This window comes from Lygodium microphyllum, chromosome 24 (genome assembly GCF_053477565.2).
Source record: "Lygodium microphyllum isolate KBCC chromosome 24, Lygodium_microphyllum_v1.1.10, whole genome shotgun sequence".
NCBI classification, from domain to species: domain Eukaryota; kingdom Viridiplantae; phylum Streptophyta; class Polypodiopsida; order Schizaeales; family Lygodiaceae; genus Lygodium; species Lygodium microphyllum.
The window spans coordinates 64610738-64682826 of NC_141158.1; the positions used below are offsets into that span (position 1 = coordinate 64610738).

At 41.7% G+C, this 72089-nt stretch overlaps 1 protein-coding gene across 3 annotated transcripts; it reads right to left on the reverse strand.

Annotated features, from left to right (window-relative positions):
* Window positions 1-834: 834 nt before the first annotated feature.
* LOC148015171 (protein OVEREXPRESSOR OF CATIONIC PEROXIDASE 3-like) lies at window positions 835-30715 on the reverse strand. Of its 3 annotated transcripts, XR_015688453.1 has the most exons (5): window positions 30402-30715; window positions 29556-29903; window positions 29108-29425; window positions 28929-29026; window positions 977-1107 (listed from the first exon to the last, which is right to left on the reverse strand). XR_015688453.1 is itself a non-coding variant. In XM_087665925.1 (4 exons), exons 2-4 carry the CDS (start codon window positions 29853-29855, stop codon window positions 943-945), a joined length of 783 nt encoding a protein of 260 aa, XP_087522051.1. In that variant the 5' UTR covers window positions 29856-29903; window positions 30407-30713; the 3' UTR covers window positions 835-942. The 3 variants fall into 3 exon arrangements, 2 of the variants coding, with proteins under 2 accessions (XP_087522051.1, XP_087522050.1); XM_087665925.1 differs by lacking the exon at window positions 28929-29026 and having other exon boundaries at window positions 835-1107; window positions 30407-30713; XM_087665924.1 differs by lacking the exon at window positions 28929-29026 and having other exon boundaries at window positions 835-1107; window positions 30402-30711.
* Window positions 30716-72089: the final 41374 nt, after the last annotated feature.

Sequence of the window (72089 nt, forward strand, 5' to 3'; positions counted from 1 at the left end):
TATGCCTCTTGACATTTTGTGGGACATGTTAAGAACTGAAAATGACATTTAGGAAGCTTGAGTCCCCTCCTATAGTTTAGATGTACCCCCGTACCAACGGGTACCGTCATTAAGAGGCAGCAATGCAGCATCACCACTAGAAGGGGCTTGGCATGCCAGGACACTATTTAACCCAATGAATGAGAGGTGAAAAACTGGGCTCAGTGGAATCTATACATGCACTACTCCCACAGAGTGAGTCCTGAACAGTGGGACAACCTTGACTGCTGAAGGTGATCTCGGTGTTGGACCAAGGAATACCCATGTCAAAAGGCAGAAGGCACCAACACCACCTAGAAATGCCTGGCCACTATTCAAGCCACAGTACAACTGGTCAAATACTGTGTGAAATGAGACTTTCTACACACTATCTCACTGCAGTGAGAATCCTCAACAGGGAGACTGACTTTTTGACTGCTGAAGGGTGATTTCAGCATCACCAAAAACTACAGCCTGGCGTATTACCTCAACCCTAGCATTCTAAGCAAGTGCTGTTGTAGCTCTCAGAAATAACATTTATCTCATGTCCCTGCTCAACGTATTGCGGCACTTGCCCATTTGCTACACTTGCATTTTCTAACCTTCTGCTCAATGTATTCTGTTGTAGCTCTCACAAAATACCATTGATCTCATATCCTGCTCCATGTATTGCGGCACTTGTCCATTTGCTACACTTGCGTTTTCTATCCTGCTCATGGTATTCCACACTACAATGGTACTCCCTTTTGCATCATCACAACCTTCTGCTTTATGCTCACTAAAGAATGGACAGCCATGGAGAGATCCAGAACAGAATGAAATCTAGGAAGAAACTACAACTTAGATCTTTCCCAGCTTGCACTTTTAGACTAAATCGGTACAAAGTTGAGGAGTAGAGCAGCACTAAAACCATTCCTGGAAAATTTAAGATGGTCTTCTTGCAAAAGTGTCTGTAACTTCCCTTCTCCAACGCTTCCTTGACTTAACAGGAGTCACAGGCCTCGATTTATATCGTTTTTCATCAAACCATTGTACAATACGTCTGCGAGGAAGATTTGTCAGTTTCACCAAATCTTGTATCATGGTATTCTGCACAGAAACAAGAAAAAGAGAATAGCAGATTTTAGACAGCCATAGATGTACACTTGGTTGGTAATATAGAAGACTGTATGTTACTAAAAATGGCCTCTATAAATCTTACAAAAAAAACATATATACATCGAAAAATCTGAGAGGATGTAGCTAAAACCAATGTAAAACTAACAATTCACTTCTCATGCAATGTTTTCTCCTCCTCCCTCCCTCCATTTCTTTTTCCTTGCTTAAGGCCCAGCTCCTTACAAAGCTTTGTACTACTTTATTCTAATTTCTTGCTTATCCATGACAAGACAAACCATAGTTTAGTTGTACTCACTTCTCTCTCTCTCTCTCTCTCTCTCTCTCTCTCTCTCTCTCTCTCTCTCACAGGGACGTGAATTTTTTATGCTTTGCTTAGCAATTGACTAAGTGTTAATCAAATGTGCAAACGTGAGATGCAAATGTGATGTACAAATTAGTCAGTTCACAATGACGGGCCAAGGACCCTAAGATGTCTGTCATGGGTGTCAAAGGCAAAAGTTATAATAAGTTGTACTTGACGTACTAGGTGGTACCTAGTTATAGTTTTTGGCCTAGATCATTTTATTAGCCATTAATGTCACTAGTAACATTAGGAACTCAGCATTAATTAATTAATTAGTGCTAGCTTAAGGGTTAATAAATGCTCAAGAATGCTTGGATGACAAATTGGTAGCCAATTTAATTGTTGATTAGCATAGTTAATTTTTTGAGCAAGACTTAATAACTAAATTAATTTTCAGAATTAATATTCTGAAAAATAATTTAATTAGGCTGAAAAATGCAATTAGAAGGCTGCGACTTTGCAAAACTCGCCCATGAAAGTAAGGGAAAAGACTATATGAAGCTAATTGAGCCTCATTCCAACATTGTGGAGTTGGAAGAGGAAGCGAGAGAGCTACTGCTGTAATTTTCCAGCCATTCGTGATCAGTCCAGCCATTGGAGACTGTCAAAGAGCTGCCCCCAACTGATCATGAGGCCATTGGAAGCACATGACAGCCCTTGTAGGCTGTCTGCAAGTAGGTGACAGAATTTTTGGGACCCACAAGGGCCAACAATTGCATGTGAGGCTCCTATTGATGGTGGGCAGCAAAAAATCAGCCATTCATAACAGGGCAGCATTGAAGCCAATTTTGGCAAGGAAACTCTGAAATTTCTCTCTTGAGCTTTCTCTCTATTTTCTCAGCCAATTCACAGAATCCCTCAAGCGATCTCAGCCAAATTCAATCCCAAGAGGCTGCAATTAAAGAAAGTGTACTGCTAAACCCTAATTTGCAGCAAAAATTACTGCTTACCAGCCACCCTAGGAAGAGTGCTCAAAAATTAGGGTCTAGTACTTCAAATTCAGCAACTAAAACATGGAGATTTCAAAGAATTTCAAGAGGCCAGCAAACCTCTTCTATGCACACAGTTCTTCTAGTCAAGTCCAAAATAGCATAGGCAAAATCCAAACCTTCAATGTTAAACAGCAAGGCATCAGAAATCGATAGCTCGATGGTTGAGCATGCAAGCTCATTTAACTCATCCCAATCTTCTTGTTCCATGTCTATGGGCTTTGCCCCTTTGGACTTAATCAGCTTTGCCTACTTCTTCTGCAACAAAATATTATAGAATTGTTTTTGCCAGACTACAAAGTTATGTGCTCCTTCAAGCTTCTTAATGTGCATGAGATGACTGCTGTCACTGCTACCAGCCATGATTTTCAGCCCAAATGTGACCAAATAATTCAGCAAATGCAAGCCCAAACTGTCACATAAGTGACCAAGGTACCAACCAGTACCAACCAGCAATAAATAATCACGTAAAAGCAGAAATTTCAGACCTGCAAATGAATTTTCAGAAGCACTAAACCTTGTGCTACAGCACTCCACAACTGATTACAGCTGTTTCAAGGGCAAATACATCGCATTACCTGAGAAGTCCCAAATTTTAGCTGCAATTTCTGTTGTACATGCACCCACGGGCACAAAATTTGACACGCACGGTCAAAAGCTCCAAAATTTTGTGCTCAAAGCATCAACCATACATCTGCACTATCTCTGACATGCATAGAATAGGCCAGTTTTGCCAAAATAGAGCAATTTCAGTAAAACCCCCACATTTTTCCAAGTACTAGGTGTCCAAATTGCATGGAATTAAGCATGCATGTACATAAAATGACCAAATGGCACACAAATTTTTCCCAAACAGCAAAAGCCCCAATTTGCACGCGGTCCAATGTGCATCAATGTCGAGAAATTGGGTAAATTTCAGCCCAATTCTTGCATGTACATGAAGAGCCCCAAATGTCGAAGGCAAAATGTCACAAATTCTTGCAATTTCTGAGACAAATATCATTCTTGTGTCTTGCTCGCATCAAATCTGGACAAATCCCCAAATTTTTTGGGTCTGATGTCCACAAATTCCAGTGAAATTAGAAAAATTTCACTAAAATGTGAAAAGCCCCAAAATTCCCAAGCAAATATACACCGATTTTGCAATTTCTGAGTCAGATTATCCAATCCTACATTGAGGTCCACAAATCCGAGAAAAGCCCCAATTTTTCCATGTCAAAATTTCACATTGTGCTTGTGCGTATAAACGCCCGGCAAAGGGGAGAAGGAAAATTTTCAAGAATTTCACAAAAAATGACGAAAAGAGTACGTCCGTCGAATCTCAAACTTGACGCATTGACCTATCTACGTGTGTCGTCAGCTTGCCTGCCCGCGTGTGCCGTCAGCTTGTTTCGTCTGGTCGAAGCACCGTCCGCCCTTGCGCGTCAGCTGCCTGGCCCATCCGTCGACCTGTCGCGTGCCCTGCGACACCTGCAACTCCTGTCGAGCCTGCTTGCGACTTGTTTCGTCTGCAGCGTGTGACTTGAGCAAGGTCGCCTATCTATCCACTGAAGGAACAATGACAAGCTGACTTGCATGAACTCCAAGAAGCGCGAACACCTTAACCGCAGCTCTGATACTAGTTTGTTAAGACGGGGAGAGCACGAGGATCGAGACACGAATGCTTTCTCACAACACAGAGAGAGAGAGAGTATGTGTGTGTGCAAAGTAGAGAGGAGAGTGAGCACAACGTTTTTGGGTACAATGACGAGTGTACCTCTTTAGGTTTTTAGATAGATAGATATATGAAAGTACAAATGTGCTAAGGGTGTGTTCACACCCATACACATATAAAAGGCACGATGGCCCTTTATTCCCAACATAATTTACAATAGAAATTAGGATTTATTAACAACCCTAGGAAGAGTGCTCAAAAATTAGGGCCTAGTACATGAAATTCAACAACTGAAATATGAGGATTGTAAAGAATTTCCAAAGGCCACCAACCAACATTAAGCTTGGGGTAGAATTTGTCTTCCACAGAGCAGTTTGAAGGCCAATCATTAGACCCACAACGGTCACCTTTTTACCATCCGGTCACATAGACCTCATCTGACATACAATTCAAGACTCAACTAATATCCGGGCTCACAGATGACTTCTCCTCATAATGGGGGCCTTACAACTTTGAGCACCATGGATCATTGGTGGCACCTTATGAGGGTGAAACATTGAGCATATCTAACATTTATATGGGAAGAGTATGCTAAAATGTATGCATTTTCACGCTAAATACATAGGTGGAATAAAAAGAGGTAGTTTGCTGCCCACAATCCTGCATTTTCCGCAATGATACTTGCAATTCTACAACAGCAACCTTGCAATAGGTCTTGAAACCTTGTGGTATTTTATCAAAGAAGAGTATGATGAAATACATGTTTTTAAACGCTAAAATACAAATCTACAATTAAAAGAGGCATGTCACTACTTGCAATTCTGCAGTTCCCACGACAACTATACCCGTACAAGTTTACAACCCACATTGGGTTACCACTCCTAGAAATAAGGACATTTATCAAAGAAGAGTATGTTGAAATACATGTTTTTTAATGCCGAAATACAAATCTGGAATTAAAAGAGACATTTCACTACTTGCACTTTCGCAATCCCCACAGCAACAGTACCTCTAGCAAGTTTACAGCCTGCAACGGATTATTGCTCCTAAAAATAATAAGATCTATGAATCTGAAAATTTGAACTATTATAAGGCTGAATTGAGCTCTTGATGGAAGGAAAGTGATATAGGGGACCTTGTCTTGCTTTCTGTGGTATTGATACAAGTACTTTTTTAAAGGGATTCTTGGCTTTTGTCTTGTGGTGTTGTCTTGGGAGTCGATTGATGGAAAATAACAGCTAGCTATGGAGAGAGAGAGGAGAGACAATGACAGCAAGAGAGTGAGCTGACGCAAAAAGAGAGAGTGTACTTGCAAGAATGAAAGATAGAATGAGGGTACAACTTATGTTTAGGTCACGGGTTGACCTAACCAACCTTCCACCAACTAACTAGAGTTAGCTTTATTTTACTCTACAGCCTAGTGTCACTACTTTAAGTTTCTAAGACACTAGGTGTACACACCTTACATTGACACTTTAATGTCCAGACCACACAAATTACATTGGACGTTGCCCATAGAATCAGCAAATTCTAACACCCCCCCTGCAGTGTCAATGTGATGAAGTACAAGGATGATCAATCACAAAAGAGTAACAAGTTTAAGGACTTTCGAAAAGCCTCACACTTCTCGCATAGTAGTGCCTTGGTGAAAATGTCTGCAACATGTTTCTATGTGGGTACATACATCAAGCTGATCTCTCATGCTGCATAGCATCTCTCTGACATAATGGTAATGCACCTCTATGTGTTTCGTGCGAGCATGAAACACAGAATTTCATGCTACTGCAATAGCACTCTAACTATCAGAAAGAATGGATGTAGGACCCTCCAATGGTAAATATAGATCAGCCAACAATCTGTGCAACCATACACATTCCACTGTTGCCGTGAAGGCTGCTCTATACTCAGCCTCACAAGACGAGGTAGCCACTGTAGCTGTTTCTTGCTTAGCCATGAAATGCATGAACGGCCTAGAAAGAAACAGTGTCTACTAGTAGACTGCCTAGTGTCTGCATCACTAGCCCAATCTGAATCATTGTAAGCTTGTAAGTGCAAGTCTTCCCCCCTAGGAAATAATAATGCATGTGATTGAGTACCTTGCAAATATCTGAAGATCCGCTTAACAGCTTGCCAATGTATGGTCTGTGGGCTATGCATATACCTGCTCACGTGAGATACTGCATACTGAATATCAGGGCGTGTGTTGCAAATATAAATAAGACAGCCAACATCCTAGCTCTAAATTGCAACATCAGACATCTCTTCACCATCATGCATAGACAGCTTTAAGCCTGGCTCCATAGAAGTGCACATAGGTTTGCAATCTTGCATACTAAACCTATGTAACAGCTTATCCACATATTGTGACTGTGACATGATGATACCATGCTAATTTTGGGTGAATTAATTCCCCAAATAATAGTGTAGGCAGCCCATATCTAACATAGCAAATGCATGTTCTAATTCAACCTTAAAATCTGCAACTTTTTCTTCTATAGGTCCAATGAGCAGCATGTCATCTACATAAAGAATGATAATCAGCAAGTCCACCCTCATTCTTAATGTATAGAGTGGGAGCAATTGGACTATTTTTGAACCCTTTGCTAGACAAATAAGTATCAATTTTGGAGTACCATGCACGAGAAGCCTGTTTGAGACCATAAAGAGCTCTATGCAACTTACATACCATGTGCTCTTTCCCCCTAACCACAAACCCTAGAGGTTGTGACACATAAACATCCTCATACAAATCCCCATTCAAGAATGTTGTCTTAATGTCCAATTGATGTACTTTCTAGCCATAATTTGCAGCCATAGCAATCACACATCTCACCGAACTCATATGGGATATAGGAGCAAAAGTTTCTTCATAATCTATGACTTCTTCTGTGCATAGCCTTTTGCTACCAGCTGTGCTTTGTACCTGTCAATTGTACCGTCAACCTTGTGTTTGAGTTTAAAAACCCATTTTATGCCAATGGCTTTCTTGCCAGGTGATAAATCCACAAGATCCCATGTAGAGTTAGTGGCAATAAAGTCTAACTCATCCTGCATGGCCTGCATTCAATGTACATCTTGTTGAGCTTCGTCCAAGCAAGTAGGCTCATCATCATCCAATAGTGAGCTCATAAACACATGCTCATCACAATCACCTACTCCCGTAAAATCAATCAAATTTCCCTCCCCCCCCACCCCCCTCCACCCCACATCATTTGCAACATTTCTGGCAGCCCTTCTAGTGCATTGAGGTATAGGAGCATCCATTTTACTCTCCTGGAGAGTCTGTAACAGCCATCTTGGGACTGTTTTGGCTGCATTTACAACAGCCCTTTCATGTTGTATTGCTTCTTCCACAGCATGCGGCAAACCATCATCGATACCTTGCTGTTCGGGAGCATATGGTGCAGCAACAGCTTGCTGTATTAAGTCTGTCCTGCCATTTAAGTCTCCACTGGAGGAAATGCATCTACCATATGACACCTCTAAAGGGTCATCAAACTCCCAAAGCTCATGTGTCCATAGCAGGCATGCCATAGCTCCGCATTTTGCATAGCAAGCGAAAGAGTAGTGACTGCTAAAGCATCATGAGATTGTCTGTCATATGTATCCAACAAAAAATAGACCCTTATGCAGGGTGCCAGACGACCTAAGTGCATAATCCATCTCTCAGTCTCTAACAATGCATTTGTCATCCTCAAAGATAACCTGAAGGCCATGCTTATTAAAAGCAAAGATAGACAACAAGTTCTTTGTAATGCCACGTACAAATAAGACATCTAAAAGCATGAAATCACAATCATCTGCAACAGTAATAGTGACTATCCCAATGCCACATACATCATAACTGATGTTGTTCACACATGTAACACGCTTCCCAACAAGGGCTAAATGCAAAGAGATAAACAAACACTTCCTAGAAGTGATGTGCTTTGACGCCCCACTGTCAAAATACCATGTTTGCTGCGTTTCAGAAGCATTAAATGCTGAATCAACCATTGAAGAATCATAACTGCATTTGAGAAATGCATAGTCCTCCTGTAGAAAGTTGGCTGAAGTATCATCATCGGTAGATTTGTTGGCTGATGTTTCTTGGACAGCCAAACCGGTGTTTTTTTTCTTCTCTTTGGCCAATCTCTTTCTGCATTCATCGATATAGTGACCGGGCTTCTTGCAATAATGGCATTTCCCCTCTTTTTAGTCTTTTTTGTGTCTTGGTCAACCTTATTTGATGGTTTTCCAGCATCACCCTTTTGCTGATTTGTTATATTTTGCTTGACTTTTCCTTTGCCTTTGAACTTGGAAAGCATAGCCACATCACCTGAACGCAATGCCACATTTTTCCAAGTTTGTTCCTCTTGCAGCAAGAGGCCATCCAACTCCACAAATGTAAGGGGCTGCTGCTGCCCCCCCCTCAAAGACAACATCAAAGAGGTGTGGAAACCAAGATATGACTTTGGAAGAGAGTTCAGTGTAATATTAACCAATTCAGCAGCCTAAATGATCTCATCAACATTGAATAGCTGCTCACGCAAATCCTGTATGTGAGTAAGGCGTTCTGTCATGCTGTCACCTTCATCCATGGTCACATTAACCAACTCTGTGCAAAGATAGGATATCCTGGTCTCATTGCATGCTGCAAACATACGCTCAAGTACATCCCATGCTGATTTTGAGGTCTTACAAGACTGAATGTGCGGAATAATTGCCCTTTTCACTAACAAGGCAATCAAAGAAAGTACATGTGCATCTTTTGAGTCCCATTTCTTCTGATCCTCGGTAGGAGAGAGAGGAGGGGCAGCAGCAGTAGCAGCACCAATACCGCCACCAACAATATGTCCTCGAGCGTTATACTGAGGTGTCTGAGGTACAAGACCTCTTGGTCGCTGCAAATCATCTGTAACATAGTCCCACAAGTCCTTCGCCACAAAAGGTTACGGACCATAAAACTCCACAGTGGGTAGTTTGAGCCATCAAGTTTGTCCTCCTGAGTGAGGACACCAAGGATGTTGCTCTGATCATTATTCCCCTGACATGCCATGCTTTCAATGATAGATAAAAATCAGTAACCAAATACTTCAATGCTGAAGTATAGAGTATACTCCTCAGAGTACCAAAATCCCCCACGGGATTAAGAAACAAGTATCAAACTGTCACTCAAATGCCAAAGTGTGCACAATGCCACCCAAATCAAAATTCAACCAGTAAATTACAGCACTATACTATTGTACCACATCCGCCTCGAAATGTGTGCCCACAAAAGTACAAATGCAGTAACTTATTGCTGATTCTTACCAAAATTTACTGAATTTTTCCAAAATTCTTTGCCTAATCAAATTGTAACAGTAATTAAATATTGTTGTACTGCTTGTTGCTTGCCTTGGAGTGCGTATTGGACAAAAGCCCCAAATCTTATTTCCAAAATTGAAAAAAAATTGAAAAAATCTGTACCTTACAGCTGGACTTTCTGCAGAAATGTCGCCTCGGGATGCGTATCAATAATGAACAGCAACTGAAATCCGCCTCTGATGTGTGCCGGATCCAAAAAACTGAAAAGCCCCAAATTTTCTTGAGCCAATGTGGAAGGAATTGCGCGATGTCTATGAGTTTGGTAACAATTTGCGCAAAGGGCCTCCAATCGGGCAAAAGCCCCAAATTTTTGGTGGAATGTCCAAGAAATTAAGAAATTTCTTCGAATTGGTTGTCAATTCGAACTCCGGGAGCAAAAATTAGCAAAAGCCCCAAATTTTCGGGCAACACGAGCTGAGATTCAAGAAGAGATGACTGAAATAGACTGGAAATTTCAGAAATTTCGAGAAAACCCCAAATCTGAAAATTAGGGTTTTTGCACTTTTTAGGGTTTGCAGAAATTGGCGGGAAAGACAGAAAATGGTAGGTAGAGCTGAGAAAATGGTGGGCAGAGCTGAAAACAGCAGCAGCTCTTCCAAAACAGCAGCTCCTCGGGCTACGTGTGGGACTGCACGTTGGACTGCCCGCAGACTGAAAACAAAGATCTGGAGCAGATGTCTGAGCTGGACAGATCTGGAGCAAATGGACAGATTTGGAACTGATGGCTGAACTGGACAGATCTAGAGTAGACAAGAGACGGCTCAGCTACAACTACAGCTCCTCCTCCACTTCAGCAGCACCTCACAGCAGCTGAAAACTCTTCCTCGAGCTGAGAACCAAGTTGGCAGCAATGGGACTTTGGGCGGGATGGCACCGGCTGACGGTGGCTGAACGGAATCCGAGCGTACGAGCTACTCTGATACCAAATGTTGGAAAATGGCAGCCAGCTATGGACAGAGAGAGGAGAGACAATGACAGCAAGAGAGTGAGCTGAAGCAAAAAGAGAAGAGTGTACTTGCTAGAATGAAAGATAGAGTGAAGGCACAACTTATGTTTAGGTCAAGGGTTGACCTAACCAACCTTCCACCAACTCACTAGAGTTAGGTTTATTTTACTCTAGAGCCTAGTGTCACTACTTTAAGTTTCTACGACACTAGGTGTACACACCTTACATTGACACTTTAATAAGTGTCCACACCACACAAATTACATTGGGCGCTGCCCATAGAATCGGAGAATTCTAACAGTCGATAAAAATATTTTCCCACAATCGGCCTGATCAATTTTTCCCTATCTTTTGGCCTATTTATAGGCTGGTCTATGTTGGGCAGCTCAACTGAGAGTGACGGAAGTTCGAGAAGTGAGCGTGAGAGTGTGACAGCTAGAGAGAGAGAGAGAGAGCAGAATGAAGTACGATTAGATACGAGTGTACCAACAATGTGTTGGTACACAAAGAATAAAATGTATTTATACTTAGGGCACGTAAGGGTGCATTCACATGTACAATGTGCGTGTACTATACACGAAGGTTAAACCGGGCCTTTCTCCCAACAACCTCCCACTCAAAGGTCCAATATGAACCTCTAAACAACTCCCACTAGTCGTATGCAATGCTCGTGCTGAGCTTTACTTAGACTTTTAGTGAGAACATCTCCAAGGTTGTCTTGTGTTTTGATCTTGGTCAATATGATTTGACCATCTACCAAAATCTAACTAATGAAGTGATATCGCACATCTGTATAATTTGTGCGTGAATAATACATGGCATTCTTAGCCAGATACACAACACTCTGGCTATCACATCCCAAAACTGCAGTACCCATAGACATGCCGAGATCCTCTGCAAGTCTGCTCAACCATATAGCTTCATTAGAAACTTCAGTAGCTGATATGTATTCAACTTCAATGGTACTCAGTACAACGATGTTCTACAACTTGGAACACCAAGACACAACCCCACCAACGACTATGAAGACATACCCGCTGGTGGACCTACGAGTGTCCAAGTCACCTGCCATGTTTGCATCACAATAACCCCACAAACTAAGTGCGCCCTGCCCATAGCAAATACACTTTCTTTGTGTACACTTAAGGTATCGAAGAATACACTCGACAGTCTCCCAATGTGTTTTGCCAGGATTTGAAATAAACCTGCTAACAACTCCCACAACATGAGCAATGTCTGGACGAGTAGCAACCATAGCATACATAAGAGAGCCACAAGCTGATGCATAAGGGACTCCCTTCATAGCATTTGCTTCCACGTCATCTTTTGGGCTATTGGCTTTGCTAAGCTTAAGATAAGGAGGTAAGGGTATCCCAAAAGGCTTAACTTCAACCATGTTAAATTTATCCAGTACCTTTTCAATGTACTTTTCTTGAGATAAAAACAGCAATTTCTGCATTCTATCTCTATGAATCCTCATGCCCAAAATATGCTCTGCATTCCCCAAATCTTTCATGGAGAAGGCTAATTTCAGCTGATTTTTTAGAGCATCCAAGCTAGTTTTTATTTTCCCAGCTAGCAACATATCATCCACATACAAAACAAGTATGATGGGGCTGCCATCTGTATCCTTTTTCATGTACAAGCAATGATCTGCATGGCTGCGTGTAAACTTATAAGATAGCATAAAAGTGTCAAACTTTTTGTACCACTATCATGGTGCTTGCTTCAGCCCATACAAGCTGCGTTTTAGCTTACACACCATCTGCTCTTTTCCAAGAACTACAAAGCCCTCGAGCTGTTTCATGTAAATTTCCTCATCAATGTCACCATGCAAGAAAGCTGTTTTTACATCCATTTGATACAACTCTAAGTCCAATACAGCAATGAGAACAAAAAGCACACGTAGAGTGGTCATCTTCACAATCGGTGAGAAGACCTCTTGGAAGTCAATCCTTTCTTTTTGTGCATACCCTTTAGCACCTAGCCTTGCCTTGTACTTGGGTTTCCCATCAACTGTCTTGACTTTATACACCCATTTGTTTGGAAGAGGCTTCCTTCCTTTGGGCAAAGGCACAAGATCCCGAGTATTATTTACATATAGAGATTTAATCTCTTCTTGCATAGCTAGCTCCCACTTACTGCTGAATTCACATGACTTGGCCTCTTTGTATGTAAGAGGCTCACCCTCATCTGTAAGCATCACATAATGCAAGGAGGGGTCAAACCTATGCGGTTGCCTTCTTACGCGTGTAGATCTACGTTCCCAATGATCAACATTTTCAAGAATTGCGTCTACATTTGGACGTATATTATTTTCAGCATTTATTAGCTGCTGTAAGCCATTTTCAGCATGCTGTTCATGCTGTACAGCATCTTCATTTTCATTACCAGCACCTACATTTTCATAATCAACAAATCTATCTTGCTGTCCGTGACCTCCTTGTGCTCCTATTTGAAGTCCATCATCATCTGGCTCAAAAGTAACCGGTTGATCATCAGTTTCAGCCTGTGGTACAACACCATGAGGCTCATTTTCTAAAGTAATAGGTGGCTGCAAACTCTGAAATTTCACCTTTTCATTAGAGGCTAAAGTACCTTTCAGCAATATTGCCTCATTAAACACAACATTACGGCTGCGAATAATTTTTATTGGACTGAGGTAACCACACTCTGTAGCCGAATTAGTAAGGAGTTACATGGAAAGAGGCACCAGAGTCTACAATCCAAATCTGAGTGACACCATCATCAACTGACAAAAGTGCATCAATCACATCAGCCTTGGCAATCTACATATCCTGCATGTGACATACAAGGGCATCATAATCAACTGCACATAATACATCAGCCTCTATATCTGAAAGCTCCTCTATGATCACACTAGAGGCCACATTGGCCTTTTCTTTGCCTTTGGTTGCCTCAGATACATCTGTCTTATCTTCCTTATTCTTTCTATCTCCTGCATTTTTTTTCTCTCTTGTTCCTTCTTGTAATACCTGCAATCAAGTTTCTTGTGGCCCTTCCGACCACAGTGATAGCAAGTAATATCACTCTTTTCCTTTCCTTTGCTCTTGCTCCTATTTCTCTGTCTTGCACTCGCATTTTTCTTTTCAGACCTGCCTCTTACATTATAAGCTGAGTTGCTGCCTTCTCTACTAGACATACGTCTAATTTCTTCATTCAAGATATAACCCCTCACCCCATCATATGAGAGATTGGGGTTATCGCTGAGTGAAACCACCAAGGTCTCCCAAGAGTCGAGCAATGTCATGATCAAAAAGATCGCCCTCAACTTATCATCAAAGTCCAAATTTGCATCTTTGAGCTGATTTAAAATCCCTGTAAATGCACTCAAGTGCTCAGCTGCAGGCTTTGACTCATCCAATCGCATATTCACCAACTTGCGCATTAAATGCACCTGATTAACAAGTGTGGTGATCTCATAGGTAGTTTTCAGCTTCTCCCATATTGCATAACCTATATCTAAACCCTTAATTTCTATCAAGATGTCATCAGTGACACCCATCTTTATGTAAGCCACAGCCTTTTTATTTACTCTGGCCCAATTTGCATCAGACATTAGTGCGGATTTATCTTCCTGCAAAGCATCCTCACAATCCTTTAGGAACAAAATGCCCTGCATACGGACGTTCCAAAGATCAAAGCCATGACCATCAAATCGTTTGATTTCCACCAAACTCTTGATGTCTGAGCTAGAAGAAGTTGCAGCCATTTTATCACGAACACAATTGTAAATGCACTAAATTGCAGAAGCACAAGCTAAACTAGCAAAATACACTACTGTTCTTTCTCAACCAGAAATAAATCTCTGTTGTTTGTACAAGAACCAACCACCACACGGGCAAAAATGCAGAAATTTACCAAATTCTATACAAATCCCCAAAATTTCAAGTCCCAAAATGCATAAATGTCAGCCAATCTAACCCAACTGAGCAAAATTTTGCCAATACATGAAAAGCCCCAAACTTCTGGGATCCAATGTCAAGAAATTTTGCTCAAAAGAGTAGAATTTTTGACTAATTTGGCAAAATCCCCAAATTAATTGAGGTCACCAGATGCCATGTCTGCAATTTTTGACTCGAAAATCACTGACGGGCATAAACAATGTCAAATCTGAGAGAAGCCCCAAATTTTCGAGCTAGATTTGCACAAATCTGTGACTTGTGCCTCCAGCACGTGAATCCCGCCAAGAGTAAGTGGCAATTGAAGAGATTTAGGGGTTTTCTTTTTTTAAACACCTAACGTGGGGGTTTGTTGACCCATCAGGAGGGTCGCGTGGCATGTCTGCCGGTGACCTACGACCGTCACTGCCCGCCGGTCTTTCCCCGTCACGTTGCGCCTGCACCTGCCTTGTCGCCTGACTGCCTCGTCACGCACAGCCCGTCAGCTGTGTGCTGCGTCAATGCCCCGCTTGTCCGTTGTAACCTGCCTCATCTCGATCGTATTGCCTAGCACTCGTCAGCTGCTTGTTGACGTCTGTGGACTATCTATCACTTGACGCCCGTCAGCTGCCTACTAACGTTTGTGGACTGGGAAGCGTTGGGATTGCCTGCACAGAACCTAGCTCTGATACCAGTTGTTGGGCAGCTCAGCTAAGAGTGACGGAAGTTCGAGGAGTGAGCATGAGAGTGTGACGGCTGGAGAGAGAGACAGAGCAGAGTGAAGTACAAATTGATACAAGTGTACCAACAATGTATTGGTACACAAAGAATAAAATGTATTTATACCTAGGGCACATAAGGGTGCATTCACATGTACAATGTGTGTGTACTATACACGGAGGTTAAACCGGGCCTTTAAAGTTTATCCCAACAGTCTACCTTGGTCATTTCTTACATATCATTTCAAGCGGAGAGAGAGATCGCCTGGTGGAGATGCTTTTGATAGCCCGTGTACATATCTACCTTCATGGCACAAAGTTTCCACACCTCACATCCTTAGCCACACCACAACACAATGACACCTACTTATAGATGTGATCAAAAGGCCACTAACCCAAGCCCCTAAATTTTATCAAGCCTGAGAAGCTCAACAAATAACATGGCTCTAAGCCACACTCTCAATAGCTCAAAGAGCAAACATCAACCCCTTTCTATGCCCACGGAGCACTATGGGTTTGGAGTTTATCCTCTAAGCCAATTGTCAAGCATCCTCTTCATCTTCGACCACATCGAGCAGAACCCAAATCCACAAACCCTAGAGTTCCCGTGTAAACATACACCTTTGCATCTTGGAACATGGACAACCTCCACTTCAATGGGATAGGAGGTCCCAAGAAACTAATAATCAAACGAGTTGCAACCAACCCTTGCAAGACACATCAACATCCTTCTTCTTCAAGATCATAAGCTCACATTGCATGTGAGAGAATGCAAGCGGAAAGGAAAGTGAACACGAAGTGAATAAATGGGACTAAAAGAAATGCAACAGAATGAAAGAACAAAACTAATAGAAGACTAAATTATATAAGATTGCAACAATCAACCTCAAAACAGAGCTCAAAGCTATCAAAAGTGGATGCAACGACAGAAATGTGGAAGACTATTATAATAGACTGCACAATACGAGAGAGAGAGAGAGAGAGAGAGAGAATATAGAAAACACAAGAACAAAGGAGCAAACAACACATCACTTGTTGTATGGGCACTCCCATCAGCTCCCTCTCTCCAACAAGACCTACTCTCGAAGACCACAAGTAAGGAACGAATTCACACGAGGGAGCCCAGCAATAAATAAGCAAAAACATGCCTAAAGCTGGATCAGCTTGGCTAGTAATAAAATAATCATAAATATTGGTCGGTCTTTGGCATAAAATTACAAAAATAAGCACCAAAAAAATGTATAAAATATGCTCCTATGCCCGGCCCACTAAACTGCATCCAAACTCACCCTTGAGCTAACTAATACATTAACAAGAGCATCGATGTGGGCACCAATCAAAGGCGAGAGGATGAGATAGAAAGAAATGGAGGGCTGGCTGAATGATCAATGAATGACTAAACTTACAAATCTTTGTGTATATCAAGCATCTCCTACACTAATCTATATCGAGTCCTAACAACCAAAGTTATTTCTCCATTGCACAAAATCCAATGTTCCATACCCATAAAAAGCATATTGAGGTCCATTATCATTGTATCGAAGAGGGAGATTGTCAACTAGTGATATTTAATTGTCTTACATCCATAGTCACCAAAGACGTTTTGTCTTGTTTCATGTTTCGCAATTTTGAGGTTTTGTTTCATTAGCTATCTTGAGGTTTCAGGGTTTCAAAAAGTATTATTTATAAATAATGAAAATTACTAAACATAAGTAATACTAAAGAAAGAAAATTAGATCCACCTCGAAGTCAAAATTCAAAAATCCAAAACCACAACATCCATTTCACCTACTCATTTAGAAATTAGCATTCATGACTTACAAGTCAAAATATATAGGCTACAAGTAGAAACTAATGTTCATGAGCAAACACCTTGTGGGGAGGCATTTGTCAGAGATCATAGCCTGTTTTCAGGCAGGCAGCAGCTGCACAGTCCAGCTGCACAGTCGGACTGTGCAGTCGGACTGCCACGTGGCAGTCCGACTGCCTGCAGCTGTTTTTTATCAGGCTGCGCCCTATTTTGGCGCCCCATTCCAGGCAGATTTTCGCCTATTTATTGCTGACGTTTTCAGCAGTCTGGCATTCATTCTCTGTCGCAGATTACAGACCGGTGCCGTGCAGATCTCTGTCTCTGTTCGCAGATTTCAGACAGCAGACAGTGCAGACTGCAGCAGACTTCGAGGTGGACAGCAGGTCGCATCGTCGAGGTGGAGACACGCAGTCCAGCGCACTGCACCCGTGTATATCTTTGTATTCAGCATTCTTTATACAGCAGATCTTCAGTGTACACTGTCTCTTTCTCTCCCTTCTCTCTCTGTGTTCTCTCTCTCTCAGTCCTACGCTTCCGCACCGCTGCACTCTGACATGGTATCAGAGCAGTGTTTGAGGGCTGACTGAGCGCAGAATCAACCTGAAGTGGAGTTTCCATCGCGACACAAATTTGCGTTTTTTGCGTTTAAGGGCAGACAGGAGGGCTGCGCCTTGGAACAAGGCTGAAACGAGTGTGGGCGCACAGGAAAGGAGTACAGGTGGTGGATTTGCTGCTGTTTACTGCTGTTTGATGCGGAGAAAGTTTGAGTTTTCAACCTAAAAGTGCAGGTTTTGCTTTTTCATCGCCTCCGGCGGGTGAAGAAGCTTCGGGACGCTGAAGAGCCTTAGCAGGCTGAGTCTACTCAGTCAGAGGGGGCTGCTTTTGCGTTTGAGAAGGCATTGCAGGTGAAGATGTCTACAGAGATGAACCTGGAGTTCCAGGCGATTATGGACCGGAAGGTGCCTGTCCTACCGGCTCTTCCTACAGATCAGAAGCTCGACGGCGACAACTACCGCATTTGGCGCGTTATGATGTTGGCCATTCTGGAGTCCTATGATTTGGCGGAGTTGGTACAGGAAGATATTGACCGGCCTTCGGTAAGAGATGAGTCCAAACTCTCTTCCGATGCTCGTGCGGAGTTGGCCAGGGCCCAGTCTCATTGGGACAAACTGAATGCCAGGATTCGATCCTTTCTCTTTCTATCATGCACTACAGCCGTGATCGCTCACATCGAGCACTTGACGGTGGCTCGTGAGATATGGCTGGAGCTTGATCAAATGTACAATCGGATGACCCTAATGAAGAGGGTTTCTTTGGAGGTACAGATGCGGACCTTGTCCGTCAATAAGTCTTCTTCGCTAAGGGAACACATTAACAAGCTAAGGCAGCTACAGATGCAGGTTCAGAATGCGGGGAAGCCGATCTCCTCCGAAGACATGGCAATTACACTCTTGTCCCAGTTGCCGCCACGATTCGGTACATTTTACTCTGCCCTTATTGCTTCGGGGCGAGAGTCTACTCTTCGGTGGGAAGAGTTGGTTCCTATGGTCTTGGACCAAGAGGAACAGTTAAAGGGACAGAATGCTTCCAAGACGGAGGCGTTGACAGGTCAAGCCTCTCAGAAGAAGGGGAAGGACCAAAAGAAGAAGAAGGGGGATAACAAGTCCAAGAAGGACAAGGAGAAGGACAAGGACAAAGACTCCACATGCCATATTTGTGGAAAGACTGGCCATTGGAAGAAGGATTGCCCTGACAAAGACTCGAAGGACACCAAGAAGAAGGAAACCAAGGATTCTGGAGCGGTGGCTGCACCCTCATCAGCTGCATTTCTACATCTAGTTGTCATTGAGGACGCTTCACCGAATGCTTCTGATGCTGCGATGGCGGCTTCCCAATCTCGAGAGTGGATTATTGATAGTGGTGCCTCACGGCACATGACTCCTTCATCAGATGGTGTTGCCCAGCTGCGACCTTCGCGTGGGCAGGTTCTCATTGGAGACAGCTCTTCTGTTTCTATTGCAGGTCGGGGTAAGATGCAGCTTATTCCGGATGGACGAGGTGGCACCCATACTTCAGAGGTTTTGCATGTACCAGGATTGGGGTACCATCTCCTTTCAGTCCATAAGATTTGCTCCCTTGGTCTTCTGGTGGAGTTTGACAGTTCTACAGTGCGAGTCCTTGATCGTGAATCGAGGAAGGTTCTATCATGTGGATATGAGGAGAACGGCATTTACAAACTGCAGTCTTCCACTGCTCTCTCTACTCTTCTTCTTACCTCACAGTCACAGTCTGAATTATGGCATGCTAGGTTTGGTCACCTGAACTATGACTATCTTCGGAAGGCGTCACGGGGACAGCTTGTTCGAGGGTTGCCGGATATAGTGGTGAGCCAGCAGCCATGTGTCTCCTGCATAAGGGGGAAGCAGCATAGAGATGCCATTCCCCATACCGCTTCGCGGCGGTCTACTTCACCGATGGAGTTAGTATCTACGGATCTATGTGGCCCTATGAGGAATGAGTCCCTGCGTGGGAGCTCGTACTTCATGCTGATCGTGGATGACTATAGCAGGATGACATGGGCCTACTTTTTAGCACTAAAATCAGAAGCTTTCTCGCACTTCAAGGATTGGCTTCTCTTTGAGGAGAACCGATCAGGCCGGAAGTTGAAGACCTTGCGATCCGACAAGGGAGGTGAATTTGTCTCTAATGAATTTGCTCGGTTTTGTGCAGATAGAGGAATTCACCAGGAGTTTGCCAATACGAATACTCCACAAGAAAATGGTATTCTCGAACGGAAGAACCGCAGTGTGATCGAGATGGCGCGCACCATGATGGAGCACCGACAGACCCCCCAGGTTCTGTGGGCCGAGGCTGTGGCTACTGCAGTCCACATTCTTAATCAATCTCCTACTTCGGCCATGGAAGGGATGACTCCATTTGAGGCGTATTTTGGGTCGAAGCCAGATGTTTCTTACTTTCGGGTCTTTGGGTGTGATGCCTATGTTCACATTCCCAAAGCTCACCGTGATAAATTCGAAGCGGCTTCCCGCAAACAGGTATTTGTTGGCTACAGCTCCCAGTCCCAAGGCTACCGACTCTATGATCCCGTCAAGCGGGATGTATATACTAGCCGTGATGTGCGGTTTGTGGAGGTTCCGGCTTCTTCAACGGGTGAGGAGCATCCCGTTCTTGGAGATCCAGGGGAGAGTTTGGCTCCTTCTACAGTTCCACTGGAGCCTGTGCCGTTTGATTATGATTCTGTTTCTGACACAGAGTCTACCGTTCCACCGGATCCTTCTGACGAGTTACCACCGGTGGACATTCCAGAGTCTTCTACTGATGGAGAACGACGAGGGGAGGTTCGGCCTCCTCCTCGCTGGGCCCGTGACACACTCCGTGATTCAGGGATCGAGGGGGTTCCTGAGGAGTGGGGACCGCAGGATGGTCCGCGGCGGTCACGGAGGCACCAGGCGCATTCTTCGGAGCTTGTGTGCTCCAATTATTGTTTGATGTCCCGAGTTATGCAGGATCGAGAGCCCACCTCCGTGAAGGAGGCTTTACAGTCCGCCCCATGGAAGAAAGCTATGGAAGCTGAGTTGGAGGCTATTGAGAGGAATGGCACTTGGTCACTTGTGCCACGCCCCCCGAAGAAGAAGGTGATTGGAGTCAAGTGGGTCTTCAAGACCAAATATCTCAGTGATGGTACTTTGGATAAGCACAAGGCTCGCCTTGTTGCTAAGGGTTTTGCCCAGCGCCCAGGGATTGACTGTCATGACACCTTTGCCCCTACAGCTCGAATGGCAACCATTAGAGCTGTTCTTGCTTTGGCTGGCCATAGGAGATGGCCTGTTTATCAGCTGGATGTGAAGTCGGCCTTCCTGAATGGTGATTTGAAGGAGGAGATCTACGTTGAGCAGCCTCCTGGCTTGGTTCTTCAGATGGGAAAGTCTACAGGTTGAAGAAGGCCCTGTATGGTCTCAAGCAGGCCCCGCGAGCTTGGAACGAGAAGATTGATTCGTTCCTCCAATCTCAGTTGGAATATCGGCGGTCCAAGGCCGATCCGCAGCTGTATGTTCACACTTCCGAGGATGGTTGTGTGCTGTTTGTATTATATGTTGATGATTTGATTGTCACAGGTGATGATGCACAGCAGGTCCAGGAGACAAAGTCAGCTTTACATCGGACGTTCGAGATGACGGATTTGGGGCTCCTCCATTTCTTTTTAGGACATGAGATTTTTCAGTCTCAGAGGGGGATCTTTCTCTCCCAACAGAGATATGTACAGGAGCTCTTGGTGTCTTTTGAGATGGAAGATTGTCGGGCCCTCTCTACTCCTATGGATCCGAACTGGAAGGCCACTTCCCACTCAGCTTCTCCTTTGGCGGATGCTTCCCGCTATCGACAGTTGATAGGGTCTTTGATTTGGCTTCTCAACACCAGGGTTGATCTATGTTTTGCTGTTGGGCTCTTGGCAGGGTTCATGAGTGAACCTAAGACGGTGCATTGGCAGGCTGCTCAGAGGATACTTCGGTATCTGAGGGGGACGTCTGATTTGGGGATTCATTACCCCGCAGGGACAGATGGGTCAGATCTTGTACTTGCAAGTTGGAGCGACTCGGATTGGGCCGGTGACGTGGACCACAGGCGGTCTACAACAGGTTACTGTTTTACTTTGGGTGCAGGTGTTATTTCTTGGAGTAGCAAGAAGCAGCCCACGGTAGCCCTTTCGTCTACTGAGGCGGAGTATCGGGCCGCATCTTCCACCACATGCGAGGTTGTGTGGCTTCGGAGATTGTTGGAGGAGTTGGGTGCCCCCAAACTCGTCCTACATTGCTGCGATGTGACAATGAGAGTTGCATTGCCTCGGCGAGGAACCCTGTTTTTCATGCCCGGACGAAGCACATTGAGATCCAGTACCACTTCATCCGAGAAAAGCTTTTGGATGAGACCATCACTGTGGAGTATTGCAAGACGGAGGATAATCTTGCGGATTTGTTTACGAAGGCGCTTCCTCAGGCTCTACTTCGGCAACATTCCAGATCCCTCAGGCTTCTGCCCTGTCCAGGCTCTAAGAGGGGGTGTCAGAGATCATAGCCTGTTTTCAGGCAGGCAGCAGCTGCACAGTCCAGCTGCACAGTCGGACTGTGCAGTCGGACTGCCACGTGGCAGTCCGACTGCCTGCAGCTGTTTTTTATCAGGCTGCGCCCTATTTTGGCGCCCCATTCCAGGCAGATTTTCGCCTATTTATTGCTGACGTTTTCAGCAGTCTGGCATTCATTCTCTGTCGCAGATTACAGACCGGTGCCGTGCAGATCTCTGTCTCTGTTCGCAGATTTCAGACAACAGACAGTGCAGACTGCAGCAGACTTCGAGGTGGACAGCAGGTCGCATCGTCGAGGTGGAGACACGCAGTCCAGCGCACTGCGCCCGTGTATATCTTTGTATTCAGCATTCTTTATACAGCAGATCTTCAGTGTACACTGTCTCTTTCTCTCCCTTCTCTCTCTGTGTTCTCTCTCTCTCAGTCCTACGCTTCCACACCGCTGCACTCTGACAGCATTTTCGCTTGAGGCGGAGGCCGAAGGTAGAGGAGTGTGTGGAAGAGGTGGAGAAAGAGAAAGAGGAGGAAGAGATGCAATGGAGATGGAGGAAAAGGTAGAATAGGAAGAGATGGAGGAGGAGGAGAAGACACACATGCAAAAGAAGGTAATGGGACATGCAAGGACAGAAAAAATGGGTCATAATAGAAAAACAGCCCTAATGTTTTTTAAATAAAAGCAACCCTTTAAAAAACTTTTTCATTTCACGACCCCGTTTTGTGAAAAGAAACAAAATAGCAAGAGATAAAGGAGGAGATTGGACATACAAGGAGAGTGAAAAAACACGAGTTGTAAAAGAAAAATAGCCCACACGTTCTTTTTAATAAAAGAAACCCATTTTTAAAGAAATTTGTTTTGCAAAAAAATTTCCATTTCACAATTGAAAACAAAACATTTTGCATGTTCCAAGGATTCGCATTTCACCAAGACGAAATGCATTTTTTGATTACTATGGTTACATCCTGACACAAATAAACCTAGTAGATCTTTTTACAAAGGCTCTTTCTCAACTTTGAAGCTTTTTAGCAAGCCTTCACATTTCACCAAGACAAAATGCATTTTTTGATTGCTATGGTTACATTCTGACACAAATAAACCTAGTAGAGCTTTTTACAAAGGCTCTTTCTCAACTTTGAAGCTTTTCAGCAAGCTTTGAACTTATTTTCTTTTGTAAACTGCTTGATACTCTCTACTTCACCTATACAATAGAGGGAATTTTGTAGGCTTTGATTTTATGCCTTTAGCTCCCTCCTATGAGCCTTGTAGGACTAGTTATAGTTAGTTAAGAAAATTGAAAAACATAGGACATTTAGTCATAACAACAAGGACACTTGATCCTAATTTTATGGTTTAGGATTACTTATATTATTAAACCCTATTTTCACCTATAACAAGTGTACATTATTTTTGTCGCAATGCATTTTGTATTGGCTTGCTCTCCTTGTCTCGTTCTCTCACTCAACTCCCTCCCAAAGAATCCCATAAACCATGCTAGAATCAATTGACGCAAGTATTGGGGCTACTGTCAAAGTGCAACGATGCGGAAGCATGGGACCAAGACCGAGAGAGTAAGGTGAACACACACAGAGAGAGAGAGAGAGAGAGAGAGAGAGAGAGAGAGAGAGAGAGAGAGAGAGGAACAAGAAGATCTGCTGTATGAAGTATGCTGAATACAAAGGAATGCAGAGCACACGGGAGCAGTCCGTATGTCTGCATATCTCGACCTCAACAATGTCTCCCTGCTGGACACCTCAAAGTCTGCTGCAATCTGCCCGATCTCTGCCCTGAAATCTGCAACTGCAAGTGTAAGAGAGTGTGCTGGTGTCAGGCTATTTATAGCCTGCTGAAAATGCCAAAAAACTGTCAGATGGGTTGCATTAAATGCAGCCGACTGTACTGCAAACTGTCCAACTGGACTGCCACATGACAGTCCGACTGCATCTGCATATCTGGCTGCTGACATGGCACTGCTGACGTGGCACTGACAGATGGTAAGCCTGCTGCACACACCCAAAACACTCTTGAATGACTGCCCGGCTGGAAAAATACATATGGACACAGCCTAACCGAGGAAAATGCCTATCCAAAGGATGACAATCTCTAACACCCCCTCTCAGATCCTGGATGAGGCATGAGGCTGAGGGATTTGGAATGTCATCGAAGTAGAGCCTGGGGAAGCACCTTCGTAAAAGGATCTGCAAGATTGTCCTCCGTCTTGCAATACTCCACATCTATGGTCTCATCCAAAAGCTTCTCCTTGATGAAGTGGTACTAGATCTCTATGTGCTTCATCTGGGCATGGAATACAGGATTCCATGCCAAGGCAATGCAACTCTCATTGTTGCACCGCAAAATAGTAGGACGAGTCTAGGGGTAGCCAAGCTCCTCCAACGATCTCCGAAGCCACACAGTCTCACATGTGGTAGAAGACGCGGCCTGATACTGCGCCTCAATCAAAGATAGGGCTACCGTGGACTGCTTCTTGCTACTCCAAGAGATAACACTTGCACCCAAGGTAAAACAATAACCTGTAGTACACCACATGTGGTCCACATCACCAACCCCCAATCCGAATCACTCCAACCTGCAAGGACAAGATCAGAAGCACCTGTACCTGCGGGGATAGTAAAGCCCTAGGTCGGAGGTCCCCCTCAAAAACCGTAGTATCCTCTGAGCAGCCTACTAATGCACCTGCTAAGGTTCACTCATGAACCCAATCAAGAGACCTAAAGCAAAACATACATCAACCCATGTGTTAAGGAGCCAAATCAACAATCCAATCAGCTGACGGTAGCAGGTAGCATCCACCAAAGGAGAATCCGAGTGTGAAGTGGCCTTCCAATTCGGATCCATAAGAGAAGAAATGGTCCTGCAATCCTCCATCTCAAAAGTCACCAAGAGCTCCTGTACATATCTCTACTGAGAGATGAAAACCCCCCTCTAAGTCTGATAAATCTCGTGGCCCAAAAAGAAATGGAGAAGGCCTAAATCCGTCATCTCGAACTTCTGATATAAGGCTGCCTTCATCTCTTCGACCTTCTATGCATGGTCACCTGTAACAATCAAGTCACCAACATACAAAACAAACAACACACATCCACCCTCGAAAGTGTGCACATAATGTTGTAGATCGGCCTTGGAGCACCGATATCCCAACTTTTCCTATAGGAACGAGTCAATCTTCTCGTTACAAGCACACAAAGCTTGCTTTAGGCCATGTAAGGCCTTCTTCAACTTGTAAACCTTCCCATCTGAGGATCCAAAGCCAAGAGGCTGCTTGACATAGATCTCCTCCTTCAAGTCACAGTTCAAGAAGGCCGACTTCACATCCAACTAAAAGACAAGCCATCGTCTATGACTAGCCAAGGCAAGAACAGCACAAATCGCCGCCATAAGAGCAGTGGGAACAAAAGTATCACGGAAATCAATGCCTGGGCACTGACCAAAACCTTTAGCAACAAGGCAAGCCTTGTGCTTGCCCAAAGAGCCATCACTATGATACTTGGTCTTGAAGACCCATTTGACACCAATCACCTTCTTATGAGAGGGACAAGGCACAAGGTCCCAAGTGCCATTCCTCTCAATAGCCTCCAACTCAGCTTCCATCGCTTTCCACCAATTGTCAAACTGTAAAGCCTCCTTCACAGAGGTAGGCTCTCTATCCTGCATAACAGGAGACATCAAACAGTAGTTAGAGCAAACAAGCTCCATAGAATGTACCCGATGCCGCCGTAACCTCCGCGGTCCATCTTGCAGTTGCCACTCCTCAAGGACCCCCTCGATCCTTGAATCTCGGAGCGTGTCACAGGCCCAATGAGAAGAAGGCCGGATCTCACCTTGTTGCTCTCCATCTATTGAAGTTTCTAGAAGGTCCACTGACGACAAGGGAGCACTCGATGAATCCCGTGGCTAGGAACTAAGCTGCTCATCCAAAGAAGAGTCCTCCACAGAGAGAGCCTCCAGAGGAACAGTTTCTAGGGCCCAGCTATCACCGGGATCTCCAAGAACAAGGTGATCCTCACCCCCCTCTAGGGCTAGAACCTCCACAAATCGAGCATCACAACTCCTGTAGACATCTTGCTTAACAGGATCATACAATCGATAGCCTTGGGATTGCGAGCTTTAGCCCACAAACACCTCTTGTTTGGAAGCCGCTTCAAATTTGTCACGCTGGGTCTTCGGGATGTGAACATAGGCATCACACCCAAAAACCCTAAAATAAGAAACATCTGGCTTGGACCCAAAGTACCCCTCATATGGAGTCATACCAACAACAGCGGAAGTAGGGGAATGATTAAGGATATGAACTGCAGTAGCCACAATCTTAGCCCATAAACACTGAGGTGTCTCACAATGCTCCATCATGGTACAGGCCATCTCGATTACATTGCGATTCTTCCACTCCAAGATGTCATTCTCCTGAGGGGTGTTTGAATTAGCAAACTCCCTAGTGAATACCACAATTTGCACAAAAACAAGTAAACTCATTAGAAACAGATTCTCTGCCCTTATCCAATCGTAAGGTCTTCAGCTTCCGGCCCAATCGATTCTCCTTAAAGCGCAACCAATCCTTAAAGTTAGAGAAAGCCTCTGACTTCAGCTTCAAGAAATAAGCCCATATCATCTTGCTATAATCATCTATAATTAGCATGAAATACAAGCTCCCTCTAAGGGACTCTGTCCTCATCAGTCCACAAAGATCGGTAGAAACAAGCTCCAAGGGTGCTAAAGACCGCCTCGAAGCCTTGCTGAGAACAACATCGCGAGTCTGCTTCCCACGGATGCATGTACACAAGGCTGCTGGCTCACCACAAGATCCGACAAACCTCGAACAACCTATCCCTTAGACAACTTCCAAAGGTAATCATAATAGCCAAACTGAGCATGCCAAAGCTCGGACTAAGTTTGTGAGGTAAGAAAAAGAGAAGTCAAGACAAAAGAAGACCGCAACTTGTAAACTCCATTCTCCTCACAACCTGAACAAAGAACCTGTCTTAATCCTCGATCAAGAATCCGAAAAGAATCCACGTCAAATTCGACCAAAAGGCCGAGGGCAAAAATCGTATGAACCGAAAGAAGATGATAACCCAAGGCCGGCACATAAAGTACCTCGAATGTATGGGCACCACCACGTCCATCTGGAATAAGATACATGTTACCCTATCCCTGTATAGGAATAGACAAATTGTCACCAATGATAATCTAGCCATGCAAAGGCCGCAAATGAGCAATACCTGCTGAAGAAGGAGTCATGTGCCAGGAGGCACCACTGTCAACAATCCACTCCCAAGTATATGGGGCCGTCAACACAGCATCAGAAGCTGTTGGGGGAATCCTCAACCACCTCCAAATGGAGGAAAGCAACTAATGAGGAAGCAACTACTGCTCTGAAATCCTTTGAAGATTTCTCCTTCTCCTTCTTCTCCTTGTCGGGGCAATCCTTCTTCCAGTGACCTGTTTTGCCACAAATGTGACAAGTAGACTCTGTGTCTTTGTCCTTTTTAGATTTGTCCTCCTTCTTTTGATCCTTCCCCTTCTTCTAAGAGGACTAACCAACCAAGGCCTCAGATTTCGAAGCATTGATTCCTTTCATTTGCTCCTCTTGGTCTAAGACCATAGGAATCAACTCTTCCCACCAAAGAGTCTCAGGCCACCCTGAAGCAATCAAGGCGGAATAATTCCTCCTCTTGGAACAACAACAAATAATAGCAACTTCACCGACTTTGCTCCTTTTCCGCACGCCCACGCTCGCTTCAGCCTTGTTCCGATGATGCACAGCCCTCCCACTCGCCTCGAACATTGGAAACGCAGCCTTGTGTCGCGCTGAAATCTCCTCTTCATATGGGTTCTTCACTCAATCAGTCCGTCTTCACTACTCTGATACCTTGTCAAAGTACAGCCATGCGGAAGCGTGGGACCAAGACTAAGAGAGTAAGGTGAGCATAGAGAGAAGAGAGACAGAAAGACAAAAGAACAAGATCTGTTGTATGAAGCATGTTGAATACAAAGGAATGTAGATATGTACACGGGCGCAATCCGTATGTCTATGTATCTGCAACTCCAAGTGTAAGAGAGTGTGCTGGTGTCAGGCTATTTATAGCCTGCTGAAAATGCCAAAAATTTGTCAAGTCGGCTGTAGCCGATTGTCCGACTAGACTGCCAGTGGCAGTCCAATTGCATCTACATATCTGGCTGCTGACGTGGCACTGACAGATGGTAAGCCTGCTCCGCACACCCAAAACACTCTCGAATGGCTTCCTGGCTGGAAAAATACATATGGACACAGCCTAACTAAGGAAAATGCCTGTCCAGGGGTGACAATCTCTAACACTACACACATCAATACATCAAGTCTAAGTTTTCCACTTTATTGGCCCTATTTGATCAATATTATACATTTCATATTTGCCTCCTATATACCAATCATGATGATAAGATGTCAATAAGCACACTTGGAAGCCCTAACAATTGTGTAGTAAGTGCCCACAATCCTAAGTAACTACCACTTCCAATTGCTAGTCGTCTTGAATCTAGCTCTCAGCCTATCCTCTCTCTCTCCATCATAGGTCCATCAATCAAGGAGATGGCATTGGAAGTGCATGCATGAGTTGCAGAACTAGAGGCTCAAATCAAGAAAGAAAGCGGAGCCTAAGAAAACAGAAACCCTAGAAAGCAAACCAACAAAGTCTTGGATAACCACTGACAGCTGAAAGGCAACAGCAAAGTCTTACTTTGCTTCTTGAGACTGAATCCCAAACTTAAGAAGAGGAACCCTGCAAACTCTAGAAAGACTTCCAAAACCTCAAGTGAAACAGACAATCTAACGACCTTTAAAAAACACTCAAGGAATCTCTAAAAGGGAACCTAAATCAGACTTCTGATGCATGGAAACAGACACAGAGTACTGGATTAACATGTGGTCGAAAACAAAAAGTTCCTGAACCACAGTAACAAACTTTGTCCAAGAAGAGCTCAAAGAATACCTATGTCACATCTTGTCTTTTGAGTTCTCATTGAAATATATGTCTTGCAAACTCATTAACAAGTATGATTTGACGTTAGACATTCCATAATTTTCTCACTGCAGACATAACAATGCCATACCGTTCAGAAACACTGATAGACTTTGCAATTCAGATGCAAGATATTGAGAGCAACTTACAGTCGGTCTCTTTGTGCGCCCATATACAAGTTCAAAAGCTGCTATATGTTCTTTCCGAAATCTCTTTCCTTTAACCCAATCCTTTTTCTCAATAGTTTCTTTCTTATTTGCACTATTAGTCGAGGAATGAACATCCAGCAGTGAAAATTCTTGGACTATAGCATTTTCAGGAAGCATATCATCTGTCGGTTCTTTGTTGGCCTGTTCTTCTCCTATTTCTTCATTATCGGCGAGCATCAGCAATTCTGGAGGCGGTTCCTTCAGAAAGTATAGAACATCCTTTCGATCAAGTCCGGTCTCTCCAACTAGGCTTTTGATCTGTAAAGACAACCAGGAAAAATGAAGTTAGCAGTAAAATGCATAAGCCAGGTCTTAAATATTTCTCTCATGAGATAAAATTTGTGAATCAGGAAATGAGTAAATTGCATGGACAAATGAAGTATCTCACATTAACTTTTCTTCGGGGAATTCTTGCAGCAGCTGCCAGCTTTCTTAGCTGCCACTTCTCCAATCTGACCTCCCTCTTGTCTTCTAGATCGTCATCATCATAATCAGTATCCTCATCTTCAGTGTTACTAAACCCATCCACGATGTCCTCATTCACTGCCTCAGCATCGGCAGAACTTGTTACACCTTCCAAATTCTCAAAAACTGAATTCAGCTCATTTTCAAGCTTTAGAAGGTCTGTATCTCCTAATTCTTCATTGTCTAGATCTTCTGAATCATTCTCCAAGTCTTTCTCCAGCATTTCAAATAATGACTCCCAAGCATCAACTTCCGCTTTCTTCTTCGAGTTCTGCAGAGACACCAAGGTAAATGTATGCAATGGCATCATTAAATGCAGAAAGTGCCAGGTGAGTGCATGTGTGAATTGCGTTGACCCACTGGGAGAAGCTGTTTCTAATTCAACTGCTTGAATATCTCCAAGAAAAGGATAGGATGTTTTCAAGTACACACAGTATGGATGGCAAGGGATGCCACAATACTGGAATATGCGTGCTCAGTTGACTCAAATTCTACCAAAGAGAGAATAAACGCGTATAAGCCACACTTGCGGATGCTCATATGAGCGGAATCCTGTAACAGGATGCAGCCAGAGAGAAGCACCTATGAAAAGCAAGAACAAGACGCATAAAAGGAGAATAGCGCAGGGAACGCATACAGGACTGTGCATGCTTGATAATACCCTGATTGCGCAGACGATGCTATGGAGACTGTCGATGGTTTTCTGGATTGATGTATGCACATGTGCGAGTATAAAGGTTTCTTAAAAAAGGACATGCAGCACCCGTACCTTACCAGCTGCTGCTGCGGCAGAAACCATGGCTCGGCTTCGAGCTTTGATGACCAGTCGGGCGCGAGGGGAGAAGGGCTGGCATGACCACCGTTCCCGAGGGAAACTTGCACCACGAACGTACCTCACCGACCTCCCATGCAGGGGAGGAAGCTGAGAAGAGACTGCGGTTGTTCGACCAGACGAGCAGCAGCAGCAACTCTCTAACGCCATAGCTGCCATTATACTGTCGCAGCTTGTATCCAGTTTTCTTACATTTATGATTTATGACAAGATTTTCTTCTAAAACTCTTCTGAAATATTTTTATGCGACCATCGGCATAAGGCCGGCTACACACCGGGAAAAAGTCCCCACACCGCCCTTAAAACACTCCGGGATTTCTTTACAAGCTAAGCACGATCACATTGGTCTAAGGTAGTTGGCCCATTGGTTAGACCTCGTGCCTTATAGCCCATTGGTTAGAGCTCATGCCTTATAGGGCCATTGGTAAAAACTTTTGGAATAAAATTACTTGTCCTTTCCACTTGGGCTCACACTTGACCTAGGGGCAGCAGAAATGCCCACATCTATTTGTCACCCAAATTTTGCAGGTGCAATTATACATTGACACATCAAACATACGCTCCTTCATTTTGTGATGCAAACTGGCCGTCTAGGCCTGTGTGTAATGGACCTAATATGTTGGGTAATGTCAAAGTAGGAGCTGCACCATGCCCAAGTCCCTTAAATTGGACATGTAGAAACCATATCGGTTGCCAAACAACCTCAAGGGCTCACTAGTTTATGCCAGCATTGTGTGCATATTCTAGCAGAGTTTAATCCTAAGGATGGACCACTCATTATTTGGCTTTATCATTTTCTTCCCAATGCACTTTTCTTTAGTGGACAGGGCCCAAGGATCGCGAGGTAATTACAAGCGACCATCAGTGTGCTCGACTATGGCGGCCAAAGCGCCTCCATCTTACCTACCTTCTTCGAATCCATTCGTGCCCCTGCAGTGTCTCTCTTTCCTGTGATGTGGTCCCATAATAAGCTACCCACATTCTTGAAAATATGCATGAGATCCAACAAATGGTTTATTTGTAAGTGGATCCAATACGGCAATTCGTAGAAAACCGAGAACCTTCGCATTCTACTTGGATATGACTCCTTATGGACCATTTTCAACTCGTATCAACTTTGGGCATTCATTCGTAATACTAGAGGTCATCCAAGAAAACCTTCTCTCAGTTCATGACCCTCCGACAAGAAAACAACGTGACCTTGATATACCATATTTTTCATGGTTTGTGACCTTCGAGAGTCTAACACAATGGACATGCATGATAACCTAAAGTAACCAAACATGTCACAACACCCCTATCTAGTCAACACAGACTTGAACGAGCTATGCTAGATATTACCAACGACAATGAAAGCCCACTTATCTAAGTACTTCTTGAATCCCAAAAAGTCATGCATGGTCCACATGAGAATGGCTCGTATATTAGCGGGACCGTCGACCATCGTGCTTGCTCATGTCTTTCATAGCGACCCCCCCCCACAAAATCTTGAGCTCATCAACTTATGGGCAGAGGTAGGCATTATGTTCTTGACTTTGTAGCACCCAAGAACAAGCAAGCTAAAAATTAGGTGTCCTTTCTTCATAGAAAGTCATGGTGAAATGTTGTAGTTAACAAGGACTACAAGCCACACATTGTAAGAAGTTTGCGGAGACCAAATGGATTCACGCCATCCATAGCAAGACTGAGCTAAATATTCCTTAGCTCTCGCCTAGAAAGGTGTTGTCAATGTGGCTCCGTGCATGTGAATTTGTTGATATTCATTGGACTCCTTCTGTGGATCTATTCTACACATGCCACATTGTCAAGCTCGCCATGTCTGACATACGAAACATGTGATGTATATACAATATAAGTGGAAAGTGTTTAAGAGACTTCTGAGGGCTGGTTTACCCTTGCAAGTCTTGCCGATACCTATGAGCACACACTTCGGATATGACTCCATAGTCATGTAGTCTCCTTGAAACATCACATAATCATTGACACATGCATGGATACCGTTATAGTCTATGCCAAGCTTTCATAACACCAATCGTGCATAATCACACGGGACTCAGGTATCATGTTTTCAGGTGGTAATATATGATACTTTAGCAACCTAAGTACCTGAACAACTCGGTTACACTCGCATCGCTCCACCATACTTTCCTTACACACTTAGGAGCACAAGTAATGTCTTCAAGTAAGATACTCAGCACCCATCATATAATGGTATGGATGCTTCCTCTCTCTCACTGGATTAGATGACTCGGTATCCATAGGCAAGGTCTAAGATTGGAGAAAGGTCCGAAAGGCCCATTGTCTCCTCTAGTATCGAGGGTATAGTCTGTGATGTACCCTCCAATTGGTGTATCGGCTTAGACACTCCATCCATCACACACCCACCCACAAACTCTTCTAACAGGCCGCAATAGGTGCATTCCTTGGGATGAAGTGTCACCTCTCTGTACAAATTTCACAGGCATGTCTAATATTTTTGTATATGATATTCAATTACTTTGCAAATGTAAAGCATGATGATTGATACATACTTTTCTTACCGTTTGCTCAAAGTCTAAGATCACTTGGGTCAATGATCTCTGATTGAAACTCGTCGAGATGTCATATGTGTTTTATATAGACAAGCAACGCTTTCGTATGATTGCCAGCTTGTAAGGACACTAGACACGCTAATTAAGATACGCCTCGCGATCTTTGACATCATGACCATCATCATTCTCCATTTGGTCTATGTTACGGCAAACAATAGGTTTTTGTTCTCCTCATTGATGATCTTCCTCCATTTCTCTACCTCTCTCTCTCTCTCTCTCTCTCTCTCTCTCTCTCTCTCTCTCTCTCTCTCTCTCTCTCTCTCTCTCTCTCTCTCTCTCTCTCTCCATTAGTTTCTAATACCAGGAGGCATATTCCACGGTGGATTCCGTAAAATTATATTTATTGTCGGGGCTCATACACAAGGTGGATTCCTTGTGCGAAAAGTCGATGGGGATGCTTGTCCTTTTCGGGCATCTCGTTAATTTAATGTGCAAGTGGATGATTCCATAGCAGGTGATTCTGCAAAATACATATTTAAATTAATGGACGTTTATAAGTTTGGAGTGCACACTCGTAATAAATTAAGGTTAGGACTGAGTTCTAACCAATTTATTTATTTTGTAGCTGAAGACTGCTAGGTATTCACTTTTATCGGTTTAATTTTATTATTTTTTAACAATTGTGAATGCTTTAGTTGATGTGTAGAGCAGGTAGCGGTGGCATTGTGAAGCACTGGGCAATAACGGGTATTCAAGTTATTTAGAATAAATTATCATTTTTTATGGACATGTATCTTAGGCGTGGCGCCAATATTTATTTTGACTTGACGCGCTTATTTATTGAAGTGCTTGACATTTATTTATTATTTTGTATGCATATGGGTGTACAATTTAAATATTTGTTATTGGACATTGTATTTGGGCACAGCCCGACTCTTTGGGCGCCCAACCGCTTTATTCTTTATTTGGACAAAAGCAAACACAAAAGCTAAAGCATGCTAATTGTAAATTTGGGCTATTTTTGAGCTTGGAGATGAATAATATATCAAATACATGCTTTGTGGAGCGCTCACACAAGGCATGGGGGGAGATTGTACCCAATTAGTCTTTTTGCTTCATGTCGTGCAAGTCTTCTCTCTTGTTTTTTTGTGCAAAAGTAGAGTTCTTTTGTTCTTGGGGACCTTCCGACGCTCGCTACATACGCATACAACATCCGATCTGCGCACCAGTGGTGTCAAATCGAGGGCTTCCAATCGCTTACCATCTTGCGCGAAGGCGAAGCTCTTGGAATGATTGAGCTCTACAGTCAGTCTCGCGACAATCCGTCAATACCAGCATATTCCTGGCGGTGAAAAACCCCCTGCTACACACTTGGATCGCAAAGGACCAGCCTCTACAGGCGAAGGACCACCCGGGAAGCTCCTTCATCAAGTCGTTTATTCTCAGAAGAAAGAGATAATAATTTTTAATTAGTGTGATTATAAAGCTTAGTAAGCCTTATAAAAAGCTTAATCTTCAAAGTTGAATCGTCTACGGCGAAAAGACGTTCTGAACGGCACCGAATCAGTCAACGACATCCTCTTTTACTACATGATGCCAATGATTATTTTAAATTGTTAATTACTAAGGTATAAACCTTCTAAGCTTTACACAAAGGCTTTGATTCAATTTTCAACCTTCCCATACTGGTTGTTCATACACACCTAGTCTTGAACGGGTTTTTTGACTTCTTTGCAAGTCCCCGTTCACACCTGTGCGTTGGCAAAGCCAAAATCCTAGCACACCGATTGCTATACGCAGTCTACACGGACGAAGTATCCTCTTGAAAGAAGACCGTGACATCAACTTCAGCATCCGCAAAGAAGAAATCTTGCAAAAAGCCACTTTTTAAAAAAAAGAGAGAAATAAGCCTTGTAAATATGACTTTGAGCTATGCTCATCCCACTAACAAGATTTCGAGTGTGTGAGGTTGTTTGAAATTTTGCAGGATGTTTGATCAAACCATGGAAGATTTTATGGCCAAAGATGATTTATTGGAACCAACAATGGAGCAAAAACTGGACCTAATTATGATACAGCTTCAAGAGGAACGAAGAGCACGTCAAACTTTGCAAGCTCAATTGGCCAGTTTGCAATGATCTACTGCCGACCAAGATGGACCGCAATCTGAAGATATTATATGATGTACGGTCGATGCGACACTTGAAGTGCAATCTATTCGGAAAGAAACAAAGATAACTAAAAGAAATTTCAAATTTCGTACTTTCAATAGGTCACGCGATGAAAAGGCTGTACTTGCTTTTATCAGTCAATTTGATGATTATTTCCATGAAGAACAGTATGTTGAGAAAGACAAAATTAAGTGTGTCACTAATCATTTAGTGGACAGAGTATCCCTATGGTGGAATGTTGTCCGCAAAAGCATTGATTGTCCTACTACTTGGGAGACTTTCCAAAAGAAAATTTTGCACAATTTTCTTCCTCCCCAATTCCACGAAAAAGCAATCAAACAGTGGGATCTTTTGCAACAGAGGGATCGTAAGCCTATTTCACAATATACCGAGCATTTTTGGAATGCTTTTTTGCAACTTCGAATGCTCGAAGATGTACCTGAGGCAACCCATAAACGCAAGTTTATGTCTAGCTTACTTGGTCATTTTTATGCGGAGGTGAATATGTTCAAGCCAACAACTCTCGAAGATGCAATTTCCTTGGCCCATGATGCTGAAGACAAAATTCGAGGACGAGAGAAGCGACCTCACAATAATACCTAACTAATGGTAACTTCGGTTCAAAACAATTCAATTCAAATTTTCGAATATTCAATCAAAATTATTTCCTTCCATCTTCATTCTGTAAATATTGGACACGACCCCTTGCTTTACCATCAAACACAAATCCAAATCCTAAGCCATCTTTCTAGCCAAATCCCAACATTTCTAAACTTTCCGCTATTACCAATAATGTGTCTAAGGCCAAATCTATAGTCTGTTACAAATACTATCAACCTGGACATCTAGCATCGAATTGTCAATCCAAAAAACTAACTATTCACATAAACTATTTAGGAGCAACAGAAGATGAAGAACATGAAGAAATGCCAGATTTTACGGAAGATGATGACGATAACAGTACTACTTCAGATACTTTACCAGGTATGCCAAATCCCCACTCTTTATTAACGACGAAATGTCTTGTGCATGATAGAGAAAAGACTATTTTACATGATGATGGGAGCACACATGACTTTATTTCTGCAAAATTGGTCAAAGAATTGAAATTACGTACTGTTTCTACTCATTATCGCATCAAGGCTGTATTCTTAGGCACTAGATACAATGGAACACAAGAAGTGCATGACTTAGAAATTTCTTAGTTGTGCCTTTGCAATCTAGTGACATTATCTTAGGAACACCTTGGCATCATCAGTATAATCCCGAATATAAACTATTCCACGCATTCAATGAAGATCCATTCTAATGGAAAACAAATCATATTGTATGGTATGCATACTTTCGATAATTTTCCATTGCTTAGTCATACACAGGCTAAACGTGCATTACGAAAAGGTAGAAAATCTTACTTAATATGGGTGAATGAAATTGAAGTTAAAGAAAATCAGATGCATCCTAGGCACGTACAATTTTTTTCACAATTTCAAGATTGTTTTGCTGCTGACTTACCACCTGGCTTACCACCTATACGTCCCGAAGATCACAAAATAGACCTAATTCTTGGATCACAACCACCATGTAAAGCACCTTATAGACATAACCAAATTGAACTAAAAGAAATTCAAGTCCAAGTTGAAGAATTGTTAACCCGAGGACTCATTAGGTCCAGTAGTTTTCCATTTGGTGCACATGTCCTATTAGTGAAGAAGAAAAACAATACCTATAGGATGTGCATTGATTATCATGTCCTAAATAAGATCATTGTCAAGAATAGATATTCGATCCCTAGGGTAGACGATCTTATGGACAAACTACAAGGGTCTGCAATATTTAGTAAGATAGATCTTAAATCTCGATACCATCAAGTACAATTGGACACATCTGATATTTTCAAAACTGCATTTAGAACACAATTTGGACACTATGAATTCCTTGTTATGCCTTTTGGTTTAACTAATGCACCAACCACATTCAGTCGTATGATGAATTGCATATTTTTGAAGCATCAGCATTGTGTCATTGTTTTCTTTGATGATATATTAGTTTTCAGTAAGAATGAGAATGAGCATTATAAATATTTATCCTTGGTTTTTAATTTATTGAAAGAGAATCAATTCTATGCTAATCCTGAAAAGAGTGAATTTTTCCAAACACAAATTGAATACTTAGGACATATTGTTTCATCCGAAGGTATTAAAGTTGACCCAAAAAAAATAGAAGCAATTTTGAATTGGCCGATACCTAAAAATGTATACGAATTACGTTCTTTCTTAGGTTTTGCTAGATTTTACAAAAAATTTGTGAGAAAATTTTCATTGCTTGCATTATCTATTGTGTATCATTGGTCCGACAATCAACAAAAGTCCTTTGATTTATTGAAACATGCTTTAACTCATGCTCCTGTATTGCAATTACCTAACTTCAATAGACCATTTTTCCTAGTAGTCACTGACGCTAGTGGATCTGGAATAGGAGCAGTCCTTATGCAAGATTCCCATCCAATAGCATACTCTAGCTGCAAACTTAAACCCTCTGAACTTAAGTATTCTACCTATGATAAGAATTGCTAGCTGTAGTATAAGCTTTACGTCAATGGAAACACTATTTAATGGGATCTAAATTCATGGTCAAAAGTGACCAACAAAGTATTAAACATCTCCTTAGTCAGCCACAAATATCTGACAGACACATTAAATGTGCTACTTTTATTCAAAGTTTTCATCCACTTATCCAATACCAACCTGGAAAAGAAAATGTTGTTATCGATGCTTTAAGTAGAAGATCGACTATTCATAATATCTATGTGATATCTTTTGATTCTCTTCTCCCTATGAAAGATACCTATGACCAAGACCCTAGTTTTCAAGCTGATTGGAATAAATTAGTTGCAAATAACTGGATTCCAATTGATTCATTGTCTTACGCTGATGGATTTATGTTTTATGAAAAAAGATTATGTGTAATTGTTCCATTTCGATCATTTGTCTTGCATGAAATTCATTGTCCTCCATATCAAGGCCATAGAGGAATTATTTCTACTTTACGTACATTGATTGAAGATTTTTATTGGCCACAGATGGAATCTGATGTTTCTAACTTTGTATCCAAATGTTTAATTTTCCAAAGAGTTAAACGACACCATGGTAAGCAATATGGTTTATTAATGCCTTTACTAATTCGAGAACGATCATGGGAACAAGTTTCAATGGATTTTATCACTGGTTTTCCTAACACTAAAGCTAATCATGATATAATTTGGACTATTGTCGATAGGTTTAGCAAACAAGCATATTTCATTCCATGCAAGAAAACATTAACTGCATCTTAAGTTGCTCAATTGTTTTTGAAAACTGTTTTCACTAACCATGGTTTGCCAAAAGTTATTATTTCTGACAGTGATTCTAGATTCTGCAATAATTTTTGGTGTTGGGGGCAAAGGCGTCTTCGCCGTGCCGCCCCGTGTATTACTACACTGACAGTACCCGCCACTGCACATTGCAGGTGGCGGGCGCCCGTTACGTCACTTTATTCTTTATTCTTTTAGTGACAGTTTGAATAAAAGAAGGCCCGGTCACACATTGTGACTGTTGGAGTTCCCATTTCTTGTCTCTCTTTTTCTTGCTCTTGCTCTCCTGCCATAGCTCGCGTGTAAGCTTCGATCCTTCTCACCTTTCAACTGGTATCAGAGCTTGGCATTCTCTTGCTCGAGCTCGACTCGGTGCTTCCCGACCTTCGCATCGACTCGCTTCACGCATTGGGTCTCCATCCCGGCAGCCATAGCCGACCTCTTGAGCTCCCGACTCTCCCCGACTTCCCGAGCTCCATCTCGGCCTTCTTGAGCTTCATCAGGGCCTTGCCCTTGAGGTATTGCTTCAGCATTTGCAGGCATTTGAGTGTATTCTCAGTTTGAAACAGGGCAGGAACAAAGGGCAGCCACTCTTCTTGAGCTCCATAGCTCATATCTTCCCTCCCCTTTGCATTGGGCCTTTATGGCTTGGTATGTGCCTACCTTGGGCCATCATTGAGCCCCCCCCAAACATCCTAACTCCACGTGATTGGCAGCAGCACTCTAGGCCTCAACACGCTGAATATGGCACCTATTTTCAGCCTTTGACCTCCACGTTTTACAGCTGAATGCTTTGTTGCTCATGGAGCACTCATCATTGGCCTATTTGGAGGGCATTTGAGCCATTTTTGGATGTCATTTTGATGCTTTGGCTTGACATTGAGGTTGGGAGCTGATCATTCTCAGTTTTGAAACTGTCATAAACTGTCATAACAGGCTGAAAACAGGGCAGCACCATTGGGATTGGTAGTTGATGCTTATACTCTACTCCGGTTACCTTATTTGATGCCCATATGCGGTCTACTTCCTACCCGGATGTATTGGGGATGTATGCATTTGGTTTGACCATGATTTTGGCTTGAATTCGGGGCTGAAATCTACTGTTTAGAACAGTAAATACATGCTGGAATAATAGTGGGCTGAAGGTACTTTACATGCTTTGGCACTTACCTACCGATACTGGATGTATGCTTTGAGCTTTGGCATGATATCTCTGACATTTGGGGACGACTTGAAGCATATGTATGAGATTATGGGATGCTTTTGAGCTTCGCATTAGCTCCATCTTCATTGGCATTTGGACCAGCTTGGCATGCTCATGGACCGCCTATGCCTCATGTCTCTGCTTGACAATTAGGCTTTTGCATTACATGCTTTGGTTCGTGACATATGCTATTTGGTTCGTGTATGCCATACCGACATTTGGAGCTTGGATTTGGATGTATTTGAGCATTCCCGGCTTACTTGATCACTGATCTTGGTTGCTATTTGGATGTCATTGAGTTGACCGAGAGCTTATTTGGGCTTATATATTGCTTCATGGTTAATACGACCGGTGCTTCATGTATGTCATGCTCTCTTGGATGCGCTTGATGCATTGACAGGGTCACTTACCACTGGTTCTTTCTCTTGGGTTGTTTGAGCTTCTGAGCTCTCTTTGTACGCCTTTTGTGCTAGTGGGAGCATTTTACATGCTTGCTTGACCTTTGACAGTTGCATGCTATTGGAGCACTTACATGTATTTGGAGCAGTTTATGTCTTGAGCAGCTACATACGCATTGAGACTTTGGGATCATACTCCGATCTTTATGGATATGCATTGATGTACTCTTGGTTCACAGGATGCTTATGAGCTGAGTCTCATATTTGGATCTTTCTCTTTGAGCAGACACCTATTTGTGTCAGGTTTTGGCAATTACAGGAACACTTTGCCTAGAGTGTCTAGGGGTGTGCCTTTCACTGGGGGCAGATGTTATTTTGACATGCTTCGGTGTTGAGCTCATGCTCTTTTCACTGTCATTGGCCTTGCTTATGTCCATTTCATGCCGACTTTGGACCTAGCATTGTTTGCTTGACATTGGATCCTATTTTGGGACAGTTTGCTCTCTAGACTGCATACCTGCAATTTATTACAACAAGCAGTTATTGGTGGACTGAGGTGTACTTTTCATGCTGAAATATCCTGATTTGGTGTACCGCACCTAGTACTAAGTGCGCAGCAACTTTTGGCACACTTTCCTCACCCTTTGGACCCCGTTTTGGTCATTTTTGGGCAGTTTTTGCAGTAAAACAGCAAGCAGTTTTGGACTATTTGGGCATTTTCAGCCTGCATAATGGCATCATCTTCGCATGATAGTGCCATCTTTAACATTACAAAGTTGGATGGTACCAACTACTCTTACTGGAAGAGTCAAATATGGCAGGTTTTGGTGCAGAAATCTCAAATTAAGCCACTTCAGTTGAGTGGGGAGCAGCCTGAAACTATGGACAATGACAATTGGCTTGAACTTGATGAGCTATGCAAGTCCACGATTGTATTGTCTCTCACTGAACACGTACATTATAATGTATTTGAGGAAGCACAGAGTGCATGGGATCTATGGAATAAGATCAAGAATCTTTATGATAAGAAAAGTCCGGCGAGTCAAATGTACTGGTTGAAGCAGCTTATGGATCTACGCATGAAGGATAATGCGACTATGTCTGCTCACTTGAGCCAGTTCCATGCTATACTGAAGAACCTGACTTCGCAGGATGTCACCTTTGGAGAGGAATTAACTCCTCTTTTCTTGCTTGGGACTGTGAATGAGTCATGGGATGTATTCCGCACTGCTCTTTGTGCCTCTAGTGCTACTCTAAAATTGGCAGATGTTGAGAGTGCTCTTCTTTAAGAAGAGGTGAATCGCAAAAACTTGGATGCCTCTCGTGGTAGTCATGCTTTGACAGTTAGAGGCAGGAATGACAGGTATGACCATGGTAATGGCTGAGGCCGTGACTGGCAAAAGGATCGGTCTAAATCTCGTGGCAAGTCGCATAGTAAGTCGCATGGGCGCAATGCAAATGTCACTTGTCATCATTGTGGGAAAAAGGGCCATATTAGACCACAGTGTCATGAGTTGCGCAATGAGAAGCGCAAGGATAAGGGGAAAGATAAAGTGCAGGAGAAGTCCTCTGATCGCAACATAGTACCTGCGAAGTCCAACGTCAAGATTGAGGAAATTAATGTCACGCAGACTGAGGAGTCCGACGGTGGTGATGAGTTTATACTTACAGCTAGTTCTTCCGATGCTTCACACTTGACTGAGACATCTAGTATGTATGCACAGTGCTGGTTATTGGATTCAGGTGCGTCCTTCCATGTGACGCCTTACCGTGAGTGGTTTCACTCTTACCGTACTGTATCTGGATCAGTCAGACTTGGAGATGACAGATCTCTTGATATTGTGGGTTGTGGAGATATTCAGTTGCAGTTTTCCACTGGCAGTTCCTTTTTGCTCAGGGATGTACATCATGTACCTGCGCTTACGCGCAGTCTTATGTCTGCAGGACAGTTGGATGATGCAGGGTTTCATGTCTGTTTTGGGGATTCTGCCTGGAAAATTACCAAAGGCAGACTTGTGCTTGCTAGAGGCGCCAAGGCTGGCAGCCTCTATCCTCTTGTTGTATCTGGATCTTCTGTAGACCATGTTTTGGCAGTGGGCTCTATCCCACATGTATCACTTTGGCATGCCTGTTTGGGGCATATGTCTTTGAAGGGAATGAAAATGTTATCTGGTTTGCAGTATCTTCCGCCTTTGGACTTTGCACGTTTTGACTCGTGTGATCATTGTCTTTATGGTAAGCAGAATAGGTCTACGCATAAGAAATCGGGTAGGCCACGCATGAGTGAGCCCTTGGCATTGGTGTATTCCGATGTTTGTGGGCCTATGCCTTGCATGTCTATGGGTGGCGCGAAATACTTTGTTACCTTCATTGATGATTTTTCTAGGAAAGTGTGGGCTTATCCCATAAAGTAAAAAGTCCAATGTCTTGGCAGTCTTTCAGCGTTGGCTTACTCTTGTTGAGAACCAGACTGGGTATAGGCTGAAATGCCTTAGGACTGACAATGGGGGAGAATATGTCTCACGTGCTTTTGAGCAGTTTTGTGATGACAGGGGTATTAAGCGTCAGTTGACCGCCCCTTACACCCCACCCCAGAATGGTTTGGCTGAGCGCATGAACAGGACTATTCAGGAGCGTGTGCGCTCTATGCTTAGCCATACAGGCCTACCCCACAGTTTTTGGGTTGAGACAGTTAGTATGGCAGTGCATGTCATAAACCGATCTCCTTCCAGTGGATTGGATTTCCAGGTTGCAGAGGAAGTTTGGGCTGGCAAGCCACCCTCTTATGCGCATCTCCAAGTCTTTGGATGTGAGGCATTCTGCCATGTGCCCAAGGACAAGAGGAGTAAATTGGATCCAAAGAGCATTAAATGCATATTCCTTGGCTTTGGTGAGTCAGGAGAGATGGGCTATCACCTATGGGATCCGCAGGCATGGAAAATAGTACACAGCCATGATGTCGTCTTTCATGAAGACAAGATGCACAGGGAGCCTGAGAAGGTGGTTGAGATCCGTAGAGTGATCTTTCAGGAGGAGCCTAGAGCTCCAGCACAGCCAGTAGTACAGCCTGCAGCAGTTCCTCCACAGGGCCAGGGTGTTGGACAGGCAGTTAGACAGGCAGCAGAGCCTGCGGTGAGACGGTCTGCTAGAGACAGACGTCCACCTGACAGATTTCAGCCCTCTATGCATTATGTTTTGGTTACAGATGCAGGAGAGCCTTTCACTTATGATGAGGCTATGCGCAGGGGTGACAGTCACTCCTGGGAGAGGGCTATGCAGTCTGAGATAGACTCCCTCCATAAGAATGAGACTTGGAATTTGGTTGCCTTGCCTAAGGGCAAGAAGGCTTTGCCATGCAAGTGGGTGTACAAGCTGAAAAATACCCCTGGACACCCCAAGCCGGCATACAAGGCTAGATTGGTAGCAAAGGGTTTTAAGCAGGAACATGGTGTGGACTTTGATGAGGTCTTCTCTCCTGTGGTTAAGATGACCACCCTGCGCTTAGTCTTGGCTTTGGTTGCACAGCTTGACTTAGATCTATATCAGATGGATGTCAAGACGGCTTTTCTACATGGGGACTTGCATGATGAGATCTATATGGATTAGCCTAAGGACTTTGCAGAACCTGGCAGGGAGCACCTACTATGGATCCGTGTCTTTACATGAAGAAAGCCCGTGATGGGAGTTTGCTTATCTTGGTACTCTATGTTGATGATATGCTGATAGCAGGGAAAGCTCATGATGAGCTAGATGCTCTTAAATCTCAGCTGAAGAAGAGCTTTGAGATGAAGGATTTGGGACAGGCCTCACATATACTTGGGATGCGCATTAAGCGCGATAGGCATCAGGGGCTTTTGTATCTCTCACAGCGGGAGTACATTCATAAAGTCCTTGAGCGCTTCCGCATGCAAGATGTAAAGCCTATTGGTTGTCCATTACCTTCTTATGTGAAGGTATCACAGGCCAATTGTCCGCAGACAGATGAGCAGAGGGTCGAGATGGCCAAGATCCCTTATGCTTCAGCCGTGGGCAGTTTGATGTATGCCATGATAGCCACTCGTCCAGATATTGCGCCTGCAGTTGGTGTTGTGGTACGCTATATGGCTACACCTGGCAGTAGACATTGAGATGCCGTGAAGGGTATCATGAGGTACCTGAAGGGCACAGCAGATATGTGTATTTGCTATGGCAGCCAGGATACAGGGGTCATGGGGTACACTGACTCCGCTTATGCAGGACATGCAGATAGTAGGAAGTCCACTTCTGGCTATGTATTCACCTATGCTGGAGGGGCTGTCTCTTGGATGTCCAGGGTTCAGAAGTGTACGGCTTTGTCTACCACTGAGGCCGAGTATGTTGCAGCCACTGAGGCTTGCAAGGAGGCCATATGGTTAGGCCGTCTAGTTGCTGACCTTGGGATTGATGCTACACCTACACTGCATTCGGATTCTATGAGTGCCATTCAGTTGGCTAAGAATTCGGTCTTCCATGCGAAGACGAAACACATTGAGGTGAGGTATCACCTCATACGTGGTGTCATGGAGGACAGGTTTGTTGACCTTGTCAAGATCTCCACTGACGAGAATCCTACAGATCTGCTCATGAAGAGCCTCACTACTGAGCGCTTTGCCTTCCTCAGGAGGTTGATGGGCGTTGGATGAGATGTCGCCTTTCCTCATCCCTTGTACCTATGTACATTTGTACTGTCTTTTCTTTTTCTTTTCTCTCTCACTAGGGCAGATTCGCCTTTAAGTGGGAGGTTGTTGGGGGTAAAGGCGCCTCCGCCGTGCCGCCCCGTGTATTACTACACTGATAGTACCCGCCATTGCACATTGCAGGTGGCGGGCGCCCGTCACGTCACTTTATTCTTTATTCTTTTAGTGACAGTTTGAATAAAGGAAGGCTCGGTCACACATTGTGACTGTTGGAGTTCCCATTTCTTGTCTCTCTTTTTCTTGCTCTTGCTCTCCCGCCATAGCTCGCGTGCAAGCTTCGATCCTTCTCACCTTTCATTTGGATTACTTTGTTTGCTAATTTAGAAACAAAGATTGATTTTTCATCTGCATTTCATCCTGAAACAAATGGCCAAACAGAAGCTACTAACAGTATAATTTTAGATCTTTTGCGTGCATACACAATTTCAAAACCACAAACATGGGATACACATTTACATTTACTCTAGTTTGCATACAATAACACACCACATACATCTACACAGAAAGCACCATTTAAAATCATTTATGGATATAGATTGCCTACACATGTTACATCATTGTCAAACAAAGTTCAAGCTACTGATGATATTGCTAACATGCATGTTACTATTTTTTATGAAGTTAAAGATATGATTGCGAAAGCCCAGCAATCATATACAAAACAAGCTAACAAGAAAAGAAAAGCTATGACTTTAAAAATTGATGATTATGTTTGGTTACGCATTGAAAAGAGAAGATTACAAAGTATTGACAAACACCCTGTTGTAAAGTTAGCTCCTAGATTTTATGAACCTTTCAAGATCATTCACAAAATCAACGACAATGCATTTAAATTAGACTCACCACAACATTGGAAAATCCACAATACTTTTCATATCATTTTGTTACGACCTTTTAGAGGCCAATTACCTATACACTCTGTCTATGAAAATCCTCCTTTGTTAGAAGAAGAAACTGAAATCCTTGAACCTGAAACTATTTTAGATACTGACTTTATGACTACTAGAATTGACCGTGGATATTCTAGATATTTGGTTAAGTTTAAAAATCATCCTTTTGAAGAGGCCCAATAGATGCATGCTCGAGACCTAAGTGCTTAGCCCTCACCACTGATGGCTCCACATTAAGCTAATAGCAATTGACGGCAATTGCTATCCCACCTCGAGGGTATGATGCCAAGAGACATATTCCACGGTGGATTCCGGGAGGTTTTGTGGTGGATTCCGTAAAATTATATTTATTACCAGGGCTCATACACAAGGTGGATTCCTTGTGCGAAAAGTTGGTGGGGACGCCTGTCCTTTTCGGGCGTCTTGTTAATTTAATGCGCAAGTGGGTGATTCCATAGCGGGTGATTCCGCAAAAAACATATTTAAATTAATGGATGTTTATGAGTTTAGAGTGCGCACTCGTAATAAATTAAGGTTAGGACTGAATTCTAACCAATTTATTTATTATGTAGCTGAAGACTGCTAGGTATTCACTTTTGTCGGTTTAATTTTATTATTTTCTAACAATTGTGAATGCTTCAGTTGATGTGTAAAGCAGGCAGTGGTGGCATTGCGAAGCACTGGGCAATAGCATGTATTCAAGTTATTTAGAAGAAATTATCATTTTTGATGGGTGCGTATCTTAGGTGTGGCGCTAATATTTATTTTGACGCGCTTATTTATTGAAGCACTTGACATTTATTTATTATTTTGTATGCGCATGGGTGCACGATTTAAATATTTGTTATTGAACATTACATTTGGGCACAGCCCGACTCTTTGGGCGCCCAACCACTTTATTCTTTATTTAGACAAAAGCAAGCACAAAAGCTAAAGCGTGCTAATTGTAAATTTGGGCTATTTTTGAGCTTGGAGATGAATAATATATCAAATACATGCTTTGTGGAGCACTTACACAAGGCATGGGGTAAGATTGTATCCAATTAGTCTTTTTGCTTCATGTCGTGCAAGTCTTCTCTCTCGTTTTTTGTACAAAAGTAGAGTTCTTTTGTTCTTGGGGACCTTCTAGCGCTCGCTACGTATGCATACAGCATCCGATCTGCGCACCAGTTTCTTTCTCTCCCCCATCTTCCCTCCCCGCTCTCACTTCTTCTCTCCTTTTCTTTCCCTCCCTTCTTCTCTCTATTTCTTTCTCTCTTTTCCTCTCCACTCTCACTCAACACATCTCGTTACAATCAAAACTAAAGATAGAAAATAAAAAACTTATAAAAGAAGAATATTGAAAGACCTTATCTCCCCACCTCTCTTTGTGTCTCTCTTCCCCCTCTCCCTTTATTTTTCTATCATTCCATTCTCTCTAATTCTCTTATTGTTTCCGTATTTCTCTCTCCCTCTCTCTCGCTCTCTATTTGTTGTTTTCTCTATCTCTCTTTTTCTCCCTCTTTCTGTCCCTTTTTCTCCCCTCTCTCTCTCTCTCTCTCTCTTCTTTTCACTCTCCTTCCTCTCTTTACCTCACCATTTTTTTCCACCTCTTCCTTCACTCTCCGTTTCTCTCTCTTCCCTCTCTTTTTCTTTGTTGCCTCTCTCTTTGTTTCTCTCCCCCCTCCATTTGTTTCTCTCACTCATTCTCCTCTCTCCCTCCCTTCATATCTCATTTCTCTATTCCTCTCTCTCTCTTTCTCTCCCTTCCTTCATATCTCGTTTCTCTCTTCCTCTCTTTCTTTGTTATCTTTCCTCATTTTCTATCTCTCGTTCTCTCTTTCTCTTCCTTCCTTCTTCTCCCTCTCTCATTTCCTCTCTTTCTCTCTCTATTTCAATGCATCTAATTACAAAGAAAAAAGAAAAGAAAAGAAGAAAACACAAAAACGAAGCAAGAAGAGGCAATGTACCTACCACAAAGGCTCAAGGATAAATTATTTTCCGCCTCCTCTTCGCAATGTCCCTTCTTTCTCCCTTGTGCACTTCTTTGTGTACGGCGACAACGACGAGGAGCGCTCTCTCTCTCTCTCTCTCTCTCTCTCTCTCTCTCTCTCTCAAATGTTTGCGACAAATGCCACGCTCGGGTTTTCACCCTTTTTTTCTCAGACTTTTTGCATCGCAAAACGATGTTGCTGTCTCCCCATTCCCTTGTAGTGAGACTTTATTAGCTTAGAATATTTAGGAAAAAATATAAATATTTTATATAAGACTAAAGCTTAGACATGTATTCCCATGATTATACTTAAGGATATAAAATTTTAAAGAAAAAACAATTAGATGTCATGCTAACTACTATTACTTTATGCATTTAGTTGTTCTACACACCTACACACTTATCTCATAGACTTTTCAATCCAAAATTAGTAAATTTCATCATATTGTGAAAGACTACAATTCCAATCCAAACCCCCCCCCTTCCCGTTGGGCTTCATTTTATTAATAGCTTTGTACAATGAGTGCCAAGAACAGGTAGTTACATCCATTAGGTATCCTAGTGGGCTCGAGTTAGTAGGTATCTTGTGCAGTCCTTTGGAAGGCTACTACGTGGCAGGATGCCACACCTCCCCTCTAGGAGGTGGACTGATTTGGGAGGAAACATAGATTACTTTTATTGACCACCTTAGATTAGTCGACATTGACATGCTCTTGTTGGCGTACTAACCAACCTCACAAACTTGGTAACCAGGCATCAAGCTATTTGAAATCTAGTAATCCAATGTGGCTTGGTTCAGTATGTCAAATCCACAGAGACACCCATTCATTTTCATACTTGTGATAGTCACATCAAAAACTACAATCCAAATACTTGAACTAGCTGGTTCATATACTCAGTGATATGGACACACTAGCATTATGAAGACAAAGAAGCTGACATCGAGTTTACCCAAAATTGATTAAGAAACATTAGGCATCAAGGGCGGATTAGGAAAATGTGTCAAAGCATCTCATGTGACTCAAGTGACTCAACAATTGGGGAAATCAACACTCCATCATATGTTCACTTACTATAAAACCACAACCTACCTATCCAAGTGCCCAAAATGTTTGATTGAGGACATTCTAACCAATAATCTAGTCAATTAGAGCCTAAATATTCTATGTTTAGAGTGCATTGCAAAATCTTTAGCCAAAGCCCATAAAGTCCTCTCAAAAAATCCCAATGAAGAGCACAGTCGGTCAAAAGGAAAGCATGGACTCTTCAACTATGGAGGGATCCTTGCAAAAATTCCAACTAATAGTTTAGGTGTTCCTCTCAAATATGCCCTACCTCTAAGATATGTCAATCCACCACCACTGCTACCCCAAGGAAGTATTTGGGGGAATGTGAAAGCTACACTAAAGAAAGCAGGAAAGGGAAGGAAAGAGAAGAAGCAAATTCCGATTCACACTCTAAAACATCTGACGAGCAGGAGGCAAGTGGGAAAGGATTTGTGAATCAATTGGCTCGAAGGCAATCAATGAAGGATATGAAGAAGATGGAGGAGAGAATAGTACAATCCATCAAAGAGCTCCTAACCAACAAAGAGTAGGAAGGAATAAGGTCAGAGAAGGGCAAAGAGAAGGTAGGAGAGGGCTCACAGACTATGAAAGCAACAATACTGCAAAACCCCATAATAACCATAGAAGGACTACAAACTGAGGTCGCAAATTTGGCCAAGGCAAGGACCATGGAAGGAACTCCTAGGAAGACCAAAATCCCAAAAAGAGGATCTTGCCAAAACTCAGGGTTAGATTGCAAAAGTGAGCACAAAAGGAGGTCTTGAAGCCTTGTAGAAACTTTATAAGGAGCTCTAAAAGGAGAAACTAGAAGCTCTTATGAGTAGGCATAAACTTCAAGAGAAATTAAATGAGACATATGAAACTTATAAGAAGTTTATCATTCAATCAAAGGAACATATGTAAGACCTTCAAAATCAACTCCAACATAGTAATTTCATGCTTCAAGAGAAAAATACAGCAATGGTAGAATTGGGATAGTAGTTACAAGAAAGGAACTGCCAACTTACAAATTCTGCACTCTAACTATCACAGGAGGTAGCCAAAACAACACTATGCAAGAAATAGAAAAACATCAACATCAACAAATGCAAGGATAGTGGAAGATTACATGTGTAAGCCTCCAAGTGACTATAGCCACCAAAGTAATTGGATCCATGTATTCGGTAGAAAATCAAACTCAGAAGCTCTATGAAGAAAGTCTGATATGATGAAGATGACCATTGACTTGTGCAAAGCAATGAAAGCCAACATAAAGTGAAAATGGAAGCATATAGGCATGCTATGACAAAGAAAAAGAAGTATTTAGAGAAGCTGCTTTGTTAGCTTGAATTCCATAAACAAAAGACATCAAAGAAATCAAAGCTTGACTAGGTTTAGTCACTGGCACCTTAGAAGGATTGGAGTGAATTCAAGCAATCAATTTGTTGGCTACAAAGAACACCAAGGAAGATTTGATCTGTCATCTAAAATAAAAAGGATATCGAGAGAGAGAAATACAAACAATAGGCCTCCTACAACCAAAACCAAGTCGCCTAGAGCCTCCCGTTGTTCTTAAGCCACTAGCTACCATGACACCACCCACAGATCTGCTCGATATTCCAGACTTTGATTTTGGAGAATCAATGGAACAATCAATGGAGGAAACCCTAGAATAAAAAGAGGCTTATGAAGCTATGATTGAGGGGTTGAGGAAACAACCACAAAAGGTCATGGATTGCTCCCTCCCATCTAGACTCCTAGTCGAGAAAAGTGAGTAAACCTTGAAGAGCTGGTACAAAAATATCAAGCATAGGAATAATCTAGTAGTGTAGTAATTTTCAAATTCAAAGTGGATAAAGAGAACATGTTCAATGAGTCTTTGCCCCCACACACAGTGCAAGTAATCATCCAAGCAGCTAGAAGCATAACATAGAAATGGAAAAGGAAACTTGATATAGGAGCCTTTAAGAAATCTTCTCATGCCACGAGTAGCAAAAGTAGATACCTTACCATGAAACTATGAGAAGCCTAGCCAAGTCAATCAGAGTGGAGATATCCCATCCTAGAAAATGACAAGATGGCATGGCAAGCCTTTGTTTACTCAAGCAAAAATGCAAAGGTAAACCTACTCCATTGCCCCTACCCTCATTGGCATGGCAAAGAATACAAGGAAGGAGAACATGGTAGATATAATTTTCCCAAAATCCCAAATGTAAGAGCCAATGACAAGAAAAAGGCCTACATATTCCAGCCCCTTGACCTAATCCCATCTTTTACCCTTTTTGTGAGAAGGTTCACTAACTTCCCTAATCCTACCATTATCATGACATGCAACTATCTCCATCTTCTCATTCTATTAGTTTGGCAAAACCCATTACACCATATAAGGAACAAATTCTATCTCTATTCTTTTTATGTGAATATGGGGATTGACCAAGTGGTGATGAAACGACTTCATTTTAGAGCCACACTACTACCTCCTTATTATATTGAGCTACTAGAAGATATGGTGGATAGTCGATTCATGTTGTGTAGACATCCCTACTTTTTCGAGTTGCACTTGTAGTTGTGCAATTCTCTAAAAGAATATATGGTTAGCATGGGATGCCTCCAACATGCACTCAGGCAAGTCCTTGAGCAGTATGACTACTTGTCAAACTTATTCATCCACCAAATAAACAAACAAAAGCACAATGGCACACTCACAACACCTAGCGGTCCATTCCCTAGCCTAGGCTACCACACCACAACCTCATGACACATCAACGGCAAGACAACTCGAGTGTACTTGATAGACCTGTCACCCTGGACATAGCACTACACCCAATCCTACATGAGCTGGGTCCTCAAGAGTGGGATATTATTTTGAGTATACTTGGAACTTGATCCAACTCCCAATTGCATACCATGCATACTCCACATGGCACTACATGTGTGGACACACCCTTCAAGGAGTACACAACAACATGACAAGTACATTGAGTGCTTGAAGACCCATCAACAATCTGTGGCCTACACCTTCTTCTTCCTACGACCTCCTCCACCTATGACAACGAGAGGCCTACTTGTCTCCACCCTAATGAAGTCCCACATATCCATCATCACCATCCTAGTACCATCTGCCAGTCACATGCTACTTTGAGTGGAGTGAGTACCATGGGATTGGCACTCAACTAGGAGGAGCACAAATATTAACTGGTTGAAGAAATGAAGACATGAAGAGAAACAAAAACATGGAAGCTATAAAAATGTTTGAAATTATTAGGCCTTGGAAAAACAAATCAATTGTTGTGAATGAGGGTCCAAGTTTCTTGTCATGCAAATTGTAATTACATTTAGTAACACTTAGCATAGGAATACGAATTTGAGTGTATGCATGGAGGGAAGACTAGTCTTTGGCCCAAAAGATTGGGCTAGATGCCCAAGGGGGATGGGAAAACCCTAACCCTAAAAAGTTGTGTAAATAGGTTGAAAGAGAATGGAAAGGGCTATTCATATGTGTGCTAATTTCATATTCTCGCTTTCTTGCCTTCCACAGAGAGAGAGAGAGAGAGAGAGAGAGAGAGAGAGAGAGAGAGAGAGAGAGAGAGAGAGAGAGAGAGAGAGAGAGAGAGAGAGAGAGAGAGAGAGAGAGAGAGAGAGAGAGAGAGAGAGAGAGAGAGAGAGAGAGAGAGAGAGAGAGAGAGAGAGAGAGAGAGAGAGAGAGGAGTGTGTGAGAGTGAGGAACCAAGGGTCGTAGAGGGTCAAAAGGGAGAGTGGGTGCATGCATGGATCATGGAGCTTTTCAAGAGCTACCTTCATTATTGAAGGAGGACCAAGGGATCTTATTACAATGGTTTGGGTCTTCTTGTGACATGTAAGAGGCTAGGTGAGAGCTACTCGATGTGCCACATGTTCAAATCTCTTCAATCAATAAGAGAGTGTCCAATGTTCCATTGTTGAGCATGTGATGCATGACATAGAGGGTAAGATAACAAAAGATCACTATGAAAAATCCCAACTTCTATGGCAAGACCAACTTACTAAAGTACAAAGTGTAGTAAAAACTTGGGATTTTCCACCTTACTCTATCTTGTGTGCATTCCATTTGATGTTGTTTACACATTCACCTCTTACAATCCTTAATTCACTTCTACAACCTCCTTGAATGTCACACTAGCTAACTAGCACAATTGAATTCTTAGGACTCCACGCAACTAGATCAATTACCTTGATTGCACACATGGTCATGTTGAAGGACCTACTAAGGTCCATAAGACTACAATCTAGGCCAACTAACTAGAATCACCCCTAAGAAGAAGTTAAATTGTAAGGAAAGGGGATCTATGTTATCCTAACCAAAGAGAAGCTCACTGAGCTTAGAAGGGAATAATGATTGAATGAAACAACCTGATTGAACAAGTCACAATTGGCTAGAAAGTTAACTTGTTTGAACACCACTAGCACAAGGAAGGTTGCATGACATTGATACATTGTTGACTAGCAATATGAAATCTTGCTTGAGTATGATTGGCACATAAATCACTTGAGTTGTAGCTAAATACATTGGCTAAGGAAGGCAATCTCAGTTTGTGCACATACTCACTTATCACAATAACTTAGGGGGGGAAGTGCTCACACAACTAATCTTGTGAGAAAAGGCATTCAACCAATAGCTTAAAAGTAATACAAGAGGAGGAAAACAAACTATGGCAGTATCAAATGAAAAGCCAAGGAAAAAATAAGAGCTACAACTATGAAACAATAACAACTGAATAATGACCCAACAAAGATATAAGAGGGAATAAGGCACCTCTAAGCTAGAGAATAGAATTTCTAATGACTGAGTGGAAAAGGAAACAAATCTAGAGTTGGTCTAAGCACAAAAGATCAATAAATAATCTTATATAAATAAATCCCACACAAAATTGGCTAAAAACAGAGACCATAGAACTCAAAAGCGGGCCATGCTAGCCATCAAGGGCAACTAGTCCATGCAAAGACACCTACACACTATATTCAAATTGCACTCAATCTAAATAGAATGCAACACCCTTGGAAGACCAACATGAAGATGAGTCAACTCAACAACTATAACTTTGAATGTGATAATAATTTCATTGCATGAATGAGCCATAATTCTAATATGCAATGCATCTAATAGTACAATTAGGACTCTAAGGATATGCATTCGAAAGGTTGGGATTATAAATTTAGACCCACAAGACAATGAGATTATATCTACTTCCTATCTTAGGGTCAAGATTATTGCAAAAAGAGAGCATATTGTTGATACGCTCATCAACAAAGAAGAGAACTTTAATATTTTGACTTACGAAACATGGACTGAAATAGGCCAACCAGAGCCTGTACCAACTAATGAAATCCTTAATCCCTATGGACCAAAACCATGTTCTCTCTTAAGAAAGTGCAAAATCCTCACAACCAGAGCCTATACCAACTAATGAAATCCCCCTATGGACCAAAACCATGTTCTCTCTTAAGAAAGTGCAAAATCCTCACAATTATCAAAACCCGAAGCCTACCCACCTTGTTCCATGTACTCTCGAATTGTGATGAGGATGAAGGAAAGGGAATACTTCTTGGTAGAGCTTCAAGCGAGCAACAAAATGTGAGATTGATTATGTAATGCAACGAATACATTTGATGCTCTAGAATGTGAGAATAATTACAATTTTTAGTAAGGGTGATCTTGCCGATCCTCAACAAGGAAAAGGGAAGGAGCAAACCCCCAACCCAAAAGAGATACCAGCTAGTGAGAGAAGCATGGAAATGCTTGAGGAGTTGCTTCAAGTGTACAACAAAGAAAGAGAACTTGTCAGCATGATTGTTCTTCAAATGGAAAATTTGGAGAGCAATACCAAGGATACAAGATGGACCTACAAAAACCATAGAAAACTACAAAAAAGACCCAAACCTCATTGACAAAAAAGACATCATTGGAGAGCTAGCACTTAGTAAAATGGATTGCTCAATCCCTCCTACTTGCTCAAGGGTACTATGTGGAAAATCATTAGTTGTGGCTACCCAAAACACTTGCAAATATACCTTCGTCACCTCACACACAAGTGCCTCCTCAACAAAAGAAAAGCAAGCCTAAACATAAAACAAATCTTAAAACGAGACAACCAAAGGAGGAAATGTTGACTACAATCTTTAAGGACAAGTCATCCATAATTGGATAGGATAAAGCCCCAGATCTGACAACTAAGTAAATAACACTTTCTGACATCCATAATGAATATGCCTAATGAAAAAGAGATAGCTGAAAGGCTTGACTCTTCAAAATAAGAGACAATTGAATCACTGCAACCTAACAATATCACTCTTATGACCTAGGGAAGCCACATGAGGAGATGAAAAAAAAAAAGATCCCTAATGAGTACTCCAATGATACAGTTGCTAAACCAATTGAGGGAAGAGAATCCCTTAAGTCCGCACACTCATTATCCAAGAGAAAGGAAAGAAAGCTAAAGAAACAACAACAGTAGCAAGCAATTGTAGAAGCCACAAAAAAGGAGTCCAGAGCTAAGCAAGAAGCCATTAGCCTTGACACACAACCAATCTATATACATCTCAATTTCTGCTTCTCCTAAAAGCACTAAGCCAATGGATGCTTTTGAAAGTTCCAAGGATTCCAAGCAATAGGTGCTTCCAACTATTGCAAATGAAACTCGAGCCACCGATAACAAAGTGTATGATGTCCAATCAAGAGTGGAAATAGAATAGTCACAACTCACAACCATTAGTTGTGATTATGCCTATCACATCCGATAAGAAGCAGTACATGTTGGCCATGGAGTCTCAAAATAAACAAAAGAATTCCAAAAGCATAAGCAATCCTATACTCCTTCAATCTTGCATGTTTCACCTTGAATGTCCTACCATGTTAAAATCCAAAGAAATGGTGGGAATCCTAGAAGAACTAGCAGAAAACAAAGGTTGCATAAAAAATATAAATATGACTAAGTGCCTCATAGAATTGGATGCTAGGTTGAAGTTGCTTTCGTGCATCAATGTTCGTGGTGACATGGGTATGTTGCCTCCTAAAGAATATGAGGAATACCTAGCATACACATCACTAGCATGGGAGGAGCAAGAACACCTTGGGAAGCGCTAGATGGGCTTCTAGACAATCTTCTATGGTGCATCTTAGATGAGGAAGTCAAAGAACGATGCTTAGCTATTACACTCAATGAAGTGCTTTGTTACCATGATGTATCGAAGAGTTCGAGCTAAGGGACAAAGCCAATTTGAGAAATGTCGGTTTAATAACAAGAACACCTTGGGAAGCGCTAGATGGGCTTCTAGACAATCTTCTATGGTACATCTTAGATGAGGAAGTCGAAGAACGTTGCTTAGCTATTACACTCAATGAAGTGCTTTGTTAGCATGATGTATCAAAGAGTTCAAGCTAAGTGACAAAGCCAATTTGAGAAACGTCGGTTTAATAATTGAGCTTTGATGGCTGCCAACTAATGACTATTTCAAAGGAGTGATGAGCCATATGGCAGACTCAAAGAGAGCCAACCTATGTAGCCCCTTCTTCCTTCCATGTACTTGTTATAATTAGTGGCATGGTCTTAGTAGGACCCATCCTAGACTATCCCTTGCTTGGCAAAATTCTAACAGAAGAGAAACTACATGTTGCTAGTAGACTTGGACAAGGAAAAATAATACTTGATGTTGCATAATACTTATCCTTTTTAGTAAACTTCCCATAACTCCACAATTCTTGCGTTGCACTAGAGTATAATCCTAAGTTCTACAATTGGCTACTAACATCTTAGAGTGATATGGATTCATAGTTATAAACATGTACATAAATTGATTATGTTTTCAATTATTGTGTACATATCAATTATTTAGGAATTTATTTCTCCATTTTAAAAAACACACACCCTACCAAGCAATGAATATCAAGCAAAGATAACCACAATCAAGGTCAACACAACTAGACTCAAGTAAGTGGTAATTTTTCTAATAGAGCCTTATCAATGGATTTTGAAGTACATCAACTGCATGTACTCTCATATTTTTATCAAGTGAATACAAGATAGTCATGTGATTACATGTGCAGATCAAATATTTGAAGCCACCAAGGAGTACCATCCCTTAGAAGAATTACTTAAAGCACTACCAAACAATGAAGCCCTACACGAAACATATCATCGAAAGAGATTGTGAGGACCCATTTGCAAGGGATCATACTCCATATACAAGTGTTCCCCCATAGGCATTCTCTTAGCTACTCTCTCTATCCACAAGCAAGGCACAATCCCAATGAGAAGACAAATGTTAATAAATGGTGGCAATTCTATTATCAACCAAGCCTCAATCTCTAGGATACCCTATCTCAAGTCCCATGAATCCTCCATCATTACTTCTTTGACATCGACCAAGTTATCTCACCTTAAGAGCCTCCTTAAGTCACTTGATCTTGTTGGATTCTCCTCATCAAGGCTATCTATATTTTATTGTATTTTAAAATAAATATTTTTTAAAATGCACACACAAACATGGTAGCGCACCTAGGGGTCCTTAAGTTAGGTATGCCTAATGGCCTTGGTTGATCAACTCCATCCTTAACCCCATTCTTAACGCACTAGCCCTAGTTTTTGTTTTGCAATGTAAACTCGAGGCACATCAAGAGCAAAATACACCTAGGGAACCTTTGCGCAACCTATCTCCCTGAGTCACTTGCACAAGTTCTCCCAATATTTTCCAATCCCTCACAACTATGGTAACAATATAGGAAGCACGACTTCAACAAGTCAATTGGGTATTGCTCAATATTACTGTCATACTCGGCATTATAGTTTTTATTCATTAAGAAAGGAACCTCTGTAATCACACTTATGTTTGTGAATCCCATGGATCTCATAGTACTTCAAGGTTCTTCTCCTAATACCCTATTTACTACGTTATTTCTCAATAGTGATAACACTTCCCATCACCTATCCATCAATTGGTGCCTCATTCATCGACAATTGACAAACAAAAGCCATTATGCTATCTCTTAACTATGTAATAGCCTATGTAACCACATGCACTCACATAATACTTGTACCATAACCTATACAGAGATTGGGTCCTCAAGTGTGGGACAACACTTTGACTTTTGCCTCTAGTTCAACCCATCTCCCAATCCATACACACGTCTTCTGCATGCTAATAAACTAGCACTCCCCTAGGGAGAGAGTGCAAGAGGTTTTCTCTTATAGGTATAAGTGAACTTGAGAGCTTTCAATTTTTACCTCATGTAAACATCCTCTAAGGTGCCTAGCTTCAACAAGTGCATTTGATTCCAAATGGTCTCCCACTAAGAGATCCTAATTCCATGAGCTACATCTAATCCACACTACCACTTTCTACTTGGCATCCAAAGTGCAAAACAACTCCAATTCCCACAATGATCTTCCAACAACTTCAACATCTAAATCAAGCTCTAATGACAAGCAAGACTCGTTCTCCTAATGATCCCATAAGTGTCTTCAAAATCCTTCATCTTTGGTGCAATCTCAAGCATGTTACCTCTAACAAAGAGTTCCATGGGACTGGCACTTGTGTAGGAGGGGGGTAATGTTAACCATAGGATGAAAGGTAGTAGAACAACAAAGCAAATTGGCAAAGATACGCAAATGTAGAAAAAATAAAGAGAGGTACAAATCAAACAAAGGGTGCAAGGCATATAATAATTTTTTGTCAAATCATATAATCATATAATTAATCATAATATTATTTTGAAAGTCGGATGTAGCATCTGTGTAAGTAATAATATTTTCTAATGGGAAGAAAGACCTGCAACTTAGCAAGAGTACAAGCACTAGCTTTTGTTCACTTTCGTAATGATCAATGTAATCTAAGTATATATATAAATCGAGAGAAAGACTGGCCGAGAGCCAAATAGAAGAGATGGGTGCCCACCTTAAGTGAAAGCCCAAACTCACAACTCGATGTATAAAAATCGGAAAAGTGAATGGATAAGATCATTCTTCTAGTTTGGAAACTTGAGAGCATGCTTCTTCTTCTTACTTCTATTCTATCTACTTATACTACTCCATCTTGAGAGTTAGGGAGAGTCAGAGTGTGAGCGTGAGGGACTTGGGAGGTGAAGCTTCTTCCTTGCATGCACTCTTCTCTTCTTCCCCTTCTTAAGTGAGAGGGAGATTGGAGGAGAGATCGGGTGGTCTTTCTTATTTTTCTCATTTTCTCTTATGGATTGGATGCTTGCAGATAGGATTAGGAGCTATGGAGTAGAGGATCTAGATCAAGTACCATCACATGGATTGTGGAGTCACCATCGATCTTTCACATTGCGTCAAGGAGAATGTAAAATGGTGAGTTTACTACACCCGTGTTGGTTTGTTCATAATTGCTTTTGTGTGGTTTGGGAGAAGAATGAATAGATCGATGAGTTCAATGGATGTATAGGCTATGTGAGAGGTAGTAGTTGCCAAACCAAATGAAGCGCTTGAAACAATAAGCATTATGTCAAGTTCGACCCGTCCAAGCTTGCGAAAGCTCTAACAATAGTAGACGCATATCAATTCTCAAGATTGGTTGCTCCCACATAAGACGAGTTTGGATAAGCCTCCATAGTTGATTTTTTTTGAACCTGTTCTTCCCAAAACATTTAACTAAGAGGCCAATGCAAGAGGCATCAAAGAGTGTATTATTATTGGAAATAGGATAGATTCCAATTGGGATAGTATAACTTTATGAGCCCAAGAGCTAGAACAATTGCCACATTGATGGATGTAGTAGATGCAATTAAAGGGAATGAGTTCTCTTTTATCATAGGATTGTATTTAAACATGATACTTTTTATAGAGAATCTCTACATTAAAGGAGGCGATGGATAATGAGATGAAATGACATGTGTCAAGGAAGATAAAGGAGTTGTCCTTGAGTTCAAATTCTATTGGAGCTTTCCTATAAATTGAAAAGTTGGAAGTCCTCGGGGAGGTCACTATATGTATATCCTCTACATCACGTGCATTCACGGCCCACTTATAAATATCCTTATCTACAAATTTTTCTTGAATAAAATGTAACCCTTTTCTATTCAATATGTAAAGAACCCCTTTATATTACACCCTTCTATATGTATAAAAATGGTAATTTTAAATATCTTATTTTAAACCCACATGATGCACATATATATTCATGAGTGACCTCCCTGAGTGGACGTCTCACTTTGCAAGAGAAAAATACTGGTGTTAGGAATGTTGACCAAAAGGAGATCATCATAATATTTGAAAGTGTGAGAACTCAAAATAGAAAAGATAAATATTGCACCAAAATGGTGAACAACATAATCCCATTGGAATTCTTGAACATTGCATTTTCCTACTAGTTGCTAGTGAGCCAAAAATTGTAAGAAAGGCATTCATCTAGGTTTAGGTTGATATAATGGCTTTTCAGTTTGTTGGTCCAAGCATCCACCATTGAATGCAGGTGTAAGAATGATAAATATTTGGAATTTCAAAGGTTAAATGACCAAATAATATATCATACATTATGGTTATGAGTCCATATTCCCCATGATGAGGGATTGACTCAAAACATTTCTTGATATCAGCAAAACATACACTAAATATGTTATCATGAAGATTGATCAAGATTGTGGGGCTAAGTGACTCTATGCTTGGTAGTGGTGGGTAGTAGGTGTGGAACTAGGTAGGGTGAGTTTAGTGAGTGTGTGTGATGTTCATGTAAGGGTTGTGTGTGTGTGTGTGTGTGTGTGTGTGTGTGTGTGTGTGTGTGTGTGTGTGTGTGTGTGTGTGCGTGCGTGCGTGCGTGCGTGCGTGCGTGCGTGCGTGCGTGTGTGTGTGTGTAAGGTTTTTGTATGGTGTAGGATGCTTGGTAGTGGTGGGTAGTAGGTGTGGAACTAGGTAGGGTGAGTTTAGTGAGTGTGTGTGATGTTCATGTAAGGGTTGTGTGTGTGTGTGTGTGTGTGTGTGTGTGTGTGTGTGTGTGTGTGTGTGTGTGTGTGTGTGTGTGTAAGGTTTTAGTATGGTGTAGGGTTGTGCGTAGAGTGTAGGGTTTGTGTGTTCCAGAGGGGTTGGAATCTTGGGTGTAGGTGTTGTATATGTGGAAAAAGGATCACATGTTTAGGGATTTTATGTGTAGGAAGAAGTTTGTGTGTTTATGTGGGGTGACGTGTGAAAATAGTGCGTAAATGGGTGTGTGTGGCATATGAGGTGTGTTTGGGATATGTGTGAAGGGGGTGCAAGGGAACTAGTGTGAGTGAGAGTAATCTACAAGTGAAAGATAACTATAGTACAAGGGAGTGAATGTGAGTAGGAAGTGTGTGTGAGTAGATGTATGTGTGAAAAATGGATGTGTGTGGGTGTGTGGAACTATGTCAAGATAAAATGTGTGAGTGAGAGTGAGCTATATTGAGTACATGGGAGCTATGAGGAGTGAGCATAAGCACAATGTGAGTCGGTGAAAGGAGTGTATAGATGAGTGGGTGCATGAAAATAGAAGTGTGACGTGCACATGGGTATGTGAGTGGTGGGTAGTGTTTGCATGAATCCACCCTATGATGGCCTATGTAATAATCTGATTACTGACACAATTAACTCACCTACATGACTTATTACCTAGGCTATCCTACTCAATTTCACGCCTAATGTCAGTGGCCTGAGAATGAACCCCCATTTTTGGGGAGTAGCCTAAGATGAGCATGCACTCTAAAAGTCACTGCCCACGACTGCACTTTAAAATTTGAGTTGGTCACATGATAAGCGAGGTAGAGGGCCATATTCTAAACACTTCAATTGAGGTGACATGAATGTTTGTGAAGTCCAACAGCACGAGATAGGATTGCTACCCATAGCTTCTGATGGATGCAGCCAAATCATCTGACTAAGCCCAATGCTCAAAAAGAAATATAAGAACACCTTTGTGAGAACCAAAAGGTTGTCATGAGGATAGGGATGGATCTTTCCAAGTTACAACAACATGCAACTAGTGTGGAGATGGCCAAGATCCAATGACAAAGGGGGGTGGGTTCTACAGATGCATAGGCACAATTTAAAAAGTGACTACCATAACAATGGTTCACTCTGAATACCAAATGTGATGGATCAATCAATGAGGAAATTGGAACACAATGATCATGATCACAAACTATTATGTTTTCATTCCACAATTGATCCCAAGCCTGGATGGCCATGATAATGAAGAAGGTACTCATGCATATGCTTTTTGCCATCTTAGTTTCATTATTCATTTTGGTGTTTTCTTATGTCTTTTCGAGATTTTTGAGCTTTGTTATACTTCTCTTTCATTAATGTATACCCCATTGATCATTCTCCACAAGTGAGATGCATCAATAAGTCCTAATGGTGCCACACACAAATGCAAACAAGAATAGATGAGGTTTGCATTTTGCATATTGCATTTTGAGTTTTTTCAATCTTTTTTTGTGTTTTTGAGTTTGTGTTTTGTATTTTATCCTAGTCTAATCAAATGCAATCTTTTCAATCTCAATCCACTAAATAAGTTCATTTTGATTTAACCTTCCTAAACTAACCGCATGTGTTTCAAAGTATACAAGTCACAAGCACGGATGATCAATACCCCATTAATCCCATCCATACTCAAGTAGACAAGCCTCTTATTCCACCACATGGTAGTCAAAATGTTGAGCTAAATGCACAACAATTGGAACATTGAATTAATTTCTATTCTTTCAGAAGTTACAACTCACTTTGGTGACAATCTCTCACCTTGTCTTTGCAAGTCTCCACTCTAACTCACTATGCATCCTTCTCTCCAACCCAAGAAAGCAAGGAACACGAGATAGAATAGAAGAAGTAAATAGAAAGCTTCAATAGTTGCACTAGCAGAGTTTTCGTAGCATGGATGCACCAAAAGGGTACATACAATTGAGACCTCCCACCTTTATATAGTCCAAGTTTAGGGTTAGGATTAGGTCACTTCTCTAGGGTTGCACCCTATTTGCGTTTTAGGGTTTTCACTCCACTTGCATTTAGGTTTGCACCCCCTTTTCCAATCCAATGTTTCCATGACTATGAATTAGGGTTCATGCCCTCTTTTGGGTGTCCTATCCACTTGGTGGAATCTAGGCTAGTTAATCCTTGAAGCGTGCTTGTAGCTTAACTTAATTAGATCTATCCTATCTTGTTGCAATTACATTTCCATACGTCATTGTGCCATTATGCACACACTGTGTGAAAAAGTCTAGAGTGCGGCTTTCTTTCAACCCCTTCTCTTTATGCATGTTTTTGTCTACAAGAGATTTATCTTCTCATAATGCAAAAATAAATTGATAGGCTTCACCTATGTGAGTATTCTTCTACATCTTCTATTTCTTTCTGTGAGTATTCTTCTACATCTTCTATTTCTTTCTGTGAGAATTCTTCTACATCTTCTATTTTTTTGAACCCCTTCTCTTCCGTCTACTCCTCTCCTTGAATCTCCCTTCACCATGTTGTCTCTTACCCTCGCGGTAGACTTTTGACCCCAAACACTCCAACAACATGCAATCCATACAATAGTTGCCAATGCAACAAATATAATTACGAGAGATGATACAATGTGCAGGAGTGTTAGGACAAGGGTCCTAATTGCACACAGTCTGTAGGATAGCTCGACTATAGCACTAATAGTAGGAAATCGACTACTATGCTAAGGTGCATAGGGTTAAGGGATCAAAAGTTATCCTACATTAGGATACAAGGGTATATGGACCAAAGGGTTAAAGGATAGATAGTCAGTGTGAATAGACTCACTAAAAGTCAGGGTCTAAAAATAGTACATGGATTTGCCTAAAGATACCAATGAACTGCCAAAAGAGACTATCGTCTTAATTGACTGGGAGGTTAATCGAGATTTTCCCAACTTCTATGATCACTATAGGCAAGGCACCCACCACAAGTACTTTACAATGGTATTAGAGCAAGGACGTAGTAAAAGATTAAGGAGTCTACAACACCATTCTAGCAGACCATCCCCACAACTCTATGTATGTTGGCATCCTTACATGGCATATGACCAACATGGCAACCAAGACATAGACCTTGGTATACTTGGCAATGAGGCTACGAAGGCTTCATTGGCACCGTTGGTTGCACATGAGGTGGAAGTGTTTGCTTGAAGATAAAACTTCCCAAGAGGTTACCCATCCCACTATTGTCTACACCCAAGCATGCTTAACTACAAGGCAACTAACCATCAAGCCTTGGAGTTATTTCAAACAATAAAGGAAGTTTTCAAAAGCTTGCTTGGGAAGAGATAAAGAGATTTTCAAACAAGGACCTTTCAACTACTTGGAATACAACACCTATGAAGATCTACCACATTGCTCTAGTAGTTTTGTGAACCGTGTCATTATGAAGACATTAAGGGTAAGTGGTAATGTTTCTCTCTTAGTTTTAAGCATCACACCATGTTCTCACCTTCACATTCATTGCATGATGAGCTTGTAAACATACATGAAAATGAAACCATGGATGATTTAGATACATTTAAACTAATGGACAAGGGAGAATTGGGTGCTTTAGTTGCTTGCATGGTGGCACTAGAGAAAAAATTTTCTTCTCTCAATGAAAATATTAAATAGATTGAGAAACAACAATGCACTTTTGATAAACTTAAAGTAATTATTGCTATTACTCCAATCCTAGATATAGTGGATCCATACAAACCATTTATGGTGAAAACTAATGCTAGTGCCACAAAAATTGGAGCTATCCTCCTCCAAGAGGGTCGACATGTGGCTTTTGAAGTAAAAACCTAGATAAGACTCAATAGAATTATTCTACTTATGAACATGAGCTCTAGGCAAGTGTCTATGCTTTGAAAAAAATAGCAACATTATTTTTATGGAGCTCTATTTGAGGTAGTCTTTGATCAAGAGAGTATCAAATGGTTTACTTATACCCAAAAAGATTTGAAAGGAAGAAAGGATTGATGGACTGAATTTCTTTAAGAGTTTGATTGCATGCTATAGTATTGCAAGGATCAATCAAATGTTGTAGCTGATTCTCTATGTTAGAATGCCTAAGATTAACACTCTCTCATTTATAATATTGAAGAGTAACATATTAGAACCTCTATGAGCCAAATGTGAGCATGATTAGTCTTATGAAAAGGTATGGAATGTGGTTAAAAGAAGGAATTCCTCACCAACTCATGCACAAGTTATGAATTCCACATAGGGCTCCTCTCTTACCACCAATGATGAGTTGAATCGATGGAAGAACTTTACCATTGATGATGGGTACTTACTTCACAAAGGTTGAATATGTGTACCCTTAGACTTAGACACACGGTGCCAAATTCTTTATGTCATGATAGTCCTAGTGCAGGTCATCATGGGATACAAAAGACCTATGCCCATGTACATAGACACTTTTATTGGTCTAGAATGCATAAGGATATAGAGAAATATGTTATTCAATGCCAAAAGTGTCAAGTGAACAAAATCAAGTGTTTGAAGGTCAGTGCACTTTTACATCCTTTAGAAATTCCTAATGGCAAGTGGGAAAGTCTCTCTATGGATTTCATTGTTAGACTTCCTAATACCAATTATGGTCATGATGCCATTTGGGTAGTAGTAGATAGACCCATTAAGATGTGTAGATTCATTTGAACAAATACAACTATTAAAACTCCTAGATTAGCCCAATTATTTGTGGAGAAGATTCATCGGATCTATGGATTTCTAGCCAATATCATAAGCAATCATGATGAAAAGTTTAATAGCCATTTTGGAGAGCTGTATTCAAAAGGTTAGATTCATTGCTTAATCTAAGTACTGCAGATTACCCTCAAACGAATGGGAAAATCAAGTGAGTAAATTAAGTTCTTGAAGATATGTTAGAAGCATATATAAGCAAAAAACAATCTAATTGGAAAGATTATTTACCCATATTAGAGTTTTCTTACAATAGTGCTAAGCACATGATTATAGGGTTTAGTCCATTGATACTTATGTATGGAGTTCAACCCCACTCACTAGTTACAATGAGATTAGCCAATGAGAAAATCCAACATGTCAATGACTTTCTTCAAGATCATTTTGATGTGCTAAAAGTAGCACACTTGAATGTGAAGCAAGCTCAAGACCGTTATAAGAAATATATTAAAAGTATAGCACGAGAACCCTATGTAAGTAAGGATACATAAGGGAAACTGAGGTATGAATAGATTAGAGGACAAGGGAAATCCTAATCATAGCTCACTCAAAGGCTATATAAACATGGCCAAATGTCACCCTTAGAAGATGAGAGAGTGTACCAATTGTACTTTCATGAGCAACTAAATAAGCAAGATCTTCTTCTTATACTTTGTGAGCTCTCTTCTCCCTCTTGTGCACACTCTTCCATATGGCAACTCTAATATTCCAACATGGTATCAAAGCCATCTCTAATCCATTAAGCTTCCCCTAATCCTATCTCAATTGAGTGCATAAGTAAGTTTCATTCTTCATCTTATCCTCTCAACCTCCATAGCTAGTTCTGGACCTACAAACCTTGGAGGAGTTGGTGTGGCCAAAGAAGGACATTTTAGCTCATGGTTTCTTCTAGAGACTTCTTCCTCACCTTAGAGTACAACATCCTATCACCTCAAACCTCGACATTGGCCGTGCACCAGAAGGGCAACATAGTCGCCTTTTTGAAAATGGTACAGTTTTGGATAGTATTGCATTTTATTAGTTGTTGTGGCCTGTAGAAGGCACAATCCCATTAGCTATAGGGCTTTGGTAGCCCCCCAAGAGGGCTAACTCCACCTAAAAGGGTTTTGCAAAATTGTCTATCTACTAGGCACATAGAGTGAAACCCTAATAGTGTGTCTAGCTGGCATCCATAGGTAGAAAGCTTCAAGCTCACTTCTTTCAACCTTAATCATCATGGTTGACATTAACAATGATTCTAATAATTAATTAACCTTGTGTAGAGTTCATTGAAGATTTGGAAGCTCCATCTTAGGATTGGACACACTTGGTGGACATCATTAAGTCCACCATCATTAAGTGCTTATCTCACTAAAAGTGACACTGTAAGGCTATGTGTAAGACTATAAATACATAGACCATGTCATTGCTCCTCTCCAAATGTTATCTTGTTTATTTTTCAATCACATTTTAAATCACTTTTAGTCTGATACTTATTTGATTTAAGCATCATTTCATTTGCTTCCACTCTTATTACCCACTTTGTAAAGGATTAGATACTGCCATTGCCTTGTGCAATCAGTAGCAAGACCTTCCTATCATGGCCTATGTTGATGTAAACCTCAAATCTGCAAGTTTGATGGGATAGGGGGAAGGGCAAGAAGCGAGCTTTTTGAGCGAGCATTTAAGCGAGCTTTTCTGGGCAACCTCCATTTCTTGTTTCACATATTCCACTTATTCCTCCTATTCTCTTGTGCATATGTCAAGCACCACTACTGGCCCTACTACCACCACCATCTCCACCATCACCACCACCACCACCTCCACTGCCGCTGTCATTACCACCTCCACCGCTTTCACCACTACCGTCCCCTCCCATGTTTCTCCCCCATGTTAATTAAGATCTCTCTCTCTCTCTCATCTTCCACCAATTATTCTCTCTCTATTTTCTCTCCTCCCCATATCCCTCTCACTCACTCACACACACACACACACACACACACACACACACACACACACACACACACACACACACACACACACACACACACACACACACTCTCTCTCTCTCTCTCTCTCTCTCTCTCTCTCTCTCTCTCTCTCTCTCTCTCTCTCTCATCTTCCACCAATTATTCTCTGTCTATTTTCTCTCCTCCCCATCTCCCTCTCTCTCACTCACTCACACACACACACACACACACACACACACACACACACACACTCTCTCTCTCTCTCTCTCTCTCTCTCTCTCTCTCTCTCTCTCTCTCTCTCTCTCTCTCTCTCTCTCTCTCTCTCTCTCTCTCTCATACACACTCTAAATTAGCAACTTCTCTCTATCTCCCCCTCTAAATTTTGCAAGGGTCATACATTTGTTTTTCACAACCCTCTTATTATTACAAGGGTCAAGGGTTTTCATGAGGTAAATTATCTTAAACACTTTTAGCTATTAATATCAAGACGAAAATAATATCACATTGTTATCCCACATGCATATATACATTTACGTACCTCTCACTTTTATGTGCATGATTTGATATTATATCATGATATATCACTTCCATTGTGCACACATAGGCAAAACTACATTGCACATGTTTTCACTACTTTCAATTGAGCATTATTGTGTTGTGGACTTACTACAAGAGGATAGGGTATCAAATAGTTTGTTGCACTTATTGCAGTAACATGACATATCTATTGTTTTTGACTTTGTTCGAATAGTTAATATTGAGATAAAAATATTACCTCATTGTTACTCGATCCACTGTGCACACATACATTTACATGCATGCATGTTTCTACACTCCACCCATCCCTAGATATTTTGCACATGCTTTGTTTACACATCTTGTAGTATTGCAATTGAGAAAATGCCTATACAGAATCTCTTTCACTTGCACATTCCTCTCTCTTTCTCCTTTTCCCTCTCATCCTCATTTTATTGCACTTGTAAATAAAAATAATCTAATAATTTTGAAAGTACATATTTATCATGCACATCAAATATCAATCGAGTTCAATTGTTGGGGGGTGGAATTGGTGATCCCTAACAAAGTCTAGGACTGAACCACAGAAGCACGCTAGCTCAGTCAAGTAGGGAAGCATGTGCTCCAGAAGGATTGTGTCCATGGGGTTTCCCTCAAATAGAGGTGGGCATATAAAGGTGTTGGGTGGGTTCATCTACATCTTCTCCATGCTATGATCCACAAATAGTGTTGTTGTTGGGCTGAAGTGTGGCCAATCAATGTCATCAAAACATTTCATGAAAAGGGGCTTTGTGCAACTCTTTTTGGCAGAAGTTAATGTGGGAGTTGCTTTGCACTTTCCTTATCCATATTGGAATACAAAGGTTGGTGATTGCTTTGACGACTTCACACATTCACTTCTAACTAATTGGAGCAACTCACTTAAGTTGCCTTCCTTCATGGAGCTCCAGATGGCAATGTCAAACAATGTAGATATTTCCTTCAAAAACCTGGCGATCCTTGGCCGCAAAATCACCCAATACTTGTCCACTTCTAGGGGCTTCACTAGTAACGATCCCTTTCGCTGTGGTGGCCGCCTATGTAAAAGCACCCCATTCATATTAAACACGATTAATGTTCGGTTTGTGGGAGGCAGTTGTACATGATGAAATCGAACACTACATTACAATCAGATATTGTACAAGTTTACGTAAAAATGTTACCTTTGCTCTTAGATATCTTCCATCTTCAGCGAAGCAATACAGACATGCAATTAGTCTATTGGAATTTAGTGTTACCGATGCAAAGTCACCACATCCTGCATTGCAATCTAAAATGGTGTCTCCTTCTTTTGTGTATGTTTGCAAGAACGAGCTCCAAAAAGCCCTACCATGTTGCATGCCACCTATAATATTTGGTAGTCATATAACGTATTAGGAATCTACTAAATGTTTACAAAACATATCAATAATAGTTTAACAACATTGGATCTCATATTGACCTCTCATTGGGGATCTTGATGTATCTCACACCCACTCATTCGCAGTAATGTCATCTTTTGTGAACTTTGGAGGGATGATTCCATTGTAAGCGATATTTGAACTCATGTACACTAGAACATATAGCATATGTACCTGCAAAAGATTGAAATACTAATTTTAGTAATTATACTCACTAAATGAAGTCAACAAGTGTGATATATAAATAATATCTAGCATGAGCATATCATGACTTTAAAACTCTCACCTCTCTACCTCTAATGACAGATACAGGTGTTTCACAATGAATAACCTGTGCCATGCGTTGTCGTGATGTTATGAGGACACAGTGTGAAAAAGTATGGAATGCATCATCATCGGACTTCTTTATTGATCTAGAGAGTCAATGTGATCTGAGCCATTAGTACTAGTGTGAGTTGCATGGATTATCCGAAAATACTAGATTTTTGGATAATTTTAGCCTATTTTTTATATTATTTATTTTAAAAATCTGAAAAAGTTAGAAAATAGCTTCTAGATTAGGATGGCATGCAAAAAGCTAGTTACTTTTTCAGCCAATTAGGGGATTTTCACAAGAGGGACAGATTGACGAAATTGCGCGTGTCGCAATCACTGTAAACAGGCTAAAAACTGCAGATTGAACTGAAAGAAGAAGAAGGAGTGATCTAAGAGATCCGTGAGCAGGTGTCCTGCGATTTTACCTCCCTTTTGGAGCCAACGGAGCCATCAGATTTGGGTTTCGAGAAGCAGAGAAGGAGCTGTAATTTTTATGCACGTTTTGTTCTACGAAGAAGCTCCAAGAGATCTAATGCATGGAGATTGCTTCTGAGCAGTGCGAAGATTTCAGGTTCTTTCAATACATATTGATTCAATTCATTGTGGTTTGTCTTTGTATTGTTTACCACTTGGGTATTCTCTATCTTCTCTTCCATCTCCTATCTCTACTTCCTTCTACTTCTGATCCCCTGTGGATTCGACCTTTCGACAAAAACCCCTCCGACAGCATAAGGCCCAACACTTTTGCCCTGACTCCATCTGCCAATGTCCATCCTCCCCACAACCTGCTCGATAAGCTCTACCATGGAGTGTGTTGTGGCAAGGAACAGTAACATCACTACGTCCTTGAGAACATGATCAGCCAAATACATGGCATCAACTGACTCTGCCTCAGTATGGGAGTTCCATGACGGAATTCCATCCCCCAATCCATGCACGGCACAATCTTCAGGAAGACGAACCACCATGATATCACATGCTGTGTTTGTGGTTTCTTCATCAACCTCGACTATATTGATTTGGTTGATCTCCTCCAATGCCTCTACCAATCGAGAGAACTTGGATGATCATTTTGCAATGCATGTCCGATCTCGAATGGGTTGAAGAGAATAGTATGCCACTCCACCTTTGCCATCATAGCAGCATGGGAGACAACGACTTGCAAGGGAACTTCCATAGGGCTTTCAATGTTGTGGACCTCTGCACATTGACTCCTCGATAAATAACATATTTTTCTTACTGAATGTTAACAATAGATAATATTCTTCTTACATGTTTGTTTACCTGCATGTGTGGTTGGAACATCTTGCACCATTGTAGCTTCATGGGAGACGATGTCTTGCATGTGGAATTCCACATGACTTTGAGTATGGCCCTTTGTATGATAAATTCATAATTAGCAACATATTTTTTGTTCAAAATGTTATTATAGATAGCATTATTGAGACATGTTAGTTCACCAATGTTTGTGGCTGGCACATCCTCTAACATTATAGGTTGAAAATAAAAAATTGTATCCCCCTTTGCAAAAATACAGACCATTCTTATTGCCATTGTATTGTGGGGAAAAAAAAACCACGAGTCACACTTGTTTACCGATAGCTGCCACGTCCCCTAGCATGGCTAGTCCATGTTCTTGCATTCTTTCCTTCCCTATATAAGGACACACATCACTATTAACATCATATAATGATAGAATATTTTAAAGCTCTGACATCATCCAATTATGACATGTGTGGAATTCACGAGCATCGTTTCTTTACCTCTCTGTGCACTCGTCATGTCTGATGTGACCTCAAATCCAAGACACTCAATTATTCTACCCTCTGTGTTAAAAAATATTGTTGATGTTACTTTGGTGGTGAATAAGAATTGCATGCCTTCACATCATGAGTTTTATACAAAAGCAAGCTTACCATCTTGGTGCTCTATAATACGTGTGTCAGTTCCATGTGATGTCTCATTGCTTCTCATCATTGTCGTGCATCTCTCTATAGTGGTGTGTAAGGTAATACTCTCAACTGCAAGATCTGGAAGAACTTTTTGTATCCTTCTATCCATGCGAATGTCATGGACCTCCTCGATGATGCCTTTCATTGCAATCTGCTCTTTAGTGGTAACAATGAAGGGGCCTACATGGATTGGTGGTTATGATTCATATTCAAGAAAATATTTTTACTGGAGGGACACAAGAGATGTCTTGGCTATAGTACTTCAAAACATCAAACCTTTTAGGTGTGGAGAAACCAAATTAATTGGTGATGAGGGCCGATCTTTGCTTGGCCTCTCTTCAATGATATTGGATGTGCGCTTGCTCTTGTATTTTCTTTTTATAGTAACCACACTACTAGTATCAGTTTCCTGTGAACCCATCATAGTCTCTTCATTAGGAGACAACAAAGTGCAATATACTCCTAAGAATGTAACTCATTTCACTTACCATGACTCTAGATCC

Coding starts and splice junctions, on each gene's coding strand:
- LOC148015171 (XM_087665924.1), bottom strand. CDS start 30,623: ATGGCAGCTATGGCGTTAGAGAGTTGCTGCTGCTGCTCGTCTGGTCGA. Junction 29,904..30,401: donor CCGCAGCAGCAGCTGGTAAG/GTACGGGTGCTG, acceptor GTGTCTCTGCAG/AACTCGAAGAAGAAAGCGGA. Junction 1,108..29,107: donor GGCGCACAAAGAGACCGACT/GTAAGTTGCTCT, acceptor GTTTCTGTGCAG/AATACCATGATACAAGATTT.